At 40.1% G+C, this 63,839-nt stretch overlaps 1 protein-coding gene and 1 non-coding gene across 5 annotated transcripts; one reads left to right on the top strand and one right to left on the bottom strand.

Annotated features, from left to right (window-relative positions):
- Positions 1 to 16,572: 16,572 nt before the first annotated feature.
- On the bottom strand, positions 16,573 to 59,344 carry PPIL4 (peptidylprolyl isomerase like 4). Of its 4 annotated transcripts, XM_005552094.4 has the most exons (13): positions 59,245 to 59,344; positions 54,584 to 54,651; positions 54,432 to 54,496; positions 54,022 to 54,139; positions 48,711 to 48,853; positions 47,778 to 47,874; positions 46,531 to 46,647; positions 40,631 to 40,755; positions 39,163 to 39,229; positions 34,779 to 34,890; positions 31,035 to 31,131; positions 26,069 to 26,216; positions 16,573 to 19,300 (listed from the first exon to the last, which is right to left on the bottom strand). In XM_005552094.4, exons 1-13 carry the CDS (start codon positions 59,312 to 59,314, stop codon positions 19,049 to 19,051), a joined length of 1,479 nt encoding a protein of 492 aa, XP_005552151.1. In that variant the 5' UTR covers positions 59,315 to 59,344; the 3' UTR covers positions 16,573 to 19,048. The 4 variants fall into 4 exon arrangements, 3 of the variants coding, with proteins under 3 accessions (XP_005552151.1, XP_073893315.1, XP_073893316.1); XM_074037214.1 differs by lacking the exon at positions 54,022 to 54,139 and having other exon boundaries at positions 18,320 to 19,300; XR_006697706.3 differs by lacking the exon at positions 26,069 to 26,216 and having other exon boundaries at positions 18,505 to 19,300; positions 29,896 to 31,131.
- On the top strand, positions 30,637 to 30,698 carry LOC123573204 (U7 small nuclear RNA). The gene has a single exon (XR_006697935.1). It is a non-coding gene; the product is annotated as a U7 small nuclear RNA (small nuclear RNA).
- Positions 59,345 to 63,839: the final 4,495 nt, after the last annotated feature.

Below are 63,839 nucleotides of genomic sequence, written 5' to 3' on the forward strand. Positions count from 1 at the left end.
GCAAGAGAGAGAGCAGAGATGGCTACGGGGATACAGGTACATATGGGGACGTGGTGCAGGCAGGACTCTGTCCCTGCCTTCATGAAGGGGAATTCCAAGCAAGTCACGAAGTCCTCCTGACTAGGGACTAAGGCACTAGCCTGTGTCAGAGATAACATGGCCCTGTGGCTCCCTACTGCTGCCCTGCAGGGCGTGGGTGGTAGCTTCTCTCCCACTGTGGCAGGGGAGGTCTGACCCAGAAGTCTGGCCCCACCTGACCGCAGCGTTCTGCAGGCTGCCTAGCCTCCAGCCGCACCAGGTACAGGCAACAGACCCAGAACTCTGAAATGATTTCCTCAATTTGCCGATGCTCATCAGGTGTCAGAAGAAGAGGAAAGAACACAATCAACCCACACAGTAGCCCACCTCCCAAAAGACCTCCGTGTCTCAGGCAGCAACTTGCTCAAGGACACACAGTCGACCAGCTGGCCAAGGTGGGTTTAGAACCCAGGTGTTGATGCTAGGGAGGTAAGAATGGCACAAGGTAACTGGAATGTGTAGCTCTATTTATTTATTCACCACCCGTCTCCCAAAGAAAATAGGAAGCAGTGTAGATTAAAACACATAGAGAATGGAATAATTAAAATAATAAATAAGGCCAGGTGCAGTGTCTCATGCCTGTAATCCCAGCACTCTGGGAGGCCAAGGCGGGAGGATTGCTTGAGCCCAGGAGTTCAAGACCAGCCTGGGCAATATGGCCAAACCCCAGCTCTACAAAAAGTACAAAAATTAGCCAGGCATGATGGCACACACCTGTGGTCCCAGTCACTCTGGAGGCTGAGATGGATTGCTTGAGCCCGGGAGGTTGAGGCTGTAGTGAGCTGTGATCGCACTACTGCACTCCAGCCTGGGTGACAGAGTGAGATCCTGTCTCAAAAACAAATAAATAATTTTTTTAAAAAGTTCAATCAGAAATCCTTACAAGAAAAAAAGACTATCATACTAGAAAGCTAGATTAGAGTAGTCACTGCATTAGAACACTAATTCTAGCTTTGAAATTTTCTGGTACAATGGATTTTCAAGTAACAGCTCCCATTTGTTTCTTTTGTTGTTGTTGTTTGTTTGTTTGAGATGGAGTCTCGCTCTGCCGCCCAGTCTGGAGTGCAGTGGTGTGATCTCAGCTCACTGCAACCTCCGCCTCCTGGGTTCAAGTAATCCTCTTGTCTCAGCCTCCCACGTAGCTGGGATTACAGGTGCATGCCACCATACCCGGCTAATTTTTGTATTTTTAGTAGAGACGGGGTTTGAACATGTTGGCCAGGCTGATCTCAAACTCCTGACCTCATGATCTGCCCACTTCGGCTTCCCAAAGTGCTGGAATTACAGGCATGAGCCACCACACATGGTCGACAACTCCTATTTATTTAGCACCAATGATATACATGGCAGTTTACATCAAAGTATCCTAATCCCCACAACAGCTCAATGGCATTGGAATAATTATTCCCATTTCCAGATGAGGTCATTGGGGTTGAGAAACGGTAGCCAACCTGCACCCATTCACTCATTAAGTGGTTGAGTGAAGATGGAAACCCAGGGCCATCAGGCTCAAAAACATGCTTTACACAACCACATGTTGCCTCCAAGCTCCCAAAACCATAAAAAAGGATGCAGAGTTTCCAAGAGAAATAAATACATTCCTGATGTTAAATTTTAGGAGAGATTGGTTGGGTGTGGTGGCTCACGCCTCTAATCCCAGCACTTTGAGAGGCCAAGGCAGGTGAATCACCTGAGATCAGGAGTTCGAGACCAGCCTGGCCAATATGGTCAACATGGAGAAACCCCGTCTCTCCTAAAAGTACAAAAATTAGCTGGGCGTGGTGGTGGGTGCCTGTAATCCCAGCTACTCGGGAGGCTGAGGCAAGAGAATCATATGAACCCGGGAGATGGAAGTTGCAGTGAGCCAAGATCGAACCATTGCACTCCAGCCTGGGCAACAAGAGTGAAACTCCGTCTAAAAAAAAAAAAAGAAGAGATCTAAGTCCTTACATTAAGTAAGAAATCAGTTAATATCTTCAGCTCAAGTCCTGTAGAAGATGCCATGTTGGTCTTCAAATGCCCATTCTTCACCACAAGCCCCAGTAAAAGCTGAGGGTATAACCTCATACCTCAACTCAAAGGAAGGCGTTTCTACGGGGAAATGAGCTACCACTGTCCAAGAGCCTTGCTCTCTGATCGTCTAACCAAATAAAGCAACAGAACTCAGAGACACATAGTGCAATGGCTTCCCTGGATGATCTCTTTCAAACACTAGATGACTGAGCCACATTTTTTGCAGGTATGAGATAGCAACCTATCAAAGAGGAAACTCTGTGAGGATATTGCTAAGTGCAACCTGGCTGTGCCTTTAAGAAAAGATGAACCTGGGCAATGCAATTTAGGAATCCCGATGTGTACTCAGCCCCAGGTGAGCAGGCATGCCTGCACAGGACAGGGGCCACAGTGGGCAGCACCTACTGCTTCTCAAAAGAGATTCTGGAATCGGCTCAACTAGCAGACAACAAGCATTTGGTGGAGGCCCCCAAAATTCTGCCTTAAATTTTGGAGACATTATTTAGGGCAGAAAAATGGTTATTCAATTTAAGAAAAGAGCCATGCTACAGTCTTTTTACAGTATCTGATTTAGAGAAACCTCATCTTGAATCCTCCACAGCTAAAATGATTTTGCTGCCATGACTCTGAGAAGCTGGAAGAATGAAATCATTGTTGAGGATATTTATTGCACACTTGAGCAAAAAGTAAGGCCTTCCAGGGGTAACAACAAGTTTAGCTACAACATCACTGAACCAAAACCAGGCTCTGCCTCTGAGAGATGTAAGAGATGTAAGAGAAGGCAATGGCGGCCGGGTGCGGTGGCTCACACCTGTAATCCCAGCACTTTGGAAGGCTGAGGCAAGTGGATCGTGAGGTCAGGAGTTCAAGACCAGCCTGGCCAAGAGAGTGTAACCCCGCCTCTATTAAAAATGCAACAATTAGCCGGGCATGGTGATGCATGCCTGTAGTCCCAGCTACTCGGGAAGCTGAGGCAGGAGAATCACTTGAACCTGAGAGGCAGAGGTTGTAGTGAGCCAAGATCGTGCCACTGCACTCCAGCCTGGGCAACGGAGTGAGACTCCATCTCAAAAAAAAAAAAAAAAAAAAAAAGAGAGAGAGAAGGCCATGGCTTCCCTCTTGCTGTGGCAGTGGGGCCAATGTCCACACATCTCTGGACACTATTAGAGCACTGAGAAGAGAGTGGGGCAGTGAGCCTCACATACTTTCTTCTACCTTGTCTAAAATTGTCGTTGGATCTGTCCCAAGGCTATTTCTGCCCATTCTGGCCCTTGTGGTGAGACTGAGGTCTGTGCTTTCAGGAAGCAGTCCAGAGATGCTGAGATGGTGGATGGCAGACGTGTGGGTACAGACCGTCACCACAGAGGAAGACACAGATGCCCAGAGAGATAACATTTGTCCTGGAGACTGGGAAGCCCATCCATGGGTCCAGGAGGGGACCCCGTGGCTTGCCTGTCCCCTTCTATCTACAGCATCAGTGAACATCATGAATATCATTGGTTGTGTAACCTGTTTTTCCAGTGAGCTAAAAGAGAGTATATAGAGCTATTTGCAGTGGTGACATGGACACGCATGGGTTAGGCCCCACTAGAAACTGCTCAGCTGCTCTCCAATGACTGGTTCACCAGCAGCATGGTGGGGGGGGGGTCCCCATTCCTCCATATCCTGCCAACATCTGGGATTGAGACAATCTCAGTGCTTTCTGCTAATCTGATGTGTGAGAAATGGTATATCATGATTATTTTAACTTTCATTTCCTTGGTTCATAGTGAACTTAAGGATCTTTTTATATGTTTCTTGGCATTGCAATTTTCCTTTTTCACCCTTCCATTGCCCATTTTCCTATTCTGTAGACGTTTTTCTTTTTATTCGTATTAATGTTTATATATTTATTTTGTTCATTTCTCTTGAGATAGGGTCTTTGTTGCTCAGGCTGGAGTGCACTGTCATAATCACAGTTCACTGCAGCCTTGAACTCCTGGGCTCAAGCCATCCTCCCAGCCAAGTAGCTGGGACTGTACTAGCAGGGGTGCACCACCACACCCAGCTAATGTTTTCAATTTTTGCAGAAGCATCCTCTTGCCCAGGCTGGTCTCAGACTCCTGGGCTCAAGTGATCCCCCCAAAGTGCTGGGATTACAGGCATGAGCGACAATGCCCACCCCAAGTTTTATTTTTTACATTCAGGTCTTTAATCATGACCTGGAATTTATTTTGATAAATAGTATGAGAAATAATCTAAGCTCTTTTTTATTGTTTCTTTTTTTCTTTTTTTGCATATCTTGGTAGGGAAAGAATCCAAGCTTATAATGGCAGGCAGTTTGGTGTCATGAACTTGAAGCCAGAGTGCTCTGCTACTTATTAACTGTATAACTTCGAGCAAATTATCTAACCTCTGTACTTCGGTTTCCTAATATGTAAAATGGGAATAAATAATCTTACCCACCTCGTAAGGATACTGTAAGAATTACAGGAATTAGTGTCTGTAAAGTACTTAGAAGAGTGCCTGGTGTATAGAGACCCATTTTTCTGGAAGCTATAGTTCTCTTACAAAAAGCCCCTAGGGAACTCTAAGATGGCCTGTACTAACACGCTACCCATTGCTAGGAAGAGAGACTGAATGAAAAGACACGAGCACTATGGGAAACAGGTAGAGGAACCTTGGGTTGAAGGCAAAGAATGAGTGATGATCGCATGTTAACATGAAACACCAACTCCTGGGCTAATGATGTGGGCTTACAAGTGGTCACATTTGAATGCCTGCAACATTCTGTATTTAGAAAGTTGGCCTCTAAGGCTCAACTCAGTATCTGCTCAACATCTTTGCTAACCTCTAGCCAAAGTGCTGGGTAGTTTTTCTTGAGCTCTGCAAGCACCTTACACCCTGTAGTGGGTTAAATGGTTAAATTGTGCCCCCAAAAAGATATGTTCAAGTCCTAACCTCCAATATCTGTGAATGTGACTTTATTCGGAAATAGAGTCTTTGCAGATAAAATCAAGTTAAGAAGTGTTCATGCTGGATGAGAGTGAGCCCTAAATCCAATGACCCAATGACAGGTGTCTTTTTCTTTTTTTTTTTAAGACTAAGTCTTGCTCTTGTCCCCCAGGCTGGAGTGCGATGGCGTGATCTCAGCTCACTGCAACGTCTGCCTCCCAAGTTCAAGCGATTCTCCTGCCTCAGCCTCCCGAGTAGCTGGGATTACAGGCACCTGCCACCACGCCCAGCTAATTTTTTGTATTTTCAGTAGAGACGGGGTTTCTCCATGTTGGCCAGGTTGGTCTCAATCTCCTGACCTCAGGTGATCCACCTGCCTCGGCCTCCCAAAGTGCTGGGATTACAGGCAGGAGCCACTGGGCCCAGCTGGGGTGTCTTTTTAAAAGAAAGCACTGAGAAATTTGGAAGGAGTCGCAGGGAGGAAGGCAATGTGAAGACAGAGGCAGAGATGAGGATGATACAGCTATAAGCCAGCGAACGCCATGAGAAGCTAGGAAGAGGCAAGGACGGATTCTTCCCTAGAGCCTTCAGAGTGAGCATGGCTCTGATGACAGCTTGATTCAGACTTCCAGCCTGCAGAACTGTGAGATGATAGATTTTATTTTGCTTTGTTTTGTTTGAAACAGAATCTCACTCTGCCACCCAGGCTGAAGTACAGTGGCACAATCAGCTCACTGTGACCTCAAACTCCTGAACTCAAGCAATCCTCCTGCCTCAGCCTCCTGAGTAGCTACGACTACATGCATGCACCACCACACCTGGTTAATGTCTTAATTTTTGTAGACATGGGGTCTTCTTATGTTACTCAGGCTGGTCTTGAACTCCTGGCCTCAAGCAATCCTCCCACCTTGGTCTCCCAAAGTGCTGGGATTACAGGTGTGAGCCACCATGCCCGGCCTTGTCTTAAGTCACCCTGCTTGTGGTAGTTTGTTGTGACAGTCCCAGGAAACTAATACACCCCTGGAGCCCACAAACACTTTCCCTCAGAGTTCTTGGTTGTGACAATGATTTACTCACAGCTAAGCACACTCTCGCTGTCTAATGGGAAGACAGTGAAAGAGCTATGGAGTGAATCCTTGAGCCTGAAGGATGGGTTGGCAGGCCATGGGGCAGCTGTCTGCACGTGATGCAGTGTTGCCTGTGCCTGCCCGTGCTGGGGTTGTGCAGTGAGAGGGAGATCTAGGACAGACCTAAAAATTAAGCACGTATCATGGTCATGCCTGTCGTGTTATTTCCTATAAGCATATGCCAGGGGAAAAGACCATGAGTGTGTGTTTTTGGTGTGTTCTTAGAGAGTGACCAGTAGAAAATGATCAATGCAGCAATGAAGCATCACTTACCGTGAAGGTACAAGTGCGCACTGCCGCCTGCTGAGATTGCAGTGTTTTTGAGGCTACTTTCCTGCTGTATGTGAGGCACTCTCTCCTGCGTGCCAGACATGCCATGAATCCAACAAAGAGCCTGTGCCCAAGATGCTTCCAGGTCAGCCCATGAATGCAGCACAGGCTACGGTCGACCTTGTGGGCTCCATTCTGATCCTGCTTACCCCCTATCAGGTTTACTAAAACCACATCCATCCCTGGTCATGCTGAAGATACTGGTATTATTTCTGTGATGCCAGATGAGTGATTAGGTAACAAAGACTGTATGACTTTAACGTTGTTGTTGTTGCGCCTATTCTATGTTCTAGCAATGCACCAACTTGGATATCAAAAGCAGAAGAGAAGTCCTCAGCATGTGCGTCATCTCCTCTGGGAAGCCTGCTTGATGTATGTCTGCATTTGGGGTGATGTGTGGAATCAGTATTGAATGAAATCATGTTCAATGCCACATGAGGAATGTGGTGCCAACCCATGGTAAAGGTCCTACATACAACACCCAGAGTAACTTTTCTCAACTATCCCAGTGCCACTTTCTTCCGGGGGCCTGGCAAAGCAAATCCAAGCTTCTCAGTTTTGCATTTGGGACTCTCCCCTTCGCGATTTCCTCGTCCCTCCTGACATTCATTGCCTTCCCAGCCTCGGCGGTAGTCAGACACCACCCTGCTCTCCCTCTGCACCTGGCTTGTTACCACCTTCATATGCCTTTGTTCCTGACTCAGGTTTCCCCAGCTCTCTCCACCAAACCAAGCAAACACAACTTTTCTCTTTTTCAGAAGCCAGAGGTCACTGGTCTTGTTCTAGATTCACAGCAGCAAAGAAGCATTGCTTACCTTCTCGTTTTATACAAACTCTCTTGCTAGAATGATACTGTATTTGCAACCTTTATGTGTGTCCAGCTTCCTAGTACTCTACTCATGTAAGTAAATAACAGCAATACAACTTTTTTTTTTAATTTTTGAGACTGAATCTTGCGCTGTTACCCAGGCTGGAGTGCAATGACGCGATCTCAGCTCACTGCTGCCTCCGCCTCCTGGGTTCAAGTGATTCTCCTGCCTCAGCCTCCCAATTAGCCGGGATTATAGGCATGCACCACCACACCTGACTAATTTTTGTAGTAAAAATGAGGTTTCACCATGTTGGCCAGGCTCATCTCAAACTCCTGACCTCAAGTGATCCACTTGAGGTGGATCAGTGCCTCAGCCTCCCAGAGTGCTGAGATTATAAGTGTGAGCCACCGTGTCCGGCCAATACAACTTTTTAATTGTCCATAAAAATGTCACTCAAAAACCGTGCCCATCTGCTCATTCAATGAACAAGGAATAGCAGAGGAGGCAAAAACATAAAATTGTCAACTCTTGACAGTGCCCCTAGCAAAATTAAGCCTAATTAGTAGTCAAGTGTGGGTAAAATCGGGTAAGACCATAGATTTTCCCATTAGCAGAAGAGTAATTAAAATGACTTGCTTTAAAAAGAGTTTTGGGCTGGGCATGGTGGCTCATGCCTATAATCCCAGCACTTTGGGAGGTTGAGGCTGGTGGATCACTTGAGGTCAGGAGTTCAAGACCAGCCTGGCCAACATGGTGAAACCCCATCTCTACTGAAAATAACAAAAATTAGCAGGGCATGATGGCAGGTGCCTATAATCCAAGCTACTTGGGAGGCTGAGGCAGGAGAATCACTTGAACCTGGGAGGCGGAGGTTGTGGTGAGCCAAGATCACACCATTGCACTCCAGCCTGGGTGGCAAGAGCGAGACTCCGTCATGAAAAAAAAAAAAAAGTTTTGAAAATGAAGGGGATCTCCACATTCTGTCATTTAATAACAGGAAGCCCAGGGTTCTCTCAAATTTCCCATCAAAACATGGTTTCATAGCAACAGCCACTGAAAGGTAAGGTTCCTGTGATTTCGATTTTACTATCTATTATGCATTCTTTGTGACTCAGTCTAGATGGGTAAGAAATGTCACTTAAGATTAAATGTTTTTATGAGGAATGGAAAACAAAGATGATATATATTTTTCAGTAACTAAAAAGCAACCAATTTATTAAAAGACACTTGTAAAAGTATGATTGCTGAGTGTATTTAAACTTTCTTTTATTTAGCCTTTAATAGTTCTAATCAAAATCTTTGAAAATTCAACTGGTAAGAAAGATTAAGCTGAAACCTTACAGTGAGGTTGTAATAACTGAGAAATTTTAGGCTCCAAATAGTTTTGGTGTTATTTTTTTTTAATTTTTTGTTTTTTATTTTTGAGATGCATTTCCACTTGGCATCCAGGCCGGAGTGCTGGCACGATCTCTGCTCACTGCAACCTCCACCTCCCAGGTTCAAGCAATTCTCCTGCCTCAGCCTCTCGAGTAGCTGGGATTACAGGTGCCTGCCACCATTCCCTGCTAATTTTTGTATTTTTAGTAGAGACAGAGGTTCACCATGTTGGTCAGGTTGGTCTCGAACTCCTGACCTCAGGAGTTCAGAGTGATCCGCCTGCCTCGGCCTCCCAAAGTGCTGGGATCACAGGTGAGCCACCATGCCCAGCCCCAAATAGCTTTTTAACTTAAAAAAAATCTGACTACTAAGAGCTCACTCAATCTTTCTTTGTGGGAGGGGTTGGCAGGGACAGGTTAGCAAAAGCCAGTAGAATATGTAAATGGAGACTGGTTTTAAGAGTTCACCTAAAACCTAGAGAAGCAAAACAGAAGAAATAGGAAACATGGCCACTTTACCGTAGATTAGTAGTAGTATCATGAAGCCAAGACTGCACTGTATCTGATCAAGGATGCGTGATAAACACTATGTTTCTGTACACACATCTTTGTTAAAACCAGTTTCTCATACCTAATTGCAGCATTTGCAATTAAGGAAAGTTTTGTCTTGAAATGATAGGTTCAAACATTTTTACTACCTTGATTTTTCCCACTGGATCTACTGAATTCAAGTTTCAGGTGTGGGGAGGTTATTTCCTGTCATGGCCCCATCACCTGCAACCAGCATTTCTCCCTTGGGCATTCATTCTTTCAGACTACATTTTAGAATCTTCTGTATGAACAGTACGTATTTTTCTATATTCAGAGTGATAGTTTCTTATGTATTTAAAATGTTTTCTATTCATGGCTAAGAATTACGTACAATAGGAGGGAGACAGTTGCTCTTAGCTGTATGGTGAACTAGATATTCTGAATTGTAACCACCCCCTCCCACCTCCTCCATACAACATCCACATGCTGGATAAATTACAGCAATTATACTTTATTTATTTATTTATTTTGAGATGGAGTTTCACTTTTGTTGCCCAGGCTGAAGTGCAATGGTGTGATCTCGGCTTGCTGCAACCTCCACCTCCCGGGTTCAAGAAATTCTTCTGACTCAGCCTCCCAAGTAGCTGGGATTGCAGGCATGCACCACCACGCCCAGCTAATTTTTTGTATTTTTAGTAGAGACAGGGTTTTGCCATATTGGCCAGGCTGGTCTTGAACTCCTGATCTCAGGTGACCTGTCCACCTCAGCCTCCCAAAGTGCTGCGTTTACAGGCGTGAGCCACCACGCCTGGCCAGCAATCACACTTTTCCATGCATTGATGAGACTGCAAGACAGGGAAATTCCTCATGACTCACAAATATATTAACAAAATGGTAAGCAGGCCACTAGCGAGGATGCCCCTGCCTGCACAGCTGGGGACTAAGGACTTCAGGTCACAGTGATGAGGAATATTTATAAAGACGAGGCTTTGGACCTAAAAGAGAACTGGGAAGCTGAGCCTAACATCTTCACATGAAGCCAGGAGACTGTAATAGAAGAGCTCACCCAGAAAAAATTCTTCAGAGAAAGACTGGGCTAGGGGAAAAAAAAACCACCTAAGGCTGGACACGGTAGCTCACGCCTGTAATTCCAGAACTTTGGGAGGCCGAGGCGGGTGGATCACAAGGTCAGAAGTTCAAGACCAGCCTGGCCAATATGGTAAAACCCCGTCTCTACTAAAAATACAAAAATTAGCCGGGCGTGGTGGAAGGCACTTGTAGTCCCAGCTACTCGGGAGGCTGAGGCAGGAGAATCACTTGAACCTGGGAGGTGGAGGCGGAGGTTGCAGTGAGCCAAGATCGCACCACTGCATTCAAGCCTGGGTGACAGGGCGAGACTCCATCTCGAAAAACAAAAAACAAAAAAAACCACCTGCACTTTACCCAGTTCTGCAATGATGGGGGTATAGATGGGAGATCTCAATGCTAGATACATTTTCCTTGATATTTTGTCAACTTTCATCAAGGTCTAGGGTTCAAAAATACATTATGCTTGCACAGAGAAAGTCCAAGCGAGAAATGAACGTAGCCTCAAGTGATTGCATCACCTGGATTTTGAAAGGTAAATATGCATCCTCTCTGGAGAAAGGCATCTTCATTTTAGGTACCTTATGAGTCCCAAAGTATGTCCTCCCAATTTAAGGGAAAAAAAAATCTGAAACACACAAGGAAATAAGCCACTATGCACAAGGGTCAGCAGAAAAACTTTTTTAATTCTTAAGAAATTAAGATACTGGAATTATCAAAAACACAATACAATTATGTAAATAAAACAGAGTGGAAATACATGAGCAAAGAACAACAGAAAGTCAAAAATAACCAGGCAAATTCAAGAAAGAATCAAACAGAACTCCTAAAAAAAATTACTGAAATTAAAAATTCAGTGCATGGGTTAAATAGGAGACTGGGTTTATATGAAAAAGAATGGGTGACCTGGAATATAGACCTGAAACGATTATTCAGAATGCACTATCTGGAAAACATAAGTTAAGATACAAAGAACAAAATGAGAAAGCCTTACATAAAACTGACTAAGATTACAAAAGTAAATAATAGATATAACGTGGAGAGAGACTATTTGAAGAGAAAATGGCAGAGAAGTTTCCAGAATAATAAAAAACATGAAGCCATCAGACACAGGATATAACAAGAAAGATAAAGGAAATCCCAACTAGACACATTATAGTGGAATTCTAGAATACTGAAGACAAAGGAAAACCTTAAAAGCAGCCAGAGACCTTTTTCAACAAATAGTGCCAGTACAAGTGGATGTTCATAAGCAAAAAAAAAAAAAAAAAAACCTCAAAGTGGATCACAGACTTAATGTAAAACTAGAGAAATTTTAGAAAAAAAATTAAAAGTATGAGAAAAATTTTCAGAAGCCAGTGCTCGGCAGAGTTCTTACTTTTGACACCAAAAGCACAATCCATAAAAGGAAAAACTGATAAACTGCAGAAAAATTAAAATCTTGTACTCTACAAAACTCTGTTAAGAAGATTAAAAGATAGGCCATACGTTGGAGGCTAGGCATGGTGGCTCGTACCTGTAATCCCAGCATTTTGGAAGGCCAACGAGGGAGAATTGCTTGAGACCAGGAGTTTGAGACCAGCCTGGGCAACATAGGGACCTTGTCTCCACTAATAATTAAAAAAAAAAAAAAATTAGCTGGGTGTGGTGGCAGGCACTTGTATTCCCAGCTACTAAGAGGCTGAGGTGGGAGGACTGCTTGAGCCCTGGAGGTTGAGGTTGCAGTGAACTGTGACCACACCACTGTACTCCAGCCTGAGTGACAGAACAAGACTGTCTTAAAAAAGAAAAAGAAAGACAAGCTATACATTGGGAGGAAACAGCTGCAAGCAGCATATCTGACAAAGAACTAGTATGTAGAATACATTAAGAGCTCTCAAAATTCAAAAATAAAAAAACTAAAAATCCAATTAGATACAAAGTAACATTTCACCTAACAGGATATGCAGATGGCAAAATGAGTACATGAAAAGATACTCAACAACATTACCAATAAAATAAAAATTAAAACCAGAATAAGTTACATACCTATCACTATTTACCTACCAGAATGCCTAAAATAAAACACAGAGACACAACTAAATGTTGCTGAGAATGCGAATAAAGTGTATCACCCATATGTTCTTGGTGGGAATGTAAAGCAGTCTGACTCACCCTGGAAAACAGTTCAGCAGTTTCTTTAAATACGCAATTATCATATGACCTAACAACTGCACTACTGGGCAGTTATCCAGAAGAAATGAAGACTGTGTTCACAAAGAAACTAACAGCAGCTTTATTCATTATGGTCCCAAACTGTAAACAACCCAGATGTCCTTCAATGGGTGAATGGTTAAACAAACTACAGTATATTCATATTCATACCATAAAATACTACTCAACAATAAAAGTGAACTATTGGCCAGGCGCAGTGGCTCACACCTGTAATCCTAGCACTTTGGGAGGCTGAGGCGGGCGGATCACCTGAGGTCAGGAGTTCGAGACCAGCCTGGCCAACATGGCGAAACCCCATCTCCACTAAAAATATAAAAATTAGCCGGGCATAGTGGTGCACCCTTGTAATCCCAGCTACTTGGGAGGCTGAGGCAGGAGAATTGCTTGAACCCAGGAGGCAGAGGTTGCAGTGAGCTGAGATCGCGCCACTGCACTGCAGCCTGGGCAAGAAAACGAGGCGCCGTCCCAAATAAATAAATAAGTAAATAAATAAAACAAAAAACAAAACAAAATAAAAGTGAACTATTGATACAGCAACAACCTGGAAGAATCTCTGAAGAATGAGGCTGACTGGAGCAAAACAAACCCAATCCCAAAAAGGGGTTTGGTTTATAATCCTGTAAGACACAATCTCGAACACCTTAATCCTGAATGGTGAAATCCCAAAAGATCAAAATGCCTAATCTAAAATCCATTATGTCTAAAATCCCAAAAATCACAGTCAGAGGATACTGGCATCATGTTAGGTAGAACTACAACTTTCTCATTGTCTTTATTTGGAAATTAAGTACGGTTTAAGGAGGTATGTATGGGTGCCAAGTTAAGAGGTGGTCTTTGGGACTTAATTTTAGGTGTCAAGTTGATTGGATTAAGGAATACCTAGAAACTTATTAAAGTTTTGAGTGTGTCTGTGCAAGTGTTTCCAGAGATTAGCATCTGAGTGAAGCCGGTAGAAGACATTGGTTGTTCTTAGAGTATTTCAAATGACTGCAGTTACAAAGCTGAGCACACACAATTACCAACCATAGGGCTATGCATTGATACATTTCCCTTTTTGATCTATTTCTTTATAAATACCACTCATCCATTCATAACTGTCATATCCATGTGACTGTCATTAGTAGAACTGAGAACTGTTTATGCTTGCAAAAATATGTATGTTATTGCTGCCTATTTTATTGTGTAAAGTGGCCTGTGTTTGTATTTCTCAAATCCTCTTTTAAAAATATAAGTAACCAGCTAGGCGTGGTGGCTCACGCCTGTAATCCCAGTACTTTGGGAAGTCGAGGTGGGAGGATCACAAGGTCAGGAGATCAAGACCATCCTCACTAACACGGTGAAACCCCGTCTCTACTAAAAATACTAAAAAAAAATTAGCAGGGCGTGGTGGCGGGCACCTGTAGTCCCAGCTACTCGGGAGGCTAAGGCAGGAGGATGGCGTGAACCCAGGAGGCGGAGCTTGCAGTGAGCCCAGATTGCGTCACTGCACTCCAGCCTGGGCGACAGAGCGAGACTCTGTCTCAAAAAAAAAAAAAAAAGAGGCCGGGTGCGGTGGCTCAAGCCTGTAATCCCAGCACTTTGGGAGGCCGAGACGGGCGGATCACGAGGTCAGGAGATCGAGACCATCCTGGCTAACACGGTGAAACCCCGTCTCTACTAAAAAATACAAAAAACTAGCCGGGCGCGGTGGCGGGCGCCTGTAGTCCCAGCTACTCGGGAGGCTGAGGCCGGAGAATGGCGTGAACCCGGGAGGCGGAGCTTGCAGTGAGCTGAGATCCGGCCACTGCACTCCAGCCTGGGCGACAGAGCGAGACTCCGTCTCAAAAAAAAAAAAAAAAAAAAAAAAAAAAGAAATAACCCGAAGTCAGGGGTTTGAGACCAGCCTGGCCAATATGGTGAAACCCCATCTCTACTAAAAATACAAAAATCAGCTGGGTGCGGTGGTGCACACCTGTAGTCCCAGCTACATGGGAGGCTGTGGCAGGAGAAACACTCGAACCCGGAAGCAGAGGTTGCAGTGAGCTGAGACCGTGCCACTGCACTGCAGCCTGGGCAACGGAGTGAGAGACCATCTCAAAACAAACAAACAAAATGTAAATAAATACCTTTTAAAAGCTTTTAAAATTATTCTTTCTAGAATTACATATTTGGGATTATGATTATCAGGGTTTCAACCTTCATGATCATGGCATTTGGGACTATGTATTTCCGGATTATGAATGGCTCCCCAAAAGGCTACATAATACAGAATTCCACTTATATAAAATACTTGAAATGACATAATTATAGGAATGGCGAACAGATCAGTGGTTGACAGAGGTGAAGGAGAAAACAGAAGTGGCAGGGAAGTAGATGTGGCTACAAAAGGATAGCAAGAGGGGTCTGTGTAGTGATGGAAATTTTCTGTATCTCCACTGTGTCCATGTCAGCATCTAGGTTGTGATACTATACTAGAATCTTACAAGATGGTATCACTGGGAGAAACTAGGCAAAGGGTACACAGATTCTCTCTGTATTATTTCTTATGATTGCATGCCAATGTACAACTGATTTCAAAATTGAAAGTTTAATTAACCACAGCAGAAAAGCAATCATAAAGAACAGTCACATTATATCCAAAAGAATGACATTTGGAATGACAAAAGATTTCTCCCCGGTAGTAACAAAAGTAAAAAGATAGTAGACTAATTCTTCAAAGTACTGGGAAAAAAAAGAAAAAAAAAAAAAACTTAGAATTATGTACATATAAAATCAACTGTACAGAATGAATTGAAAATATTTTTGATAAATGTAAACTATGAGTTTGCCATTAACAGATGTCACTGGAGGAACATCAAAGGATATGCTTCAGAAAGAAGGAAAATTATTCTAGGTAAAAGGTCTGAGATGCGAGAATATGAGTAAAGTAAATAATAATGAGTAAAGACACACTTCTAACATATAAAGTAAATCTAAACCAACAGTAATCTACAAAAACAGTAAGAATCACAAGGTCTAATTTTTTTTTTCTAACAGACGGTGTCTCACTGTGTTGCCCAGGCTGGAGTGCAGTGGCTCGTCACAGGCACAACTGCAGTGCACTGCAGCCTCTAACTCCCGGCCTCAAGGGCTCCTCCGGCCTCAGCCATTCAGCAGCCAGAACTACAGGTGTGCACCACTGAGTCCAGCTCAAGGTCTAATTTTAAGGTTAAAAATCACAAGCTATAACTAAAATACTGAATGATTTTAACATGAAAGTTGCAACAGGGGTGACTTAGAGAGTTCCAAGACTCTCAATTAGAGTGGAAGATAAAGTTTACACTTTTAAGAACGGATGTAATATTCCAAGGCAATTCTCCAAAACAAGGAAGACAGGGAGAGGGGTGAGGGTGGAATTAAAAACCATTTTTTATTCCAAACGAAAAAAAAAAAAAAAGTGGAAGAAAAAAACATAAAAAGCACAAAATAAGGTGGGAAGGAATAAATCCAAATACATCAGTACAAATAAAAATGCACTAATCAGTTAAAGTTCAGATTAGATTAAAAAATAATTGGCCGGGTGCAGTGGTTCATGCCTGTAATTCCAGCACTTTGGGAGGCTGAGGTGGGCAGATTACAAGGTCAGGAGTTTGAGACCAGCCTGGCCAATATGGCGAAAACCCTGTTTTAAAAAAAAAAAAAAAAAAAAATTAGCTAGGCCTGGTGGTGCGCACCTATAGTCCCAGCTACTCAGGAGGCTAAGGCAGGAGAATCGCTTGAACCCGGGAGGTGGAGGTTGTATGCACCACCGCACTCCAGCCTGGGCGACAGAGTGAGACTCTGTCTCAAAATAATCATCATCATCATCATCTAGCTATATGCTGTTTATAAGACACACTAAAACATAAGGACATTCATCAACAAAGCAAAAAGATAGTAAAAATCTACCAGCTAAACTATGCACAACGCTATCAAAAAATTAAAACTTCAATTAAAACAAATTCCCAGAAAAATGTAATAAAAATGACTAACATTAAATAAACAGAAACACTAATAATTCTGTAATTTTTGAAATCTAATCAATAGTTAAGAAATTTTCTCACACAAAAAATGCAAAGTTCAGACAATTTTATAGGCAAGCTCTATCCAGCTTTTAAGGAATAGATTCATTTAAATCTTTTTCTTTTCTTCCAAGACAACAGACAGAGGGAGGGAGAGAAAGCACTCCCTAGTATCTTAGTATCCACAATCTATTAAATATAAAAAGACAATAATCTACTATATAAATGGGCAAAAGACATGAAACAAGCTTTTCACAGAGAGCAATCAGGAATGAATAATAAACATGGGGAAAGATGCTCAGCCTCATTAACATTTAGGAAATACAAAGTTAACTTCCACTCTAGTCAAAATGCAGTAACAGAGGCATGAGTTACCTTCTCTGCCTTAAACTAAAAACCTATATAAAATGTATACAAGGAAGTTTTTCAGATGTTGGACAACAGCCAGTGCAGGACAGTGACTCCTGAGAGATGGAAAACAAAGAAAGCCCTATAATTGCACAAGCTTCTACATGGGGTTTCTAGGCTGTAGCAGTAAGGCTAGGGAAGGGAACCTCCCTGGGTAGAGAATTTAGGGGAGCCAAGGTAAGATTTGCAGGGCAGAATATTGGGTTTCCTTCGAGTCTTCAGCTAAACACCAAGCAGTGTATGCATGTGAGGTAAGGAACAGGAGATACAACTGGGAGCTCAATAGGGCTCAGAAAAGTTCATGTTCCCAACAGACGGAATGGAGAAACCATGTAACCAGGAATATTATTCAGAACGGTATTACCTTCGTAGTGGGTCAAATTAGCCCTAAACTACAGGCTGTCTCAGTCCTGTCTCATTAAGCTTAAATGCAAACTATAAAATGATCGGATTGTTTCCAAGTAACTTTATGTCCCCAAACAGAGTTCAAGATACTTAAATAAAAGAACTCCAGCACCCAATGCTAAAAACAGAAATTACCAGGCATGCAATGAAGGAAGTTACAATCCAATATGGGCAGGGTGGGGGTTGGGGCAGGGTGGGAATCAATCAGTAGAAATAGACCAGAAATGATGCAGATGACAGAATGAGCAAGTACACTGAAAAAGCTATTATCAATACACTCCAGGTGTTAAAAAAAAAAAAATAGAGGAAGGCATGAGCATGTGAAGGAGACACATGGGAGATAAAGACCCAGATAGAACTTCTAAAGACTAAAAATATGTCGGAGGTGAAAAATACCTGGATACAATTAAAAGGAAATTAGATACTTTAGATGGAAAGATTAATAAACAATGAGGACACAGCAGCAGAAACTACTCAACATGAAACACAGAAAGAAAAAGGCTTTTTAAAAAGCTGAACAGAGAATGAGCACACTGGGAGACAATGTTGAGGGGCCTAACGTACATTGAAGTCATTGGAGCCCCAGGAGAGGAGCAGAGAGACGAAAAACGTAATAGAAGAAACAATGTCTCCAAATTTCCAAATTCTATGAAAACCATAAACCCACAGGTAAAATAGCTGCAGCAGAAGAAACATGAAAGAAAAAAAAAAAAAAAAAAAAAACTATAGCAAGCACATCATAATCAAACTTCTTACAATCAGTGATAGAGAGAAAACCTTAAAAGCAGCCAGGAAAAAAATGACATCTTACACGTGGAAGAACAGAGATAACAGTAATCTTGCTGGAAGTCACAGGTAGATACCACTTAACATCCAATAGGCTGGCAAACTTTTAGTGTGAACTTAACAAGTGTTGAAGATGCTATGAAACAAAGGTAACTCACAGTGCCAAGAGGGGTATAAACTAGTACAGCCACTTCAGAATACAAATTTATCATTATTTTATCAATATATCAAGCAATATAACTCCTAGATACAATGTCCACAGCAGCATTGTTTCAACAGCAAAAACAAAAATAAAACTCAAATGTCCATCAAGAGAAGAATGAGTAAGTTGTGGTATATTCATATAATACTATATAGCAATAAAAATGAAAGAAAGTCACAGAAGTAAACAAACATTTTGCCATTTATATAAAATTCAGAAACATACAAAATTAACATTTCGCTTACCGATACATATGTATGTTGTAAAACTATAATAGGCAAATGACAAACACTAAATTCCAAATAATTATTTGAGAGGGAGAGGGCCTTAAGGGACTTCTAAAATGTAGGCAATATTCTGTATCTTAAGCTGGCTGATGAGTACACATATATTTACATTTATTATCCCTTTACTTTATATATACATGTTTATGTGTTTTTGTAGTATGAAATACTTCATTAAAAAAAGAGTGAAAATGTAAAAGACTTCAAAAATGAAGACTACCATTTATGTATAACAATAAAATTACTGTAAAAAAGTATACAAAGAAAATGTTCAATTCTTTATCTTTCAGTGCCCTATATAATCAGTATTAATCTAAAGGGCCATAATCCTAACATGAAAAAAATAACAAGCTTTGACACAAAATCTAAGCATCTGCTTTCCTGGCACTCTTAAGTTAGACAAGAGTAAATGTGTTAGCCACTCAATTCTGCCTCTTCATCTTTCATCTGTACTTAGATTTTTCTTTATCTTTGGATTTCTTTGGACTTCTGCTTCGGTCTCTCTTTTTACTCCTTTCTCTTTCATAAAAATCTGTTTGGTATTTTGACTTGTGACTATTACTGTAATGGCCATCCCTCTCTCGAGATCGGCTGCGACTTCGGTTCTGAGTTCGGTCTCTCTTTTCACTCTTCTGTTTCTCCCAACAGCTTTCTTCTTCTTCATAGTGACCAAACCCCATTTCTCTATAGATATCCTGTCAAAGGAAGGGGGAATTACAAGTGAATCAGTACAATAATCATTTTGTGGGCATTTTCAATTAATAAAACTTAGAAAAGTCTACCATTTGCAAGCTGTTATAACAGCTTAAATGTGAAAACTACCCCTAATGTCAAGAATCTTGTAAATTACAAAGCAATGAAATAATTCAGAAAAAGGTTTAACCATTTTTCTTAACAATGTCATTGCTTTGTATCTACTATTTTGGCTGAAATGAAGGATCAGATCCAAAAATATGGAACGGAAATAGCTCAACTGAAATCAGAACATGTCTTTAGAGCAATCCTGCAATATAAAAAAATCTGATTATGTATAGTCTTATCCCCACCTCCCCACACTTCACTCCCCCAAAATGTGGTCCCATTATTAATCTGCAATGAAACTACTAAAATTCCCGCAAGAATCCTATAAGATATCATTGAAATAACTTAGCAGGAAGAGATCTTAGACAAGTCAGTAAGTCTTAAGCAAGAAAATGGAGGCTGGGTGCGGTGGCTCACGTCTGTAATCCCAGCACTTTAGGAGGCTGAGGTGGTTAGATCACTTGAGGTCAGGAGTTCAAGACCAGCCTGACCAACATGGAGAAACTCTACTAAAAGTACAGAATTAGCCAGGGGTGGGGATGCACGCCTGTAATCCCAGCTACTCGGGAGGCTGAGGCGGGAGAATTACTTGAACCTGGGAGGCAGAGGTTGCAGTGAGCCAAGATTGCCCCACTGCACTCCAGCCTGGGCAACAAGAACGAAACTCCATCTCGAAAAAAGAAAATGGATAATGTATACTTGGGTCTGAGCAATTAATTTTTAAAGTGTTTTATTTTATAACAGCTCCTCTCTACATGTTCAAATACATCTTCCATGTTTAGAAACACAGAAGCTAGAGAGGAGAATGTTTTTTGAGACAAGGTCTTGCTCTGTCTCCCAGGCAGGAATGCAGTGGCACAATCACGGCTCACTGTAACATCAACCTCCCAGGCTCAACCGATCCTTCCCACCTCAGCCTCCCAAGTAGCTGAGACCACAGGCATATGCCATCACCCCTGGCTAATTTTTGCAATTTTTTGTAGAGACAGGGTTTCGTCATGTTGCCCAGGGTGGTCTCAAACTCCTGGGTTCAAGTGATCCCCTCCTACCTCGGCCTCCCAAAGTACTGGGATTACAGGCATGAGCCACTTTACCCAGCTGACTAGGCTTATATTAAAATTATTATAGTTCTTTAAAATGAGTTTTTAAACACTAGTAGAATCCTATGCCCCAAAGATAATAAAAGTGCTACACTTAATTCTTCTCTTAGACCACAACCAATGCTCTTTCAAGAGATACTTTGTAAAATTTAACTTTCTTAAGATTGGCTGGGTGTGGTGGCTCATGCCTGTAATCCCAGTACTTTGGAAGGCCAAGGCAGGTGGATCACTTGAGGTCAGGAGTTCAAGACCAGCCTGGTCAACCTGGTGAAACCCTGTCTCTACTAAAAATACAAAAAATTAGCTGAGTGTGGTGGCAGGCGCCTGTAATCCCAGCTACTCGGGAGGCTGAGGCAGGAGAATCGCTTGAACCTGGGAGGCAGAGGTTGCAGTGAGCCAAGATCACACCACTGCACTCCAGCCTGGGCAACAAGAGTGAAACGCCCTTTCAAAAAAAAAATAAAAAACAAAACAAAAAAAACCTTTCTTAAGATTGCCCAAAGGAAAGGCAAAATCTAAGGACTAAACTCCCAAGGGTCTCAACTCTATCACCAGATACTACTGTAGCAGACATAAATGTCAAGGCTTACAATCCAGAGTGATGAATACCAATGGTTAAGGACTGGGTTTTAAGCAAATTACGTTATTCCATATACTGTCTAGATACTGTACACCTTGAGTTTGACAGTGTGTGAAAACAGATGTAACATGATTGTTATAGTAATAATCAGTGTTTGTGGAATACAATATTATAAACTGATTTGTGATTTTCCACACAATCCCAATAGTTCTTGTCATATTATAAGAGTCCCTGAGATAGAAAAAATGAGTAGGCATTTTGGTTTAGCCCTTTACCATCTATTTTCTAGTAAAATACGGCATTCCTAGATAAAAGAATTTTTGTGCTTCCTATAACACATCCAAAATAGAAATATCCATATACTATTATATCTGTACATCTTGTATGTATTTCTGTATTTGTTGAGACAAACTTTTAAAATGCTGAGACTGCTGGATGATGTATAACTTCATAAAATCCTTAGTATGTTATTACACAAATGGGCACGACACTTAAGTGCTTTGAGTATTTAAAATAGAAAAGATAAAAGATTATGTAGCACTTAGTTCTTTCAAAAAATTGAGGAAGCTGAATATCTGAATTGGACTGAAACTTTAAAATCACTCCTACTTGGGAGTAGTTTTCAAAGCTACCCAAGCTTTGAAGTCAGGTAGATCTGGGTTCAAACAGTCTTTGACATTTAGGAGATGTGTCAAACAAGTACTCCTAAGGTTAGAATAATTAGAGAAGGTTTCATGGAGAAGTTAGGATTTCAGATGAGCCTCAAAGGGTAAGTTAGCTTGGGTCTGAATTGGCTGCAAGAAGGCTAATGAAAGTAGTGTAAGTGAAAACTGGAAAACAAAGAAAACTGAGCCCTGTATGAAGGGGAAAAGTTAAAGTGGCTGAATGAAGCCATGTAAGAGCAGATCCTCTAAGAACACGCTAACAGTGCTAAGAGCTTTAGGAGTGCAATATCCTCATTCTAGAAATAGGGAAAACTGAGACTCAAGAGTTCTGCACAGGTTGGAGATAATTTAACTTGACATCCAAAATTTAAAAATGGGGGAGTGGTATAGAATAATGGGGAAAAAATCCATTATTTCCTGAAAAAATCCATTATACCTGACTGAACCAATTAAATGTTAAAATTCTAGTTCTCCCACTACAAAGGCCTAAGGTCCTGTGGGATCAGTATCTTCATATCTAAATGAATTAGATAAGCTCTAAGTCCTTTTGAGTATGAACTTTTAAAAATTATATTATTTATACATTTAAAACATAAGACAAGATGATTAAACTACCATGTGGCAAAAAAAAGAAAAAAAAAACGAAGAACACAAAATGGCCAATTTAAAGCAATTAACTTAACCTAGCAAATGACTTGATATAAGCAATCAAAAAAAGTCTAATCTAATTAAAAGCTATCCTTGCTCAGGTCTCTGGGACTAAATCAAAGATCTGGTTAAATCTTAGTCGCCAAGATAACATTAAATCATGAAAATGACAGCAAAAGTACAGTCAAGAATACAAACATTATGAAAACCCCAGTGGAAAACTGACAACCAGCATGAATACTTCTCAGCAAGGCAACCCCCAGTTGAACACTCATTTCCTGTAACCTCAGTAAAACCCAAACCTCAACAACACAAAAACCATCGCTGGAATTAAGACATGAGGTGGAAAATTAAACGTTTTCGAATTGATTAGTAAGGCTAGCTACTCAATAAAAAACAAAGAATTTGAAGAAATAAGTTAAAATACTCTTGGGAAACCAGACTCACCAAGCAAAACACCAACAGGAAAATATGAACTATAGCTGAAATTTGTCTAGTACTGAAAATTCTCTTTAATGAATTTTAAAAAATAAAAAGGAAAACAATCAAAATAATAAAAAATCAGGGGCCATTAAAATCTTAAATACTGATGCCGAGTTTTATTAGAAAGGAGAAAATTAATGTAGCTATATTATTAAATCAAAGTATACAATTTTTTAAAATTTAATATGCTTTAAGGGGAGAAGTTAGGAGATCATTATTCAGAATTTAATAATTTTATAGTTAATATTGCCTTAAAATTAAAACTTAAAATTGCCTTAAAATCTTTTAAAAAATACTCATAGCATTCCCCCAAAATCTTGATGCTTTTACTTCAAGCAAAATGAAAAGGATATTTGCTGCTGTAAGGTTTCAAGTAATCAAAGAGCAGAATCAAAAAGATTCACACAAAAAAACACAACCAGTCTGCTTTTTTGTAGCCCTCTGATTATCTCAAACACACCAATGTTTATTTATCTCAGGTTTAAATTCATTGACAGTTCCACGTACAAGTGCAGGATGAAAAGCTGGAGCTGAAAGCAGCACACGGAGGGGGAAAGAATTCGGAGTTTTTAGTGGAAAGCGTGCTAAACATTCACAGGAATGTGATGCAGCCACCAGTAAAGAAGACTGATGTGAACTTAGACTAAAGTAATAGAGTATAGATATTTAAGAAAGAGGAGATGTGTTCCTATTAGATCACATTGGAATATTATACTATGGGACAAATTTTATTAAAATAACATTAGAGTTTAGGAAAGAAAACTGACGAGAATATACCCCAGATAAGAAGAGGAACAAGAGTAGTTAGGAGTCCAAGTATGAAATTAAACTGTGGTTCCACTACTTACTAGCTGTGTAAAACTATGGGCAAGTAACAATTTTTTGTTCTCACTTTGTTGTGTGAAAGGGGGATAAAAGAACCCACCTCACATTGTAAGGACCCAAAAATGTTAACTACTACTACTTTTTCTTTTTCTTTTATTTAAATTTTTTTTTAAAGACAGGGCCTCCTATGTTGCCCAGGCTGGTCTTGAACTCTGGGATCAAGTGATTCTCCTGCCTCAGCCTCCCAACATGCTGGGATTACAAGCATAAGCCACTGCACCTAGCCTACTACTACTTTTATTATCACCACTGATTCATGTGAGAAATATTTGCAGGAACCAACAAAAGTATGGCCTAAAAATGGGATGAGCCATGAATGATGGCAATCTTTAAACAGCTAAAAGGCTATAGAAAGAAGAAATTATCTCTCTGCTGGATTATAGCAAAGAGCTAAGTACATATATCAAATATTTACTTGCTAAATTTTTTTAAATCAATAACCCATAAACACATAAAATAGTTACCCACAGAGGGAAGAAGGAAAAGGGGAGGGAACAAGAATAGAAGCTAGGTTCTCTAAATGTACCATTTTGTAGATTTCACTTTGGAAACAGTTTTTAAAACTACAAAACAAAAAATTGTTAAAGCAACCCTTAAACATTTAAAAAAAAAAAAAAAAAAAGAAGAAGCAAGGCCGGGTGTGGTGGCTCACACCTGTAATCCCAGCACTCTGGGAAGGTGAGGCGGGCGGATCACAAGGTCAGGAGTTCGAGACTAGCCTGGCCAACTTGGTGAAACTCCGTCTCTACTAAAAATACAAAAATTAGCCAGGCATGGTGGCAGGTGCCTGTAATCCCAGCTACTCGGGAGGCTGAGGCAGGAGAATCACTTGAACCCAGGAGGCGGAGGTTGCAGTGAGCCGAGATTACACCATTGCACTCCAGCCTAGACAGAGCAAAACTCCATCTCAAAAAAAAGAAGAAAGAAAACAATTTAACTGAAATATGAACCTAGTTAATGTCATAATATCATAACCACAGAGAGAAACTATTCCAAGTAACTCTAAAACTAGTAATTTGCTTTATCAGTTAAGAAAGAAAAAAAAAAGTAGTAACAATAATAGCCAGTGTAGAAAATGTTTGCACACGCATTTTTTTTCACTGAATCTTAACAACATGCCTGTGAAGTATTTCTCACCTTTCACAGAGGATGAAACTGTGGCTCTGAAAGTTAAAGAACTTGTCAAGGTCGCTTTGATGGCCAGCAGTATAGAAATGTAAATCTAGCTCTCCTGAGAGCAAATCCTTGACTCTGCCTATCATACTACATTTCTCTATTTCTCCATCTTTGCTTGACATTCTCACCATCCTGAGTTCCCTCCCTTCTCACCTCAGCCCACTGAAATCCTTCTCATCCACCAGGGCTCAGCACAAATGCCTCCATGTGGTAAAACAAAAGCAAGGAGCTCTGATGTTAAAAAAAAAAAAAAAATTTTTTGGAGACGCCATCTGGCTCCATCGCCCAGGCTAGAGTGCAGTGGCACCATCTGGGCTCACTGCAGCCTCTACCTCCTGGGCTCAAGTGATCCTCCCAAGTAGCTGAGACCACAGGTGCACTGACCACCACGCCTGGCTAACTTTTGTGTGTGTGTGTATTTTTTGTAGAGATGGGGATTTCACCATGTTGCCCAGGCTGGTCTCGAACTCTTGAGCTCAAGCGATCTACCTGCCTTGGCCTCCCAAAGTGCTAGTATTACAGGTGTGAGCCACCGTACCTGGCCTGTAAATTGTTTTTTATTTAACTAAGAACCAAACCACAGATTGGAAATAATCACTTTTCTTCACAATAAATTTTCTTTTGGGAATTTTTATTATATATTTTTTAAATGTGCTGTTCAGGAGAACTTTTAGCATGCTAAAGTTAATTATCAGTGCTGTTTTTCTTATATACGATATAAGATGGCAGCATATAAATGTTTTATGGGACTTAAAATCTCAAGAACCCTTATGTGCTACAGATAACACTTGGTGATAAATTAAGCAGATAAATGACAAAATCTTTATCAGCACAACCACACTTGTTTCTGATGGGAATAAATGAGTATCCACAGGTATGGAAATCACTCTTGCTTCACGGTGTGGAAGTATTTGATACATAATGTCAAAAATGATCTTTTATCATTTGTGATAAATATTTTTGAAAATTAAAATCCAGTACCCCAGTGCAACCATTCTGCTTCTTAGAACAAACCTATCTCTGCTTAGAACTATCCCTTACCTCCTAAATTATATCACTAAGACATTATTTACAGAGGGATAAAATATTTATTTCTTCACATCTAAGTCTGGACATTAGAGGTACCTGATTAGTATTTTTGATTGGTATATAGTCCTCATCTTCTTTCTCTTCAGAGCAGTGACGGGTTTTCTTCTTGTGTTTTTTACTTGTGTGTGAGTGACCTGATTTTGAGTCTTCGGCCTGCTCATCTAATATAAGATCATATTTTGCACTGCAGTAGTTAGTTAAGGATAAATGTGATAAATAATACTGGTAAGACATCAAAACTTAAGATCTGGTAAACAAAAGAGGTCATAAGGCTAAAAGTAACTTTAAAGCAAACAGCATTTCAAAAGAGTAGAGTACATTTCTAAAGCAACACTAAAATTTTCTTTCATTATGTAGTCAGGAGAAATGGAAAGAATCCTAATCCTAAACAATCTTAAAATAACGACTAGTACGCAAAAAAAAAAAAAAAAAAAAAAAAAAAGAAGAAAAAATAAATGTATTTGTCAATAATTTAAAAAATTTAAATTTAGAAAATGAGGGACATCTTTAACTAGAAAAAATGATTACAAATTCCAATGCCCAGAAAAGCTATACAAGATAACAGGTATATTCGTATGTCTCTTCTTTTAGGTCAATCCTACAAGAGGAAATTCAGCAATGCATATCAAGTTATCATGTTTAAATTCTTTTCTTTTTTTTTATTTTTTTGGGACAGAGTCTTGCCCTGTCACCCAGCCTGGAGTGCAACAGCATGATCTCGGCTTACTGCAACCTCCGCCTCCCAGGTTCAAGCAATTCTCCTGCCTCAGCCTCCTGAGTAGCTGGGACTACAGGCACGCGCCACCACGCCCAGCTAACTTTTGTATCTTTAGTAGAAATGGGGCTTCCCATGTTTACCAGGCTGGTCTCGAACACCTGACCTTGTGATCCGCCTGCCTCGGCCTCTCAAAGTGCCGGGATTACAGGTGTGAGCCACCACACCTGCCCATCATGTTTAAATTCTAATAAGAATTTATGAATAAAGTTAAATGAACAAAAATATACATAATAGCCAGGCATGGTGGCTCACGCCTGTAATCCCAGCACTTTGGGAAGCCAAGGCGGGCAACTCACTCGAGGCCAGGAGTTTCAGACCAGCACGGCCAACATGATGAACCCCATCTCTACTAAAAATACAAAATTAGCCGGGCATGGTGGCGCAACCTATAACCCCAGCTACCCAGGAGGCTAAGGCAGCAAAACTGTTTGAACTTAGGAGGCAGAGACTTTCATGAGCCAACGTTGTACTACTGCACTCCAGCCTGGACAGAGCGGAACTCAGTCCCAAAATATATATATATATGCATAAAAGGACTACTTTTAGTAGCAAAGTGGTAACAACAAAATATCCAGTAATAAAGACATACTTAAATGTATTATAGTACTTCAATAAGATATATTATAAAGGAAGTTATCAACAATGATAAATGCTACAGAAAAAAAGCCCTAGAAAGGTGTTTATGAAAATTAACGTAGAAAGATTAAAGCAAAAACTACATATACCATACAACGATTATAACTTTACATAAGACAAAGGCTTGAAAGAAACAAGGAGAAATAAAAACAATCATGTGTCTAAGTGAAGCTATGAGTGAATCTTTTTAAATTTCATATAAATGTGTTAAAATTTTTTAATGTTTTAATTCAGAGATAAGTATTTTCTTAAATATACTATAACAGAATAAGAGAAAATATAAAATAGTTACAATTTCTGCTGAAAATAATCTCAACCTCAAATGTGGTTTCTGAGGAAGGCTGACATGGGCTGGAATAGTGGTTTTCCTAAGAAAGCTTATGAGGAAGCCCAACAGGCAGAGCTATGCTAGCTACATGTGGAACCACAGTAAACGCAGACACACTTCCCTCAGGACTAGAGGCTCGTGTCTGCTTCACAACGCCACAGCTCAACACTTTCCGCAGGAATGTCTCACTTCTACATAAGATCAAATGAAAGACACTGTCCCTCCTAGCTTTCCATGAGATGGCTAAAGAGGGTTAGTCAGCTTGTACCATTCGATTACGACTCTGTTATCTCCAACTTCCCTCCTTCTACTATGCTACGCTGTTTCCAGGGCATCTTCTGGATCTTGCCTTTTCCAGATACACATTCCATAGCTCCTGCCTATGATTTCATTCTAATGTGTGCTCTGCACATGCTGCTCTCTCTGTCCAAATTCTTAAGAGCAGTGTTTTTCTTTTTTTTTTTTTTTCTGAGACTCAGTCTTGCTCTGTTGCCCAGGCTGGAGTGCAGTGGCCCGATCTTGGCTCCTGCAACCTCCCCATCCAGGGTTCAAGCAATTCTCCTGCTCAGCCTCCCAAGTAGCTGTGATTACAGGTGTGCACCACCACACCCAGCTAATTTTTGTATTTTTAGTCGAGACAGGGTTTCGCCATGTTGTCCAGGCTGGTCTCAAACTCCTGACCTCAAGTGATCCACCCGTCTTGGTCTCCCAAAGTGCTGGGATTACAGGCGTGAGCCACTGCACCCAGCTCAGAGCAGTGTTTTTCAAACTGATGACTATAATCCATCAATGGGGTACAAAATCTATTTAGTAAGCCACAACAGCACTTAAAAAAAAAAATAGAAATACAGTATATGCCACCTAAAAAAATTTTTTTATTCTATTAACCTTTTGGTTCAAGTGTGTGTGTGTGTATGAATGATTATACCACGACTGTACTGGGTTAAGATAAAAACTGTATTTTTAAATTTTTTTCATTTTTTTGAGATGGAGTTTCACTCTTGTTGCCCAGGCTGGAGTGCAATGGCGCGACATCAGCTCACCACAACCTCTGCCTCCTGGGTTCAGGCAATTCTCCTGCCTCAGCCTCCTGAATAGGTGGGATTACAGGTATCCGCCACTACACCTGGCTAATTTTTTGTATTTTTAGTAGAGATGGGGTTTCTGCATGTTGGCCAAGCTGGTCTTGAACTCTCGACCTCAGGTGATTTGCCCACCTCAGCCTCCCAAAGTGCTGGGATTACAGGCATGAGCCACTGCACCCAGCCTATTTCTTAAATGATGGATCATACGAAAGAACACAGCACTCCACCTCAGCCCTCCTATCTCCCATATTAGCGTCGCAGCTTTGTCACTTTTTTCAGTGTTGAGGGTATTCTCTAACCTCTCAACCCTTATTATGAGTCCCATATCCCTTTGCAATATTTATTTGCCATAATTTAGACATATTTAGAATGGTAATTATTTGGTGTTTGTTCTTTTCCCCACTCCAACAATAAAATGTAAGCTCTGTGTGGGCAGGAACTGAATACCTTTCATTGCTAAACTGGGTATGTGACAGATGCTAACTATGTATCTGTTGATTACTTGTCATACCCTCAAGACACTTGTTATATCTCCTGCTTTCTCATTTACCCACTATCTTGTACTTACCACTAAAATCAACAATTTTAGAAGACATCAAATCCCTCTCCCTTTGAATAAAACACAAATCTGTGAGCTCACTGCCCTCTTTTCTCCAATTTCTTCCCTGAGGTCTAGTTGGGCCAAGTTATTTCCTTCTTCTACTTCTATTTTTGATTCTTCTTCTTAATAACCTATATTTTTCAGTAATTTCTTTCTCTTAAGGCCCATAAAGTAGATGACACCATGCCTTCTTAATTGTCTTAAGACAACTTATCTCCACATCAGACTAGCCCCTAATGGCATTTCTCTCTTTTGCATCAACTTCAAAAGGCTAGAAGCTACACGATTCCATATAGATATATGTGTGGTTATTTCAATTAACTAAAATTAAAGAAAACTTAAAATTCCCCTTCTTCCAGCTACAGTTATTAGTAATAAGCCTAAATTTAATTTCAAAGATTCGGCAAATAAATATCAAATGTATTCCATTCATACCTTTTATGATTTTGAGCTTTCAATCATATGCCCTTGAATGTTGATTTTTTCCTGACCAAATCTCAGCTTCTTGTTTGGTCTGTCTGCATGTGAAAGCCTCTCCTCATGCTGATTTTATCATCTTTCTTCAGACTTGATACAACTCTAACACCTCAAAATGCTTTATGCATTGCAGACAGTCAACACATCTTAAAACATGAATATAGACCAGGTCAATCTGATATTCATCTTTCTTGACGAGTACTTGGAAAAGAAATGTCTACATGTGTGGGAAAAAAATCCCTGAAATACCAATAGAAACTAGGAAACAGAGACCCCATTTACCAGAAAGAATCACAAAATAACTCTTGCAATGTGTGGAGTGATATATTTACAATGGGAAAAATTAGTGAATAAATTTAAATGTCATAATATAAACTGTATGTTTCAATACTTTTTACATATCTCAATCTAAAACTTGGAAGAACCTGAAGTAAATGGTCAAGTCAAAGGATCTTTTTAATCCTATAAAAGTGAACTCTTACACTCAGTAGAAGCCCAATAAATATTTGTTGTTGAAATTACAACATACTATACCGAAAGAAGTAACCTAACTTTGTAACAGAGAACAACATGATTTTATTATCTAAATAAGGAAGTTAAACATAAGAATGGTTAGCACAAAAGATTCAGCTTACCAATAATAAATTTTTGATTATAACAAATAGAAAACACTACAATTACATATAGAAAATATAAAGCTAGTGTTACAGCTCTTTTAGAATCTGTCTAGTAGGCTTTCCGGTTTTTGCAGGAAAGTCTCCCCAAAAAGAAAATACAAATCTTACCTGAACATCTTCTGAGAATATGGTAAGTAGGAAAGTACTTAACCTAGAGTAAGAAGGTATTAATAAAAGAATTAGGCTACAGATTTCTTTCAACCTTAACTTACTCCATACACTAGAGTATAGTGAAAAAGCAAAGTATATGTAAGATCTTGAAAAGAGATGATGATAAACTAAGTTACTTCCTCACAAACAATCTGGATTCAGGAACTTTGTCTTCTATAGCTTTTGTGACTGTTCATAACACACCACACAGTACTCTACACATAGCAGATGGTCAATACATATTAACTAAGTGATTCTTGGTAAGGATACTCCTGTTTGGGCTTTACTTTATCTTTCAGAACCAAATTAGATGGTTTATCCTGTTCTTTTTCATACTCCTTGAAATCACTCTTGGTGTATTTCCCACCTATTTATTAAGAAAAGAAAAAAAGAGCTTAGTAAAAAAACCATCTAGTTAATCAAGAACAATAATTATTTTATAAAAGGTATAAGAGCTATTTTATAAATGGCATATATCGAGAGACAGAGAAAGGGAACAAAAGCTTGTTCCCTTTGCCATTACTAATTTAACTGAAATCAGATATCCATTTTGCTAGGTAGCCACATGCTGCCATCTAACGATATATGTGAATATTACAACATCAAACTTTCAAATAAATTACACACAAACACAGTGTTTAAGCAGAGCCATTGAGCCCATGAGAACAGTAAGTCCAATGGAAAACTGAGGATTTGGGACCTGAGTTTAAGATCTGAAAGACTTAAGTTTGGGAGAAGTGAGACTTTAAGAGACCTTTTAAAGATCTAACAAGATAGTGTGTGCCTGTAATCCCAGCTACTCCAGAGGCTGAGGCAGGAGAATCACGTGACCCTGGGAGGCAGAGGTTGCAGTGAGCTGCAATTGTGCCACTGCACTCCAGGCTGAGCGACAGTAAGAAACTTTGTTTCAAAACTGTCTATATCTATATCTATATCTATATCTATATCTATATCTATATCTAACAAGAGATACTGTGCTGCCAAATGGCAACAGAGCATCAGGCAAACAGAAGAGGGCAGGATGTGCAGAAGATCACCAAACAGCTGTGAGAGGAGAAAGTGGGTAATAGCACCAAAGACAAACTGTCTCGACTTTGAAATTCTAACTTAGGGGCAACTTTATTCCTCCCAAGTGCCAAAAATCCCTTCAGGAAAATAGGACCTACTGCTACATCCTAACTAGCTTGGTAGCACTGAAAGGAAGAGCATTCAATGCAGCCTCTCTACTCTCAAGCCTAGTCGCCTACCAGATGAGAATTCAATTCTCAAGTCTCCTACCAGATGAGAATTCAATTCGTATCCACATCCCAGACCTGTTGACGGCCCTGCCTTTCCTATCCCTCAACTATACCACCAGGAAATGCTTTTGTAGAAAGGCTTCCTACAGAAGGGTCCTAGATTAAACGTACAAGTAAAACAAACTGGAGTTATAGAGAGAGGTTTTGACTGGGAATCCTATATAGACCTTGATTGTCAGGGTTTTAAAGGGCTTACCCCTACGGGATAAGCAAAAAAGACAAGATCAATCTATTTGGCAATTCCAGAGACTCCAGAAACAAAAATGGCCAGCAATGTTTCCCATAAATGTGAAACAGACTACTGCAAGAGTTAAAATAACTCGTAACGGTAACAAACAGCCATCATTTATCATTGAAAAATTATTTGCCATCTGCCTGCCATTAAAATAAGTCTCACTATGGATGAGGCAGTTACCATATAACAGAAAGGGGAGCACATTAATATAAGAGGTTCTTGACTGTAGTGGGAGGTCCTAGGTAAAACACCACTTCTCTGCAATTCATTATCTTTATTTACATTGTCTTCATTTATAAACTGAAAATAATATCAACATTTCACAGAGTTACTGGAATCATCAGACTATAAAGGAAAGTACTTAGTGCTGTGAATGACACATTATACACGTTAAAGTTATAAATCTGAATCAACTGCATATATAATTATCTCAAAATTAACTGAGATTAAACTGTATGTTTATGATGGCATGTACAAAACCAAAGCCTCTCCCTCCTATATGACATTTTATCTTAGGAAAAAACATGAAGAAATTTATTTAAAAGTAATAAGAAAGTAGTATTATTTATTCAGTGGGTGGATAGGCTGAGAAGAAGACAGGATTGAGAGGGTAAAAAAACAAACCAAACTTAGAGTCTGTCTAAATCTTCCATGTATGTACTCTAGGTAAATCATGTCTCAAGATTATGCCTCAAATTCCATATCTATAATGAGGAATCATAATACTTATTTCATACACTTCCCAAATGATACAATTAAACTAGCTCTTTGCAAGCAAAGCTCTACATAAGAGCCACTTGGCATTACTACTGGCCTGAACTACACTGCATCAGGCCAGCAGCTCACCAAGACTTCCGAATACACTTATTGGAATCTTTTGTTCACAAAGTTGTAATTATCCTACATGAAAAAAATCTTAGTACTTCAATTTAGTTTTCACAAATCACTCAAACAGCACTGTCAAAAACTAGCCAACTGTTGTAGAAGGAGGTAAGGTTTCATGGAAGAAACTAATAGTACATGGAACTCCAATCCAAGTCACCCTCTCCCTTATCACAGAGATCACGGCTTCCACTGAGCAGTCCTTGCCTACTTTAGTCACACTAATAATTTCTTCCTTCTCTAAACTCCCATAAGGTAACAGAATCTACCAAACAATTCAGCAATTCACAACTAGTGTTTTTCTTTCTTACTAAAAACAGACAAAAAAAAAAAGTCCATTAAAGTCATGGGAAATGAGTGTTATAGAAAAAGAAAGTAACCCTAAAATTCCCAGTAAAATTCAGCATTACATGAGTAACTACCAAAGTGAGACCTTTTAAAAACACTGCATCAAAAACCAAAAATTCGTATTATTTCAACATATGAAAGACCCAACTTTAAGACTGACATGCTACCAGGAATGTATTTCACATATATGCATATGTGGGAAATGTAATACGTACAAGGGTGGAACATACTGCTAGGGATATGAAAGAGTAAAAATTCAGAAAACCCATTAACAGGGCTGGTTCATTTTATATACTGATATGAACTGATCTCTTAGATAAACTGTTAATTGAAAAGTGCAATGTACAAAAACAGTATGTATAGACTGCATCCTTTGTATTTTCCTTTGTAAAAGAAGAAAATCATATATATATATACACACACACATACACATACATATGTGCACATATGTATTCAAAGAATGTAGGAGAAAGTTAGTACCAATAGGTAATAATGGTTACCTGGAAGAGAAATTAGATAGATGAGGAGCAGGAATGAATGAGACTTTTATCTACCTTTCCATGGACCTTTTCTATTTTGCATCATACGACAACTAAAACAAACTTAAAAAAATTTAAGTTGTGCACCTAAAAGACTCAAAACACCATAAAGTCAAAACAATTACTTTGGAAACGTATCATGTCTGCAGTGGATAATTATTAGTAATTTATAATATAGTCGAACATAGAAAATATAATTTTTCATCAGTTTAAAATACACACAGGTGCACACATGCATGTGCGCACACACACTCTACCTCTGATTCTAGATAGCAGGTTTGTAAAATTATAAATGGCAGGAGTTACATCAATTAATATTTCTCCTAATTAACAGCACTCAATAAAAGGCTCATACAAGCAGGAAAAGAAGAACAAAAACAAGGCCAGGCGTGGTGGCTCACGCCTGTAATTCCAGCACTTTGGGAGGCCGAGGCAGGCTGATTACCTGAGGTCAGGAGTTCGAGACCAGCCTGGCCAACATAGTAAAACACCATCTCTACTAAAAATACAAAATTAGCTGGGTGTGGTGGCACATGTCTGTAATCCCAGCTACCTGGGAGGCTGAGGCATGAGAATGGCTTGAACCTGGGAGAGAGAGGTTGCAGTGAGCCAAGATCGTGCCACTGCACTCCAGCCTGGGCAACAGAGGGAGACTCCAGCTCAAAAAAAAATACAAGGTAGAACAAAAACAAAAGAAGATAAACCATCATACCTTTTCCTTTCCATTTAACCTTTGCAACAGACTGGCTAAAATCCACATGTATTCTTCTGTCATCTATAAGTACATTGTCCATTTTGAAGAATGCTTTCTCACAATCTTCTTCCTGATAATAATTATAAAAACTCAAGCATAAATCTTTATGGAAAAATTTCTGTAGCTAGAATACTTAAAATACAAAAAGTTTGTTACAAAAATTAATGTTTGAATATTTATTACACACCCGATGCTGTTAAATCCTTTGTATCTATTCTCTCAAATAACTCTGGTAACAACCCCATGAGGTACTATCCATTTTCTTAATGAGAAAACAGAAGTTTAGAGAAGTATAGAAGTTGTTGGCAAGAGTCAGAGCCAGGATTTTAAAGAGGCAGTCAACAGACAAATATAAACTCACTGACTGTATTATACAAGTTCACAATCCTTTTTACTCAAAATTCAAAAACATCCTGAAAAATTAAAGTTGTTTTCATAAGTTTGGTGTTAAAATTAATTTGGCAGTAACACCGGACCTAATGGTAGGTTATGACCTTTTTTTAATCCACTTAATAAGAATATTCATTTGTTTCACTGCAGAAATACTTTTGTGATGGATTATGGAATGCTGACCCAGAAAGGTATTACATAATCACAGATGTAATGTATATGTGTGTGTATGCATATACCTTTCTGAATTCTGAAAAATTCTAAATTAGGAAGCCTATTCTCAAGGGTTTTAGATAATGAACTGTGAGCCTGCAATACCAAGGTCTGTGCTATGCAAGAATCCTTCCTGTCAGTAACTTCACAATTCTAAATCCCTGTTTCTGACACTGACAGTAACATACTTCTACTCAGTACTGATCAATTTTCTTTTACATTCCTGGAAATTTATTCTTACTAGAGATAACCCAAAGAGAAGCAGATAAAATAGTTATAATCATATTTATTACATGTGTCAATAATTAAATTATAAACTCCATGAAGATACAGACAAAGCTTGATTCGTCTTTGTAACTACATCATTTAGAACATCATATGGCATGGTATCTAAAACGCAGGCAATCAGTGTACGCTTCATGAATCTGACTGATTATCTTCAGGCAGGTATAATTCTATCACCATGCCATTTCCCCAAAGAGAAAGCTCTGAGATCACTTTTTCAGGAGGATAGTATTTACAAATACTCAATTTACTAACACCTAAATAATAGTTAAGAAATCTCTTCAGGCTGGGCGCGGTGGCTCAAGCCTGTAATCCCAGCACTTTGGGAGGCCAAGTCGGGCAGATCACGAGGTCAGGAGATCGAGACCATCCTGGCTAACATGGTGAAACCCCGTCTCTACTAAAAATACAAAAAAACTAGCCGGGCGAGGTGGCTGGCGCCTGTAGTCCCAGCTACTCAGGAGGCTGAGGCAGGAGAATGGTGTGAACCCGGGAGGCGGAGCTTGCAGTGAGATCCGGCCACTGCACTCCAGCCTGGGCGACAGAGCAAGACTCCGTCTCAAAAAAAAAAAAAAAAAAAAAAGAAATCAGTTTTTCAAAATTGAAAAACTGATTCAAAAATATACATATAAATTCAAAAGTCAAAAACAGCTATGACAATCTTCAAAAATAACAAAGTTGGAAGACTCACACTGTAAGTTATCAAGACATTATGAATCTATAGTGATTAACACAATGTAACAGTGGTATATGAATAGACAAACAGATCAGTGCAACAGTATAGCATCTAGAAACAGACTTTATACATATATGGATACCTGATTTATAACAAAAGTGGTACTACAGAGCTGTGGGGCAGGACAACTTTTTTTATCATTTTATTTTTTTCATCAGTAGAGACCTCAGAGAAAAAGGACAATCTTTTATTTATTAATTATTTTTTTGAGACAGAGTCTTGCTCTGTCGCCAGGTTGGAGTGCAGTGGCACGATCTTGACTCACTGCAACCTCCACCTTCCGGGTTCAAGCGATTCTCCTGCCTCAGTCTCCCGACTAGCTGGGACTACAGGCGTGCGCCACCACACCCAGCTAATTTTTGTATTTTTGGTAGAGACGGGGTTTCACCATGTTGGCCAGGATGGTCTCATCTCTTGACTTCGTGATCTGCCCGCTTCGGCCTCCCAAAGTGCTGGGATTACAGGCGTGAGCCACCACGCCCAGCCAGGACAACCTTTTAAATAAATGGTGCTGAGTGTCACTTGGCAATCCAATGTAAGAAAAACGAAACAATGTAATACACATACACCAAAAGCAAATTACAGAATTGAATGGGAAACAATTTCACAACAAAGCTTCTCAAAATAATACAGGGGAATATCCTCATGTCTTTGAAGTAGGCAAAGATTTTTTAAACAGGCCATTAAAAAGGAAGAAAAATATTCACAAACTGAACCATTAAAATTAGAAATCTGCTTATCAAAAAACACCATAAGAAAGGAAAAAGGCATGCCTGTGGTCCCAGTTACTCAGGAGCTAAAATTGGAGAATCACTTGAGCCCATGAGCTCAAGTCCAGCCTTGGCAACACAGAGTGATCATGTCCCTTTAAAAAAAAAAAAGGAAAAAGAAAGAAATCCACAGAGCAGAGGTATCTGTATCACACATAATCAAAAAAGAGCTTGCATCCAGAAAATGTAACAAATCCTTAGAGATCAATAAAAAACCAAAACAGCAGGTGCAGTGGCTCAAATCTATAATTCCAGCACTTTGGGAGGCCAAGGCAGGTAGATCACTTGAGGTCAGGAGTTCAAGACCAGCCTGGCCAACATCATGAAATCCTGTATCTACTAAAAATACAAAAATGAGCCAGTTGTGGTGGCAAGCACCTGTAATCTCAGCTACTTGGGATGCTGAGGCAGGAGAATCGCTTGAAACTGGGAGGCGGAGGTTGCAGTGAGCTGAGATCATGCGACTGCACTCCAGCCTGGGTGACAAAGCGAAACTCTGTTTCAAAAAAACAAAAAGAAAAAAACAAAGAAAATGGCATAGCTGCAAAAAACTGAAAACATGGGCAGTCATTAGTCTATGTGCTACAAATGAAGTGAAATTTTATTTGTTAGCTAACAAATAATAGACTGTATAGTGTCAATGATAGAATGCTAGTGCAGGTCTACAAGTTTTCACAGCAAACCAAAGGTAAAGGTCTTTCTCCTGGCACCAATGTTCCTTTTAAGTATCATTTCTGGTATATCTGACACAGTGTCTACATATAACTTTATGTGTCTATCTTCCTCAACCCTCCAGGATTCATCTTGTATCCCTAGACCTTACACTGCTGTGTCTGAAAACATAAAAGGTATCCCATAAATGCTTTGTAATAATTAAAACTTAGAATGAGCTACTATTGTATACATATGAGTCCAAAGGTGCATTAAAAAAGAGCATGCCATAGCATAGTGTAAACTCAATGGGAACAGAGTCAGACATATCTGAGTTCAAATCCCAGCTATGACATTCATTCACTAGGTGTGTGACTTTGAACAAGTCACATTAGCATCATGTGTCTCAGTTAACTTATTTGGAAAAGGGGATGATCCCTATCTTACATAACTGTGAGGATTAAACGCAACAAAAGTAACATGATGCCTAGCTTAAAGTAAATATTTGAGCAACATAAGCTATCATTATTACAGCTCTAGAAGGGACCATCTAATCTAATACCCAAGTTTCATTTATAAGACCTAGAAAGAAGGGTTAACAAAACTGCCAAATATCATACAATAGCTGGCTAGTGACAAAAGATGGATTAATATCTAAATCTTAACACCCACTTCAGTTCTCTTTCTATTATGCAATTTTATCTCCACTTAAGTAACAGTGAAAAATTATTAAGAGTCTCTGAAGGGCTTTACTTAGAACTTAAAAAGTTCTAACATTGACTGGGCACGGTGGCTCATGCCTGTAATCCCAACACTTTGGGAGGCCGAGGCAGGTGGAGCGCTTGAGGTCAGGAGTTCAAGACCAGCCTGGCCAACATGGTGAAACCCCATCTCTACCAAAAATACAAAAAATTAGGAGGGCGTGGTGGTGGGCACCTGTAATCCCAGCTACTCGGGAGGCTGAGGCAAGAGAATCACTTGAACCAGGAGGTGGAGGTTGCAGTGAGCCGAGATTGCGCCACTGCACTCCAGCCTGGGTGACAGAGTGAGACCCTGTCTCAAAAAAAAAAAAAGTTCTAAACATACTTTCATGCAGATTGCACCTGAACCTAAAGTAAAAGTACGTATGTTAACATCAACAGATGTTGAACTTATCCCCTATATGGATACAATAAACTTTGGGGAGTGCCAAAAGAAAGGGCAATTCTAGAAACTAGAAAAAGCTCTATAATTTTTCACATTTTAATACCATAGAAAAGCAAATAAATACCAAACTTATGCCTGTATTATGACGTACCTTTTCAAATTCAATAAAAGCATAACAGAGGGACTCTCCTGTCTTCCAGTCCCGGATAACTTCACAACTGAAACAAAGTATTTAAAAGTGACTTAAAAAAAAAAAAGGGAAGAAAGCATTCACTCTCACTCTCCAAAACCGAAGAAGAAATAAGTCAGTTATTACAAGGCAAAGTTAAATTCATAGATTATTTTTCCAAATTCATTTAATAACAATTCTTTTTTTAAAATAGTTCACCAGAGCAGTAACTAAATTATCTAAATTCTACTCTAAGTGCCCCATGTAGGCCTACAGTCCTAAATTCCCTTAAGCACTGAAGGAAGAATAAAAATATTTAATTTTCCTTTGGCAAAAGTAAACTACTGCTAAAAACTTTTAAAATCACAAAACTTTTCTAGTCCAAATATAGACGAATTATAGAATATCTAACATTACTGTAGAATAATGCATACTCATGCACATATAAATGTTTAGTAAGTTTAAGCTTTGAAATTTTTGAATTTTAATATAAATCAAGCTCAAATTTAACACTGTAAGCACAATGTTAATTACACAACTAATATACCATAATAACCAAGTGAAAAGGCCAGTAAGCTGGAGTTGAAAGCACCTGGCTTGTCCCTTTCCCCAAGTGTCATAAGTATCATTTTAAAAACCTGAAACAAGGCCGGGCGCAGTGGCTGATGCCTGTAATCCCAGCACTTTGGGAGGCCAACGCAGACGGATCACAAGGTCAGGAGTTCGAGACTAGCCTGGCCAATATGGTGAAACACTGTCTCTACTAAAAATACAAAAACTAAGCTGGGCGTGGTGGTGCACACCTGTAGTCCCAGCTACTCAGGAGGCCAAGGCAGAAGAAGCCTGAACCTGGGAGGCGAAGGTTGCAGTGAGCTGAGATCACTGTACTCCAGCCTGGGCAACAGAGCGAGACTCAGTTTCAAAAAAAACAACAAAAACAAAAACAAAATCCCTGAAACGAAAGGAAACCCTAAATATAATACTTTTTAATCAATTACAAAATAGTCCCCTTCCCCACAGAAATACTAGCTTCACAGACCTTTTCATTAACGCAGGGAAAATGAACCAAAATAAAAATTTTAGAAAACTTAAATTAATTTTGACATAAATTGCTGATAATTCCAGGAGTTGAATGAGATAAATATTTTAAATATTAAAGAAGGCTGTTGAAAGTATTACAGAACTAGATTTAAATTGTTTCATTCATTTCCTGTTTTAGAATAAAAACGTGTTGGGAGTGGGAGATTCAATTATTTATCTCTATGTGTACGTGTGTGTATGTATACACACACATACATACTTTTCTTCCCTACTGTCCAGACTCACCTGTAAAAATTTACCAGTACAAAATTCACCTAGAATTCACAGAATCATCAAAATATGCCATTAGAAAACCACCAACTAATACTTAGTTTTTCCAAATATCTCTTTCACTAATTCTAAGGATTACCTTCTTATTGGCCCAAATCTAGAGAATATTATTTCCAGATCCTCATCTGTGGTCACTGGGTTCAATTTACACACAAACAGTACATTTTCTGGAGGTTTAATATCTGCATCAGGTAGGTCTCCCACCTAAATTATAAACAAACAAAAACATAAATCAATTCCTATTTAGTTTCCATTCTAAATCCTATCCAATCCCACAATGCTGATTTCCTTAAAACATCTGAATTTATATCATAAACTGCAGGCTCTGGAAAACAAATCCAAAAAGATTTCAAAATTTGAACTACACTGTTCCTATTCTTAACAGTAATATTAACAGTAACAGCTAATATTTAAATAACTCATACTTTGTGTGAACAGTGCTTGGGGCTTCATGTCTATTACGCTAATTCTTAAAACAATCCTGCATATTTTAAAGACAAGTAAAGTGGACGGGCATGGTAGCTCACGCCTGTAATCCCAGCACTTTGGGAGGCCAAGGGGGGCAGATACTTGAGGTCAGCAGTTCAAGACCAGCCTGGTCAACATGGTGAAAACCCATCTCGACTAAAAATACAAAAATTAGACGGGCATGGTGGTGTGCACCTGTATTTCCTAACTACTCAGGACACTGAAGCAGTAGAATCGCTTGAACCCAGGAGGCGGAGGTTGCAGTGAGCTAATGTCACTTTACCCCAGCCTGGGCGACAGAGCAAGACTCCATCAAATAAATAAATAAACAAATAAATAAATAAAACAAATAAAATAAACACAAGTAAAGTGAAATTTAAAAGGTTAAACAAGTAATTTGCCCAAGGCCACACAATGGTAAACCACAGAGCTGGGATTTGAACCTAGATTTATCTGGCTTCAAAGCCCAATTTTACCCCTACTTCTTCTTTTATCAAGTATTTGATATATATTTTTTAAAGGATAAGAATTATGTAAAGAACATGTAAGTTATAAAGCATAAAAATAAAAACCACTATGACACTACCACCTAGCTTAAGAACTAAAATGTCACCTGATCCCATTCTCTCTCTGCCTCCTCATCAGAGATAACGAATACCCTGCTTTTTGGTGTTCCTTTTTAGTCATTTCCTTGCATATCATCAGTTTTAACATATATGTATGCAACTCTATCATATTTAGATGGGGCAAAACATTCCTTTATACATATATTCAAACACTTTCTCAGATATTATTTCTGACAAGATCACTTGTAAAGTGTCTCCTCTTGGATAAACACACTCTTCTCCCCAAAATCTTGAAAATAAAAAACAGTAAGAAGCGACAGAGCCAGTAAAATCTCAATGTTTCTGAAGTCTATCAAAAGACAACATTATGTCCAATAAGAAGTATCACAGCCAGGCATGATAGCTCACACCTGTAATCCCAACACTCTGGGAGGCTGAGGTAGGAGGATCACTTGAAGCCAGGAGTTTGAGACCAGCCCAGGCAACACAGTAAGACCTTGTCTCTATAGTAAATTTTAAAATTAGCCAGGCATGGCAGTGTGAGTAGTCCTAGCTATTCAGGTTGGTGGACTGCTTGGGTCCCAGAGTTTTTGAGGCAGCAGTGAGCTATGATCACGCCACTACACTCCAGCCTAGGAAACAGAGTAAGACCCTACCTCTAAAAAAGAAAAAAGAAAAGAGTGTCAAAACACAGAAGGAGAAGAGCAAATTAGTAAAAATCCTCCAAAGTACCTATAATGGCAGAAAGGAAGCACAAATGAGAAAAAAAAAGAGTTAATGAGTTAAAAAAGAACTTGCTATATACTACTTTAGTCAAAGCTAACTTTAAAATACTACTAGGAAATTTAAAACATTCATAAAAGCTATGAGATTCAAAATTAATTTTACAAAACACTAGCTGAATTATCAGTATATTACAAACAAATGCAAATAAAGTAAGAGAAACTGATGTTCTTAGAAAATAGAAGATGAAACATGTTAATAAAACCAAAGGACACAGGATCACCTTTTAGAGTGACTAAAATCCAAAACAATACCATCAGCAAATGCTGGCAAGAATGTGAGGCAAAAGACACTCTCATTCATTGCTGGTAGGAATGTAAAATGTAAAGCCACTTTAGAAGACAGTTTGGCAGTTTCTTACAAAGCTAAACTATGCAACCTAGCATCTGAACTCCTAGGTATTTACCCAAATGCATTGAAACTTTATGCCTACACAAAAATCTGCACGCAAATGTTTACAGCAGCTTTATTCACAACTGCCAAAACTTGGAAGTAACCAAGGTATCTTTCAATAGGTAAAAAATAAACAAGCTGTGATACATCCATACAATGAAATATTACTTAGCAATTAAAAGAAATGAGCTATCAGCCATGCATGGTGGCTCACACCTGTAATCCCAACACTTTGGGAGGCCAAGGCAGGAGGATCACTTGAACCTATGAGTTTGGGATCAGCCTGAGCAACATGGGTAAGACTCCATCTCTACAAAAAAATTTAAAAATTAGCTAGGTGTGGTGGCGTGTGCCTACAGTCCCAGCTACTCAAGAGGTTGAGGCAGGAAAACTGCTCAAGCTCAGAAGTTCAAGATTATAGTGAGCTATGATAGCACTACCGCACTCCAGCCTGGGTGACAGAGTGAGACCTTGTCTCAAAAAAAAAAAAAAAAAAAAGGAATGAAATCCCAGGCTCGGCAATATAGTGAGACTCTGTCTCTACAAAAAATAAAATTAGCCAGGCATGGTAGAACACACCTGTGGTCCCAGTTACTTGTGAGGCTGAGGTAGGAGGATTACTTGAGCCCGGGAGGTCAGGGTGCAATGAGCCTTTATTGTGCCACTGTCAGTGCAACAGAGCGAGAACCTGTCTCAAATTTAAAAAAAAAAAAGGGCCGGGCGCGATGGCTCATACTTGTAATCTCAACACTTTGGGAGGCCGAGGCGGGCAGATCACGAGGTCAAGAGATCGAGACCATCCTGGCTAACATGGTGAAACCTCGTCTCTACTAAAAATACAAAAAAATTAGCCAGGTGTGGTGGCGCGTGCCTGTAGTCCCAGCTACTCAGGAGGCTGAGGCAGGAGAATCTCTTGAACCCGGGAGGCGGAGGTTGCAGTGAGCCGAGATCGCGCCACTGCACTCCAGACTGGTGACATGAGTGAGACTCCGTCTCAAAAAAAATAGGAGGGAAAGAAAAGAAAGGAAAAGAAAAAGGGAAAGGAGAAAGGGAAAGGGAAGGGGAAAGGGAAGAAAGAAAAAATGCACAGTGGAACCTTAAATGCATATTGCTAAGTAAAAGAAGACAGTCTGAAAAGGCTACATACGCTATAATTCCAACTACATGACATCTTGAAAATGCCAAAACTGTATAGACAGTAAAAACATCAGTAGTTGCCAAGAACTGGGTGTCGGGGGTGGGGATGAACAGGTGGAGCCCAAGGGATTTTTTAGACAGTGAAACTACCCTGTGTGATCCTGTAAGGGTAGATATATGCTATCGGACATTTGTCAGTTTCACAGAATGTACAACACAAAGCTTGAATTCTAATGTAAACCATGGATTTTAGTTAATAATGTATCAATATTAGCTCATCAATTGTTAACAAATGTATCACAATAATGCAAGACTGGGAAAAGAGGGTGGGAGTACATAGAAACTCTCTGTATTTTCTGTTCAATTTTTCTATAATCCTAAAATTGTTCTATAAATTGTCTATTTATTAAAAGCAAAACCAAAAAAGGAATCCATGAGGCACTGATAATGTAGGAAAATATTCTATAAAATGCAACAGATGATAAGTCATGAGCTGGATTCTAGTCTGGAGGAGGAAACAATTATGAAATATATTGTTAAAACAACTGGCAAAACTGGAATATAAACTGTAATTTCTTTTTTTTTTTTTTTTTTTTTGAGACGGAGTCTCGTCCTGTTGCCCAGGATGTAGTGCAATGGCATGATCTTGGCTCACTGCAAGCTCCACCTCCTGGGTTCAAGCGATTCTCCTGCCTCTGTCTCCCGAGTATCTGGGATTACAGGTGCGCGCCTCCATGCCCAGCTAATTTTTGTATTTTTAATAGAGATGGAGTTTCACCATGTTGGTCAGGCTGGTCTCGAACTCCTGACCTCATGATCCACCCGCCTCAGCCTCCCAAAGTGCTGGGATTACAGGCGTGAGCCACCGCGCCCAGCCCTATAAACTATAATTTCTCTCACTTCTACATTTTCTGATTTTGATAACTACACTGTGAATAAGTACATATTGTTACACACATTGAATACTGTTGCTCTTAGGAAATACACACTGATTAAGAGGTAAAGGGAAATAACAGGCAACCTACTGTCAAATAGGCCAGAAAAAAAATGTGTTTATGTGCTTGTATAATCACAGAGAGAGAAAAAGAGAGAATCAAAAACAGATGTAGCAAAATGTTAAAAATTGGTGAATGTGGGTAAAAGGTATATAGAAGTTCTATGTACTTTTTTCCATAAATTTGAAATTATCTGAAAACAAAAAGTTTTAAAAAGTATGTTAATCCATTTTCTTCTGGCATAAACTTCCAAAGTGTTGCTGTTGAAAAGTCTGATAACAATCTAAATTCATTCCCTTATAAGTAACTTATTCTTTCTGCCCAGTTGCTCAACGTATCTTTCAAGTGTAGTAATTCTCTTAGAATTTGTCTTGGTGTTGGGTGTTCAGGGTCAATACTGTGAGATACACAGTGTGCTCATTAAAATGTGTATTTTCAATTAATTTTTTAAATTTCAGCAAAGCTTTCTTGAACTATATAGCCTTTACTATTTGTTCATTTAGACAGCTGATGGTAATATAAGCTTAAGCCTGGCTAACATAGGGAGATCCTGTCTCTACAAAAAATTTTTAAATTAGCAGGGCATGGTGGTGTGCAACTGTGGTCTCAGCAACTCAGGAGGTTGAGGCAGGGGCATTGCTTGAGCTGAGGAGTTGGAGGCTGCAGCCAGCTATGATCATACACCACCGTACTCCAGCCTGAGCAACAGAGTGAGACCTTGTCTCTATAAAATAATAATTAAATAAATTTTAAAGCAGACTACAAATCTGAAAGTTCTATTATATAAAATAGTAACTTTGTTATCCATTCATTCAAGTATTTATTATTTATGATATGACAGGTATGCCTATTCTACAAAAATAAGAAATGGGCCGGGCCCGATGGCTCAAGCCTGTAATCCCAGCACTCTGGGAGGCTGAAGCAGGTGGATCACAAGGTCAGGGGATCGAGACCATCCTGGCTAACACAGTGAAACCCCGTCTTTACTAAAAATACAAAAAAATTAGCCGGGCATGGTGGTGGGTGTCTGTAGTCCCAGCTACTCAGGAGGCTGAGGCAGGAGAATGGCGTGAACCCGGGAGGTGGAGCTTGCAGTGAGTCGAGATCACGCCACTACACTCCAGCCTGGGCAACAGAGCAAGACTCCATCTCAAAAAAAAAGAAACGGAAAATAACAACAAATAGGTCAATTAATCATCTACTGAATTATTATTCCCCAAATGACTTCACATTGTTAGTAATACAGAGAAACAGTATATTTTAGAGTGTTCAGTGTCTACCTATTATTTTGCCCTACAACTAGCATTCTGTTTAATCTTGAGTGGTACAATGAACTCTTCTTTAATATACATAAAATTCAGCCCACTCTTTAAAAATGAGATGAATATTAAACAACCGAAATTCAATTAATAAGTTAGAGATCCATTTTCCACCGTTTAAAAAGGAACTTAGCACTATATTGACAGTAGAGCCAAATTTATTTTCACATGCATTATTATGCTGTATCAAATTTAAACTAGAAAAAAATCGTAACTCAATTTTTAGTACTTTAAGACCACCGAAGAGCCAGAAATAAACACTTAATAAGTATTATTAGATATATTACAGAACAATTTGAACAAAGATAATTATCTTACCATCTCTAAAAGTATAGCCTGAGTTTTAGCCTCTTTTTCTGCCTTTATTTCTTCTACTTCCTCAGCTGATCTTCCTTTGAAATCATCAATTTCTTCATCTGCTCCTATTCGACCACTCTGTAAGACAGAAATTACTGACGTATATATTTAAAGAATAAAAAAAATCTGAGAAACATAGAAGACATACTTTATTCTTAGGTATATCAAACATGCTAAAACAGTAACTGATCAAGGTTGCAGTGACCTACAATCACACCACTGCACTCCAGCTGGGTGACAGAGTAAGATCCTGTCTCTAAAAAAAACTTTTAAATAATTAATTGAACAGCAACTGAGACAAACTTATGAACCTTCAAAAATTGATTTATATTAATTCTGAAATATAAACCAAAGTGGGCTTCTGTTAAAATCAAAATAGGCCAGGCATGGTGGCTCATGCCTGTAATCCCAGCACTTTGGGAGGCTGAGGCGGTTGGATCACTTGAGGTCAGGAGTTCGAGACCAGCCTGGCCAACACAGTGAAACCCTGTCTCTACTAAAAATACAAAAATTAGCCAGGCATGGTGGCATGCGCCTATAATCCTAGCAACTCAAGAGGCTGAGGCACGAGAATTGCTTGAACAAGGAAGGAAGAGGCTGCAATGAGCTGAGATGCCACCACACACTGCAGCCTGGGTGACAGAGTGAGACTCCATCTCAAAAAAATAAATAAATACAAATAAATACCTATATGGACACTATTTATTTTCCAATTCTAACTGCTGAATGAAGAGAAATGATTTCAGAATAACCAATCCCAAAAATAAAGACAAATTCAGCTTTGAGGAAGCCACATAAACCTTAAAACATGTGGGGGAAAAGTCTGTGCTATTTCACAGAAATTTCTGGGTTCTAGCCTGGCTCCAGAGTATACCCAGTTGAAAAGTTACCTCACAAGATAATAGTTTAATTTGGCCTCGAAAACTCCTAGAGTTAGATGATAAGAAAAACACTTTCCCAAGTTATTTATGTAAGCTTCTAGAGCTAAGGTTGTCTCAGTAGAAAAGAAACTGAAGAAAGGAAATTAGGGAAATGAGAAAACAGCTAGAAAAATGAGTATCTCTGTGGAAAAGAAAAAACTCAACTTGTTCTAATACAATTAGGCAAGATGATAATTCTGAAAAAATTAACTTTAATAGATGAAAAAGATAAATCCATACAAATCATTAATATAAATGTACATTTAATCACAAGAGGGCTTTACTTACATCTAATTGTTCCCTTGTAGGTTCTGGTGATCGATCAGGGATTAATAAATCAGGAGGGTCATCAAATGGATCATCTAAAATCACTGTATGATTTATCCTTACAAAATAAATCCAAATAAAATGTTACATTTAAGTTATTTCAGAATCCATAATTTATTTTAATAGATTACAACAAATTACTTGATTATCTCTAAGGCCAAAAAAAACCCATATTGCAGATGGATATTACTAACCTAGATATAGTTTCACAGTGAGTGTTGCTGTTTTACATTGAGTGATACCATATTTATTACCCTGCATTACTTTAAGATGTAAACTAATATAACTGTCTAAATATTAGTATTTTTGCCCTATTTCTCAATTAAGAAACTAAATTAAAGCATCAATAATTCCTCCAGCTAGGTACAAAGGCTCACGCCTGTAATCCCAGCACTTTGGGAGGCCGAGGTGGGTGGATCACGAGGTCAGGACATCAAGACCATCCTGGCTAACACAGTGAAACCCCGTCTCTACTAAAAATACAAAAAATTAGCTGGGCATGGTGGCGGACGCCTGTAGTCCTAGCTATTTGGGAGGCTGAGGCAGGAGAATGGTGTGAACCTGGAAGGCAGAGCTTGCAGTGAGTCAAGATCACGCTACTGCACTCCAGCCTGGGCGACAGAGAGAGACTCCATCTCAAAAAATAAATAAATAAAAATTAAAAAAAGTAATTCCTCCAAACATAATTATAAATAAATAATTAGTACGAGTATAAAAGTACAGAAGGTCCTTTTTATTATAAAGATTCTTACAGTCTTATATTAATTCAACTTTTGGGATTAGAATTATCCATAAACCAGTCCTATGCATACCATTCCTATCCATACCACTATGTGTCAAACATCTCAATATTAAAACATTCTAGTATATTCAGATAGTAAATTGTAACCACACCTTATATCCTGATATGGTACAAAGTCCTTGTCAACAAAGGTCTCATTAATTTTCTTAATTATGTCCATGCCTTCTGTCACCTCACCAAACACTGTATGGACACCATCAAGGTAATCTAGATTTTCTCCTGTAGTGATAAGAAACTATACAGAAGGACACATAATAAATACCATAAAAATAATACATAACTCAAACTGAAATCAGTTACAGACTGACAAAAAAATACACAAAAGTTAAGAGTCCACATTTACTGCACCAATTCTTAGACACTTGTTACTAGAACTAAGTAAAAAGTACAAAGCTTATACTGGCATAACTCATCTTATTGCGCTTTGCAGATACTGCATTTTTTACAATTAAGGATTTCTGGCAACCGTGTATTAAGTCTACTGGTGCCATTTTCCCAACAGCATATGCTCACTTCACGTTTCTGGCTCAGGTTTTGGTAATTCTCACAAGATTTCAAACTTTTTCATTACTATTATATCTGTTATTACGATCTGTAATCTTTAATCTTACTACTGTAATTGTTTTGGGGCACCACAAACTGTGCCCATATAAGATGGTGAACTTAATCCATAAATGTTGTATGTGTTCTGACTAATCCACCAACCAGCCATTCCCATCTTTCTCCCTCTCAGTGCTCCCTATTCCCCAAGACACAACAATATTGAAATTAGGCCAATTAACCCTATAAGTGTTCAAGTAAAAGGAAGAGTGGCACATCTCTCACTTTAAATCAAAAGCTAAAAAGGACTAAGCATAGTGAGAAAGGCATGTTGAAAGCCAAGATAAGCCGAAAGCTAGGCCTCTTGTACCAAACAATAGCTGAGTTGTAAATGCAAAGGAAAAGTTCTTGAAGAAAATTAGAAGTGCTATTCTATGAATGGTAAGAAAATGAAACAGGCTTACTGATGATATGAAGAAAGTTTTAATAATCTACATAGGTCAAACCAGCCACAACGATCCCTTAAGCTAAAGTCTAATTTCAAACAAGCCCTAACTTTCTTCAATTCTATAAAGGCTGAGAGAGGGAGGTAGCTGCAAAAGAAAGTCTGAAGCTAGCAGAGGTTAGTTCATGAAGTTTAAGGAAAGAGGCCAGGTGCAGTGGATTACTTCGTCTCAAAAAAAAAGAGAAGTTTAAGGAAAGAAGTTGTCTCTATAATTTAAAAGTTCAAGGTGAAGCAGCAAGTGCTGACACAGAAGCTACAGCAAGTGGCCAGGTGCAGTGGTTCATGCCTGTGTAATCCCAGCACTTTGGGAGGCCGAGGCAGGTGGATTACAAGTCAGGAGTTCAAGACCAGCCTGACCAACATGGTGAAACTCCGCCTCTACTAAAAACGCTAAAGTTAGCCAGGCATGGTGGCATGCACCTGTAATCCCAGCTACTCAGGAGGCTGAGGGAGGAGAATTGCTTGAACCTGGGAGGCGATGGTTGCAGAGTCAAGATCACGCCACTGCACTCCAGCCTGGGCGACAGAGTGAGACTCTGTCACAAAAATAAAAATAAAAGGCCAGGCGCGGTGGCTCAAGCCTGTAATCCCAGCACTTTGGGAGGCCGAGACGGGCGGATCACGAGGTCAGGAGATCGAGACCATCCTGGCTAACACGGTGAAACCCCGTCTCTACTAAAATACAAAAAACTAGCCGGGCGAGGTGGCGGGCGCCTGTAGTCCCAGCTACTCAGGAGGCTGAGGCAGGAGAATGGCGTAAACCCGGGAGGCGGAGCTTGCAGTGAGCTGAGATCCGGCCACTGCACTCCAGCCTGGGCGACAGAGCGAGACTCCGTCTCAAAAAAAAATAATAATAAAATAAAAAAATAAAAATAAAAATAAAAATTAAAAAAGAAGCTGCAGCATGCAGCAAGTTATCTGGAAGATCTAGCTAAGATCACTGATGAAGATGACTACATGAAATAACAAATTTTCCATGTAGATGAAACAGCCTTATATTGGAAGGTGATGCCACTTAGGACTTTCATAGCTAGAGAGGAAAAGTCAATGCCTAGCTTCAAAGCTTCAAAGGACAAGCTGACTCTTCTGTTACAGGCTAATCCAGCTAGTGACTTTAAGTTGAAACCAATGCTCATTGACTATACCAAAAATCCTGGGGCCCTTAAGAATGATGCTAAATCTATTCTGCCTGTGCTCTAGAAATGAAACAACAAAGCTTGGATGACAGCACATCTGTTTACAGCAGGTTTTATCAAATATTTTAAGATCACTGTTGAGACCTGCTGCTCAGAACAAAGATCCTTTTTAATATTACTGCACTTTTAATAAGAAATCCTTTTAAAATGTTACTCCTCATTGACAATACTCTGGGTCACCCGGGAGCTCTGATGGATATGACGTACAAAAGGAAATTAATATTGTTTTCAGCTGTGCACAGTGGCTCACACCTGTAAACCCAGCACTTTGGGAGGCTGACGCAGGCGGATCACTTGAGGCCAGCAGTTCAAGGCCAGCCTGGCCCACATGGTCAACATGGTGAAAACCCATCTCTATTATAAATACAAAAAATTAGCCAGGCATGGTGGTACATGCCTATAATCCCAGCTACTCAGGAGGCTGAGGCAAGAGAATCGTTTGAACCTGGGAGGCAGAGGTTGCAGTGAGGTGAGACTGCACCACTGTACTCCAGGCTGGGTGACAGAGTGAGACCGTCTCAAAAAATAAAAATTCTGTTTTCATGCCTGCTAACATAACAGTCATTAAGGAGCCATAGATCAAAGAGTAATTTCAACTTTCAAGTATTATCATTTAAGAAATACAGCCTGGCATGTGGCGTGTACCTACAGTCCCAGCTACTCAGGAGGCTGAGGTAGAAGGATCACTTGAGCAATGTAGTGAGGCCCCATCTCTAAAAATAAAAATAAAAATAAAAAAACACATTTTATAAGGCTATATCTGCCATAGACGGTGATTCCTCTGATGGATACGGGCAAGTAGATTGAAAACCTTCTGAAAAAGATTCACCATTCGCGATGTCATTAAGAACATTCGTGATTTGTGGGAGGAGGTCAAAATACCAATATTAACAGAAGTTTGGAAGAAGTCGATTCCAACCCTCATGGATGACTTTGAGTGGCTCAAGACTTCAGTGAAGGAAGTAACTGCAAATGTGGTAGAAATTGCAAGAGAATGAGAATTAGAAGTAGAGCCTGAAGATGGGACTGAATGCTGCAATCTCATGATCAAACACGACCAGATATGGAGCTGCTTCTTAAGGATAAGCAAACAGAGTGGTTTTCTTCCCTTTTTTACTTTGTTTGACACAGACTTGTCGCATTGCTCAGGCTGGAGTGCAGTGGTGCAATGTCGGCTCACTGCAACCCACGCCTCCCAGGTTCAAGCAATTCTCCTGTTTCAGCCTCCCAAGTAGCTGGGACTACTGGCACCTGCCACCACGCCCAGCTAATTTTTGTATTTTCAGTAGAGACGGGGTTTCACTATATTGGTCAGGCTGGTCTCAAACTCCTGACCTCAGGTGATGTGCCGGCTTCAGCCTCCCAAAATGCCGGGATTACAGGCCTGAGCCACCGCACTCAGCCAAGTGATTTATTGAGATGGAATCTTCTCTTGGTGAAGATGCTATGATCATTGTTGAAACGACAACAAAAGATTTAGGATATTACATAAACTTGGCTGATACGGTAGTAGCAGGGTTTGAGAGGATTGACTTCCATCTTAAAAGAATTCTACTAAATGCTATCAAACAGCATCGTATGATACACAGAAATGTTTCATGAAAGGAAGAATCCATCAACATGGCAAACTTCTGTTGTCTTACTTATTTATTTGCAAGACAAGGTCTCACTGTCACCCAAGCTGGAGTGCAGTGGTGCAATCACAGCTCACTGCACCCTTGACCTCCCGGGCTCAAGTGATCCTCCCACCTCAGCTTCCCAAAAAGCAGGAACTACAGCCTATACCACTATGCCCAGTTAATTTTTGTATTTTTTTGTGGAGATGGAGTTTTCACCATGTTTCCTAGGCTGGTCTCGAAATCCTGAGCTCAATTGATCTGCCTGCCTTGCCCCTGCAAAGTACTGGGATTACAAATGTATGCCACCGTGCCAGTCAGTTGTCTTATTTTGAGAAGCTGTCACAGTCACACCAACCTTCAGCAATCACCACCCTGATTAGTCAATGGCCATCAACATCAAGGCAAGACCCTTCACCAGCGAAAAGATTATGAGTTACTGAAGACTCAAACGATCAGAAGCATTTTTTAGTAATAAAGTATTTTTTGGTCAGCCACAGTGGCTCACACCTGTAATCCCAGAATTTTGGGAGGCCGAGGCAGGTGGATCATCTGGGGTCAGGAGTTTGAGACCAGCCTAGCCAACATGGCAAAACCCCATCTCTACTAAAAATACAAAAAGTACCTGGGCATGGTGGCAGGCACTTGTAATCCCAGCTACTAGGGAGGCTGAGGCAGGAGAATCGCTTGAACCTGAGAGGCGGAGGTTGCAGTGAGCCGAGATTGCGCCACTGCACTCCAGCCTTGCTGACAGAGCGAGACTCTGTCTCAAAATAAATAAATTAAATTAAATTAAATACTTGGACAAGTCGTAACTCAAATTCATGTGTATATAGTAGAAAATAAAAGTACCTACTCTAACAGGGTTGTTGGGAGAATTAAACAAGGCAATGAAAAGAAGGTACTCTACATAATATTTTTAAAAAGTAAGAATTACTGGAAAATGGCCAGGCGCGGTGGCTCACGCCTGTGATCCCAGCACTTTGGGAGGCCAAGGCGAGTGCATTATGAGGTTAAGTGATTGAGATCATCGTGGCTAATGTGGTGAAACCCCACCTCTACTAAAAATACAAAAATTAGCCAGGTGTTGTGGCAGGCGCACGTAATCCCAGCTACTCGGGAGGCCGAGGCAGGAGAATTGCTTGAACCCGGGAGGCAGAGGTTGCAGTGAGCTGAGATTGTGCCATCACACTCCAGCATGGGCGACAGAGTGAGACTCCATCTCATAAAATAAATAAATAAATAAAATAAAATAAAAAATACTGAAAAACGAGCCACAAATGTGAACAGTGATAATCACGGATGGTGGAGTTGTAGGTAATGTTTTTCTTTGTACTTTTCTGTATTTTCTCAATTCTTCACAATGGGAATGCTTTATATTTAAAAGAATAATTTTTTTAACATAGAAAAAGTGCATTTTTTTCCCTAACAAATATTTCTGACTGAAACCCTCTCAGCCTCACTGGATAGTTTAAAAAATAACTCTGTGGGCTTCTTCCAGTCCTTCATTTCTAAGCAAACCTCATATTCTTACTCATTTCCTAACCTGAGATCCATGTTGATCACTGCCATTATTCACCATGGACACTGTGCCTTTCTTCTTGTGCTTAATTCTTGGGACTTTTTCTGCCTCAAAAAAGCTTGCTTGATCACCATACAGTTGGCTGAAAAAACATACAAGGTTATAAAATGTTTAAGTACTCTCAAAATGAAATATAGAAGTACTAGTAACACACAGGGTTACCAATTACTTCTTTACAGAAATGCCAACAGGATTCAAAATATTACTTTTTTTCTAGACATTTAGGGAACTTGGGGGAAAAAAGTCTAAATTTAAACCATATTTTAAAATGCAGATTGAAGCATAAGCAATTATATTTTTCCTCATTTAAGAACAAAAGAATTTGTTCTGCCCTTCCACAGGTAATAAATAAATAAATAAGTAAAACAACTTACCCAAAAATAGACTCTCCTCCACGGCCAGTCCCTGTAGGATCGCCAGTTTGTATGATAAAGTCCCTCTGTAATATGTAGGATTCTTTGTTAATTCACAGAGTTTGTTAGATAGTTCCAATAACAAAGGAAAAGACTAATATCTACCAACTCACCTGTACATTGTGAATCAGGCAATAATTGTAATATTTTATTTTGCACAATTTCAAGAAATTCAAGCAGGCTGAAAGAAAAGTAAACACCAAATTTATCACAGTAATCCTCAAATACATTTTTAAATAAGTAAAACCACAGTAAAATGTAATTTCTAAATTACCATTAAAAGAAAACAAAAGTCAAATGTCCAAAGCTATAAAAAAGGGCACTAGGCCGGGCGCCGTGGCTCACACCAGCAATCCCAGCACTTTGGGAGGCCGAGGTGGGTGGATCACTTGAGTTCAGGAGTCTGAGACCAGCCTGGCCAATATGGTGAAACCCTGTCTCAACTAAAAATACCAAAAAAACTAGCCAGGCATGGTGGCGGGCACTTATAATCCCAGCTACTAGGGAGGCTGAGGCAGGAGAATCACTCGAACCCAGGAGTTGGAGGTTGCAGTGAGCCAAGATCACACCACTGCACTCCGGCCTGGGCAACAGAGTGAGGCTCCGTCTCAAAATAAAATGAAATAAAAGGGCAATAAGTCTAGGAAAAAAAAAAACATTTTAAATTACGTTTTTCTTTCTTTCATAGGACTTTTGGGGCATCTGGGCTAATACGGAAAACTGACACTTACCTGTGATAAGCAATCATTTACTGATGGATTGATTTTATTACGAGAAAAAAGAACACTTAAAGAGCATATTGTAATAGGAAAGGATCTAGCAGAATATATAAAAATGGACACAGATTATATCAATTAGGAAAAAGTCAAACACCCCGGGTCATTTCTTTAATAATAAACAGCCCTTAATAAAAATCCATACACTTATGAACGATCTTTCTCATATAAATTAATCTGCTTATCCAATAAACATTTACTGAGTACCTTCTAGATGCCTGACACTGCCATCACAAATGCCATTAAACCGTGGTTCCTGCTCTCAAAAAGTTCACAGTCTAGTCGTGGAAAGACACATTAACAAGTTCTTAAGGCACTAAGTTAGAAACCAGGCAGACTTTAGTAAGATATATGAGGCAATTCCTGCCCTCAAAAAGCTTACATTAAATTAGAGTCCTTACATCTGAACACAAGTAGTTACATATTGGGCATATCTAATTAATAACATGTGTGCCACTTAAATAGTAAAATGGTAAAAAGTAGTTTTAAAAATTCCACAAGAGTTCAAAAGATTGTTTCTGGCTAGGGAAATTAGAAAACCTCAGGGAAGGTTAAGGCAAGCATTAAAAGAACTGGACTAGCAGAGAGTGAAGGGTGAGCATTTTAGGTTTGGAAGACTATGAAAAGGCCTGCAAATGGAAATTTAAATGTTTTAGGGGAGGTCCAAAAGACCAAAGTTCTGTAATAGTCTGGTATTACAGAGTAATAGAGGATTAAAAGACTGGAGTGATAAAATGGGGCTGAGCTGTTCAAGAGTGCTGAATATCAGTCCTGCAGTTGTTTTTCTTGAATATATTTCTGGGCTTCCTGTTTAACAGATAGGAGTGGTCCTTTTACTAGAAAACAAAAATAATGGATTTAGGCAATGATCATCAATGGCTGCCAAAATCTTTAGGCCTTTCATCAAAATCTGATGGGAACAATTTATAAGTGCAAAAAGGCCTTAACCCAGTGACCAATTTTAACATCACAGAAAGAGCCAACCAGACATCAAGTGCCTCCTGAATGTGATGCAGCTGAAAGAACACACTATCTCATGTGAAATATTCTTGCCAAAAACATTAAACTGGAATCTAACCAAGGCTCTGAAGCTAAAGAACAATTTATAGGAAACAGAGAGGACACAGGAATATGTTAACGCACCCAGTAAACAATCAGTCAAATTCAAAACAAGAGAAATTCTACAAGACAAAGCACCCAGATTCTTTCTCACATTTTTTTCAAGAAAAAAAAAAACGGGAGAACCAATAGATTAAACATATATACGACATTTTAACCAATATATGGACTTTGGGTCCTAATTTAAATTTTTTTAAAGTTTATGAGTTTAAATGATACTAAAAAATTATTGCTAGTTTTTTCAAAGTGTGATGAGATTTGTGGTTCTGTTTTTTATCCTTTTTTACAACTTTTTCTCTTTAGGATTTTTCTCTTTTCCCTGTTAAATTTTTTTTCTTTTTTTAACCTGTCACTTATGTGGTACTTAAGCTCATAGTTCCATTTTTTTGTTTTTTTAAAGAGACCTTATATTTTAGAAATACGTACTGAAGTAATTACAGATTAAACGGATGCACTGGAAGTGGATACTAAATGATACTAAAAACTTATTGCTAGTTTTTTCAAAGTGTGATGAGATTTGTGGTTCTGTTTTTTATCCTTTTTTACAACTTTTTCTCTTTTCTTTAGTATTTTTCCTTTTCCTTGTCAAATTTTTTTTTCAACCTGTCACTTATGTGGTACTTAAGCTCATAGTTCCATTTTTTTGTTTTTTTTAAAGAGACCTTATATTTTAGAAATATGTACTGAAGTAATTACAGATTAAACAGATGCACTGGAAGTGGGGGTATTATAAATGAAGAAAGATTGGCTATGTGTTCACAGCTATTAAACAAAGCTGGTCATGTGGACACGAGAGTTCATTTACATGATTCTCTCTACATCTGTGTTTTAAATTTTCTATAAGAAGAAGTTAAAAAAGAAAAGGAAGAAAGAATGAAAGGAAGGTAGGTAAGTCTGGATATGTTGATCATAGATTGATAAGTGAGTATAAATATAGCAGGTACACACGTAAGCAGATCTCCAGTCATATGCTTACAAATATGTACAGGGGGTGGACTTATGTTTTGGTGTTACGCGCTTATCTTTGCAGAACCACTGCTTGTTAATTGGGTGGGGTAGCTCTACCCCCGCTTTATTTCCTCACAGCTCTGGGGAAAGAGACCCATTCATTTTGCCAGGTGCTGTTCTACACGGACAGACCATCAAAGGAACTCAAAGAAAAGCAAAATCAAGGGATAAAAAACAAAATTCCCTAAATATTATTCGAAGCACTGGATTCAACCACCCTTAAAACCAAGCTTACCCCAGTATTATGAAGCAACCAATTATTTTCTTTGTTTAAGCCAGTTTGAGTTGGGTTTCTGTCACTTGCACAAAGGGTCCTCACTAATACAACACATTTATATCCATTAGTCATTATAATGAACCCCTAGTGTGTGCCCTAAAAGTAGCAGACATTGTACTAGGTACTCAGGATATAGAGATGATAATTATGGTATAGTTCCTGCTCTCAGTGGAGTTTACATTCTTGAGAGAGGACACGACTTGTAAACAACTCCAGGATAATAGGTAAATGTTAAAATAAAACGTGTCATGTGGTTTATAAAAGACCTAAGACAGAGCAGAGGAAACCTCAGATAACTCTGCTTAGAAAGGAGGGAGAGCTTCAAAGAAGAGATGACGCTTGATCTGAGATTTAGATAAAAAGCAGTAAGTTTGCCAGAAGGACAAGAGTGGAGAGGAATACTAGTTAGAAGGAAAAGCAAAAGAATGGTAAAAATGGTACGGGAGAGTTCGCAGTGTTTTTGCCAGGTGGAGAAGAGGGAGGAATAGCTGCATGCGGTGGAAAGTGGAGCACAGCAGGAGGCGGTTATTGTACAATATTGCAACTTATTTCACCTTCTTTGATAGGTTCTGCATTCCATGTGAATAGGACCCTGTTTGTAACTAATCTCTTCTGGTCTAAGTTTCTTCCTGATTCTGATACTTTCTCCACACTACTGCCTATTATCTTCTCAAAACAAGTATGCCATGCCTCAATACTGCTTTTAAAATCTTCAAGGACTCTGATCATCAGTAGGGCACACAAGACTATTCACGACCTGACCTAAGCGTATCCGACCACACTCGAGTCTACCGTTCCACGACTCATATCAGTCCTTCCAGCCACACCAAACTACTTGCCGTTTCCAGAAAATTCCAAACAAAGAAAGTCCAAGCTAAGAAAACCCTCATTCCCATTCATCTTTGAAAGGACTAGTTCAAGTGTTCTACAGAGTCTTTGCTAGCTTTGCTTCTTCCCACCCCCACCAAAGAAGACGCCCTCCTCTGGTTTCCATGGCAACTTATACATTCCTCTACCATAACACATATAAAACTAAAATGGGTTCCTGTGTCTATTTCCCCTGATGGAAAATCAGACCCTCAGGGGCAAGAAGTCAAGCCCAGGACTTAGCCCAGTGCCTCGAAGGCTCAGTCCACACTCCAGACAACCTCTTCCTCCTCCACCCAGGTGGGATGCCCACACTCGCTGCACCATCACACCCTAACTGCCTTCATCAAGATTTAACCGATTACACACCAAGCAAAGTTGCTGTGTTCCTCTCACGAGTAAACACAATAAAGGCACAAAAGCTATGGGTATTGTATGTGCAGCTCAAATCACACACACACACGCCCCAAAGGCAATTAATGACCGCAAGCACCCTCCACCGGACTGGCCAGCACAAGATAGGGGAGAGGGGCTGCCAAGGCTCAAACAATTCTCGTCACAAAAACTTTTCTAGCCAACGCGGGTTAATAAAATAGCCCAGTCGTGGGCACCAGCAGCCCAGAAGCTCGAGCTCCAGTCAATCTCTGCCCTGGACTGCGCAGAGAAAGGAAAGTAGGGGGACAAGCTCGGGGGACCCGGCGACAGGTGAGTAGGGCTCAAGCCTCACCACGCGGCCGCTCCTCGGTGTACAAGTCGATGACGACGTCGCCCAAAGTGGTCTCTAGCAGAACCGCCATGGCGCCCGCTCCTCCTCTGCTACAAACCCCGGGGGGGCTGACAGGCGCAAGCCGTCGGCGTCTTCTACGCCACACGACACCCTCTGCGCGACCCCTCTTGCGTCATCTCGCCGGCGCCTCCCCCGCTTCCGGGCAGTTCCTTCCGGCCGGCGTGTGGGCGCCGGGCCGCCCAGCTGACTTAAAGTCCTGGTTGGTCCCGCCCCCGGCGCGGCGGTTTTGAAAACCCGGGTCCGCCCTTGGCTTTTTTTACTGAAGCCTGTCCCTCAGAACGGTCTCAGTATAGTGTTTTGTGGCCCGTTTGTGTCCGTCTCCGGAGCAGAGCCGCTCTCCGAGCGGCCCTTTTATCCACCAGGGGGCGCCCGCGGCGGGATCTTCTCTCCACCTATTTGGGCCGACTCCTCCGGGTTTCCTCGTCAGTCTCCTTTTCGCAAAACAACTTTTGGCCTCTACTAGGAGTTTCAGATTCTAAGAACTAACATTTTGTTTTGTTTTCTGTTTTGAGAGAGGGTCTCGCTCTGTCGCCCAGGCTGGAGTGCAATGGCGCGATCTCGGCTCACTGCAACGTCCACGTCCCGGGCTCCAGCGATTCTCCTGTCTCCAGCCTCCCCAGTGACCACAGGTGCGCGCCACCACGCCCGGCTAATTTTGTTCTTTTATTTTGTAGAGATGGCGGTGGGGGAGGTGGTCTCACTATATTGCTCAGGCTGGCCTCGAACTCCTGAGCTCCAGAATGCGAACTCTTCCCGCCTTGGCCTCCCGAAGTGCTGGGATTACTGGCGTAAGCCACTGCGCCTGGCCAAAATTAACATTTTGCCACGCAAGTTTATTCCCCACTCTCTTCTGGGCAAGCCTGTCACTCTCTCTTACGACATTTTACACATTATCTCCAATAACTTCACATCTGACGAAAAGCCAAAGCTTTTTTTTTTTTTTTTTTTGAGACGGAGTCTCGCTCTGTCGCCGAGGCTGGAGTGCAGTGGGCCGATCCAGCCTCCCGAGTAGCTGGGACTACGGGCACCTGCCACCACGCCCGGCTAATTTTTTTATTTTTAGTAGAGACAGGTTTTCACCGTGTTAGCCAGGATGGTCTCGATCTCCTGACCTCGTGATCCGCTCGCCTCGGCCTCCTGAAGTGCTGGGATTACAGGCGTGAGCCAGCGCGCCTGGCCGAACAAGCCAAAGCTTTTATAATGGCTTACAAAATCCTCTACTACCCCATCTTCCTAGGCCATCTTCTTATTCATCTGAAGCCATACTAGACAGTTCGCTCTTCCCTGAACACTGCTGACATACTCCTGCTCCAGGGCCTTTTCACTTGCCTTGGTTGAGGGACCTCTTCCTCCAGTTATTTGCATGGCTCCCCTTCACCTCCTTCAGGCGCTTTGGCTTCCGTCACCGTCAGTGAGGCCCTCCATGGCTGCCATAATTAAAATTAACACGACATACACTTTTCTTTTTCTCCATATAGCTTTTTCTCCAGAGTACTTTTTACAATCTAGCATGCTATTTACGAATTTGTTTATGTTTGTTTATTGTTACTAGAATGTGTGTTCCAGGATATTCCATCTTGTCTGTTTTGTTTAAAGCACTATCCCTAATGCTTATGACAGCGTGGTACATAATGCGCAAATGTTTGTTGAATGAATGAATGTTGTTTTTCGGTTTTAGGGGGTTTTTTTTGAGACGGAGTCTCGCTCTGTCATCCAGGCTGGAGTGCAGTGGTGCGATCTCAGCTCACTACAACCTCCAACTCCTGGGTTCAAGTGATTCTCCTGCCTCAGCCTCCCGAGTAGCTGGGACTACAGGTGCGTGTCACCACGCCTGCCATCACAATATTCATGGCTGGGCGTGGTGGCTCATGCCTGTAATCCCAGCACTTTGGGAGGCTGAGGTGGGCCGATCACCTGAGGTCAGGAGTTCAAGACCAGCCTGGCCAACATGGTGAAACCCGTCTCTAATAAAAAATAAAAATAAAAATAAAATAGCTGGGTGTGGTAGCGTATGCTTGTAATCCCAGCTGCTGGGGAGGCTGAGGCAGAATTGCTTGAACACGGAAGGTGGAAGTTGCAGTGAGCCAGGATCGCACCACTGCAGTCCAGCCTGAGTGACAGAGCAAGACTCCGTCTCGAGGGAAAAAAAAAAAGAAAGAAACTGCTCTCATACCATGTTCCGTTTATGCCTGATATGTCTTTAAGGTTAAAAGTAAAGCCAACAAATGGAATCCTAAGACTGTGAGTTCCAGGTCATTGTAAGTTTCCTCAGTGCTGTTGAACTGAGAAAACCGCTTAGGACAGACCCAACAATTAGTCTTGTTGCAGAAATGGACCATGGCAGATATCGTAGGAGCTAAAGGGTGTGACGTATTAGTAGGTCCCATAAAAAGTCCTAACAGACCCAGTGATAGTAAAACGCTCATGTTTACTGTTGGTTAATAACCATTATTCCTGCTATGAGGATAGTAATTAAGCAAAATGCAACAGTAATTGAGATTCTCTGTTCGATATTACACTGTGAGGGTGCTATAGTATATAGTAATATTTGGCTTAAAAGGAGAGGTAGAAACAGCAAAAAGGATTTGGTGAGGTAGAGGCGAGACTAAGGTGAGTAGTTCTTACTCCATTACTTACCTTTTGTGATTTTCAGCTTACGGTCTCCTACTTCTTCTCATTGATATTCAGGCCGTTCCTCTGGGCTGTCACGGGTTGCTCCCTCAGCTTTCCAGCTTTGACTCGAGTGTGATGTATCCAAAAGTCGATTCCTGTAACTTTTATTGCCAAGGGAGTTGAAAGAATGGTGTAAAGCCCTTCCCAGCTTGGGCTTAGGGTGGAAGAGAGAGAAGGGAGAGCCTTCACCAGTACCAAATCTCCTGGGTTAAATAGAGGTGGCCCAGTTTCCTGGGGTTGGGCCTTTGCTAATTGTGCTAATACCTGTTGCAAGTGAGAGAGAAGTTACACGTTTGAATAGCTCAGAGGTTTCTTGATCTAATAGAAAATCATTGGTAAAGAAAGGTCGTCCATACAGCATCTCAAAAGGGCTAAGACCTAGTTTTGAAGCGGTGTTTTTTATTCATAGTAATGCCATAGGAAGAAGAGTGATCCAAGGAAGGTGATTTTCTTGGGATAATTTTCTGAGGTGTCTCTTGATCATGTCATTAGTTTTCTCTACCTTTCCTGAGGATGGGATCTCCAAACACAGGGGAGACGGTATTCTATGCCAAGTGCTTTTGAGACCCCTTGTGTGACAGCTGCCTTAAACGAGGGTCCATTGTCACTTCGAAGATACCTAGGTAGACCAAAGCGGGGAGTTATTTCATTAACTAACACTTTTATTACCTCAGAGGGTTTTTCTGTGTGGCATGGGAATGCCTCTACCCAGTGAGTGAAGGTGTCTGCCCATACCAGCAGGTACTGGATGCCCTTTGTCTTCGGCATGTGGGTGAAGTCTATTTGGCAGTCTTCCCCTGGATAGCCTCCTATTCTTTGGGGTTGAGGAGGAAGGAGTCACCTGTTCAGGATTATTTTTAAGACAGACTTCACAAGCATTAACAACCTCCTTAACTGTTTTTAGTAAGTTATCTCCTGAAAACAATCTCTGGGCACATTGATATGTCTTATCCTTTCCCAGGTGAAAAGCTTGGTGAAGGACTTCAAGGACTTTCCATCAGCTAGAGGCTGGCAAGTGGAGCTTGCTATCCTCCGACTGTCACCATCCTGAGGGCAGAAATGTATACCCTCAAGAAGTGGCCCATTCTACTTCTGTAGGGGAGTATTGAGGTTTAATTCCTCTTATGGAGCCTTCCCAGACTAGAGGGGTTTGAAGTGTTGATGTCTTGAGGCTTTCTTGGCACTGACTTAGCTGTCTGATCAGCTAATCTATTTCCTTCAGCTACCTCATCTGTTCCCTTTTGATGTCCCCTACAATGTATTACTGCAATTTCTCATGGAAGGAAAACTGAGGATAGTAATGTATTAATTTCCTGGTGATATTTTATAGGAGATCCATTGGTGGTAAGAAAATGCCTTTCCAGGCCCTGCATGGTGGCTCACGCCTATAATCCCAGCACTTTGGGAGTCTGAAGCGAGAGGATCATGAGGTCAGGAGTTCGAGACCAGCCTGGCCAACATAGTGAAACTCCGTCTCTACGAAAAATACAAAAATTAGCCGGGCATGGTGGCAGGTGCCTGTAATCCCAGCTACTTGGGAGGCTGAAGCAGGAGAATCGCTTGAACCTGGGAGGCAGAGGTTATAGTGAGCTGAGATCATGCCACTGTACTCCAGCATGAGCAACAAAAGCAAAAGTCCATCTCAAAAAAAAAAAAAAACAGAAAAGAAAATTCCTTTCCTTCCAAATGGCCGCATGAGCATGGAGAACTAGGAAAGCATACTTGGAGTCAGCGTAAATATTAGCTACCTTTCCTGTGCTTAATTCAATTGCTGTTGTAAGAGCTATTAGCTCAGCTAATTGAGCGCTTGTGCCTGGAGGAAGAGACACACTTTCAATAGAATCAAATTCAATAGAATCAAA

The sequence above is a fragment of the Macaca fascicularis genome, chromosome 4, assembly GCF_037993035.2.
Source record: "Macaca fascicularis isolate 582-1 chromosome 4, T2T-MFA8v1.1".
NCBI lineage: Eukaryota > Metazoa > Chordata > Mammalia > Primates > Cercopithecidae > Macaca > Macaca fascicularis.

What these genes read in the sequence shown, in the direction of transcription:
- PPIL4 (XM_005552094.4), bottom strand. Translation starts at nt 59,314, where the DNA reads ATGGCGGTTCTGCTAGAGACCACTTTGGGCGACGTCGTCATCGACTTG. An exon ending in AGATTTGGGCCAATAAGAAG is followed by an intron (nt 39,230 to 40,630) that starts GTAATCCTTAGA and finishes ACTTTGTTTCAG; the next exon opens with TTGTGAAGTTATCCGGGACT. An exon ending in CTTTTATTGAATTTGAAAAG is followed by an intron (nt 34,891 to 39,162) that starts GTACGTCATAAT and finishes AATTATTATCAG; the next exon opens with GAAGAAGATTGTGAGAAAGC.